Here is a 71,677-nt window from a genome sequence, read left to right on the forward strand (position 1 = left end):
CTGCACTGTGAACTAACTGATTATGACAAGTAAATGAAACTGGGCTTAATGACAGAGTCGTCTTAGTGGCCCATTTCAGTGGTTTTTTTTCAAGATACCTGCATCAGATTGAGAGCTACAGAACATGCACAAGAAAGTTTGGCATTTCCGCAAGATTCAAGTTTTTTGGACGCGACCTTTCCTGCTCACCCCTGTCGACACACATAATTTTGATCGGGATTCAGCCTATCACAGGTCCGCTGTACAAGGATATAAGTGTCTTCAGCTGGTCGAAATGATAATCTTGGTGTGTTTCGCGGAAATACGTCACGAAAGACACCCTTGCTTAGGCCATTAGAAATATCTCAATAAATATTTGCCGTGACTGAGCGCGGTTAAAGCAAGGTTGTGGAGTGGTAGCTCCCTTCTAACGAAACAGCTGCCGAGCTGCCGTTTTTGTTGTAGCGACTACAGTGTACCGCACTGGGAAAGCTTTCCACCTCTTCTCACCTATCCCACCCTCTGCACTCCCTTCCCCTAGGAACTAACGAGCGATTAAACGCTTTCACCCATGCATCAGCAAAAGCTCTTTCAGGGCCCCTTTAAGGCTTTCGCATAATCGAAACCAGCAAAATCTGTTTTAGCGCAGTTGCTTCAAAAACAGCCAATGTAAGTGTAGAGATCCGGACATGAACGATAATAAAGGGATAGAAAACTCAGGTTAAACGAGAGAAAAACTTATTTTACGCCATAAAACGTATGTTGCTGTCCGAGTTTGTGCTTCTGGCTTATTTCTGCCTATTTTTAGATGCACAAGTTCACTCGTTGTTGGCCATGCCGGCGCTGCACAATCCCAAATTACCCGCCTGGAGTAGTCGAGTTCAAGGTTACTGGATCACCCGCCATGGTGGCTCAGTGGCTAAGGCGTTGTGCTGCTGAGCACGAGGTCACGGGTTCGATTCCCGGCAGCAGCGGCCGCTTTCTGATGGAGGCGAGAAGCAAAAACCAACGGTCAAAATTAATCCGGAGCCCTCCACTACGGCGCGCCTCATCGCCTGCGTTGCGTCGGCGCGTTAACCCCTACATTCAATCAAGAGTTACTGGATCGTAGCAGAAAAAAATTATGGATGGCATTTTCGCCGCGGAACTTTTTTCTCTTCCACAGCTGCCAGGAGATGGCTTCCGCAACAGTGGACGTTGCGCTAGATAAGCTGGGCCGCAACCACATCATTATCTTCGTATTTGCGGTTACCCGTGGCTTGCCCGCGACATGGAACATGATGATGCCCGTGTTCGTGGCTCCGTCGAACATTGTGTTTCACTGCGCCGAAGATGCGCAGGCGGCAGCCAATGTAACTGCGAAAAGATACATTAACGCTTGGACGAACAGCACTTCCGTAGTTGACACCAATGGCACTTCGCTGTGCTATCGTTGGAATGGTGACCAAGGGCAAACCAAGAAAGCCGGTGGAGATTTGGAACAATGCTCTTCTTGGTTCTACGATCGCAGTGTGTATGGCAAGACCGTCAACGAAGAGGTGAGTGGAGTTATTTTTGGTCGTCTGCGGCTAAGGGAAAAAAAGTTTAACTCGAGCATTTGCAGACTCGAGGCCATTGTAAGCTAATGCAAAACAGGCCAATCTAGCCCTGAAGATATAACTGAAATAGTTATTCGAATAATTTTTTGCATGTCATGCTTGCATCTGAGGGGAAAATCATCTGTCCCTGATAGTAAAGCCCGGGAGATTCCATACGAATAAATAAAAAATGGATCGAAGTTCCTCGAGTATTTGTAGTCTACAGTCACAAGGTTGTTAATGGAAGATACAAGTATTACCATGAGAAGAGAACAGGCATAAGAATAAACGAGGCGCTTTGGCGGCCGATTTGAAACGGGTTGAATACGTTGGAAAAGAACGAAAGAACATCTCTATCAGAACGAAGTTACCGGGATGCGACTGTAAATTACTGCCAAGTGCACTTATCGTGCTGTCGTTGCAAAGAAAAGTCTTCGTGTCATCAGTGACTTCCTTCTCTCAAATTTGTTTGCGTTGTATTGCGGAAAGATATATGTATGCACTACTTCATTGTTCTGGTCTTTCTCAAGTCACCATATTCAAAAAGCAAAAGAGTATTTTGAAAGCAAGACATACACCAGAATGTGAACGAAAAGGACATGTGCCGGCAACTGCTCACCATGCTAATAAAAAGAGGCGCATTTGAAACAAGCCGATTTCACAGCCAGACGTTCCGCGGCAGATAGTAGTTCCGGAAATAAAATGGATTGCCAAATATCTCAGAGAAAGGAAGCCGTAATATTTTCTTCTGGTGGTGCACCGATGCTCAGAATAATCCTCTTCAGCGAAGCCCTTCGGCATTACGTCGCTGGTTTATCGTCTGCGTGGGCGTAAACTAGTCAGACTGCTGTGAAACATAGCCGGTGAACTTATAAGCCTCTCTGCGTCACTCATTCCTCCCATAATCTGAGCGATTCCAAGAACAATATTCTGGGCGGGCGTTTAGATCGATTTTTAACAGCAGAGAAGCCCCACGGTGCAGTATGGAAGAGTCGTTTTCATCATCAAAGCTAATCCAGAGGACTTCCGATGTAAGAAAGAGAGAGAGAGAGAAATAACTTTATTGGGAGAGGCTGGTGAAGCTATAGGCGTGGCGAAGCCGATGCGCCGGCGCAGGGCGAGGCAGTTCTTTTGGTTACCCTGTCCTCCATGGTCCTCGAAAGTGGGCTATCTCCGAGTTGCCCCATCTCGAACAAGCCGTCGACGATGTCGACGTTACTGTGTGATGCGATCTTTCCTATGCGTGGTGTTGCGTTTCAGGTTGGCTAATATTGCCTGCAATTCTTCCATGGGGAACGGGTCGTCGAATGCGTAGTTGAGTCGGCCGGTGGATGTCTGGGTGGGAGAAAAGGAGTTGGTTGAGGGCCTGCTGAAAAGGGTGGCCGAAGCCACATGAAGCATGCCCTTCGAGGGAAAAAAAGATGTCGAGAATAAGTCTACCCATTCGGTGGTTATTTTGAGTGTTTGAGGTCGTGGTGTCGCCACAACAGCAGCCCTACAACTATTTGGAATGGGTGCGACCACTGCGTGCTGCATCAGTGCACCAAAACGCTGTTAGAACAATTTGCGTATGAGGAATGTGGGCCTGTGTGGCCCCATGGGATTGATATCGGCTGCGTAATGCGAGGGACCCAGGTTTGATACCGGCCAGCAGAAACGGTGATCTTTTCGAAACCCCTTTTTGTGTGTGTGACGCTGCGTTACGCGTTACGTGCTACGCGTTGCAACTGTGGCTAGATTCCGTGATCCCGGACGAGCTACGACGACAAACCGGTTCCCTAAAGGGCCCTGCGCTTGAAATTGTGCAGTGATGCAGCTGCGTTACCCTATAGCCACAGATAGGACGAAACAATGTGGTAACGGGTTAAGTGGTAACGGGTTAAAACAAGTTTGTGGGTTGCACATGGATTGTGTGTCTTGCGGCATGTGGCACGCCGTTTCCACGTGCCTACCATGAGTTCTGCTATTTCATTGGGTGTATAAGTTGGCGTCAACTATGCAAAATCTAAGTCGGAAGCCGCAGGGCTGTACGTATAGTCTTTTAATAAAGGCGCCGTTTTTGGTGCATGTGAATGTGCAAGGTTTGGCGCACGAAAGTGAAAAAAAAATGCCTGCTATGCCTGCTTGTGAAGCGGACATCTTTTCAGCTGCTGTCGTTCTCCTCACGCAGTATTCTATATATGCGCACCTTTTCTGGTATGTTCCTGAACACGTAAGATATTGCGAGTGCAGTAGCTGCTTGAAAACATGGAACCAGAAACGGACATCACGGCGCTCCTTACGTTCACTTCCCTTTCCTGCTTCATACTGCGTTGTAGCGCAGTTTGTTTTCTCGTGTTCAATGTACTTTAAGTACAATTCGACACTATTCCGACGTAACTTAATACTGCATGGGATCTGGCATGTTTGAAGTGTGCTTCAGGATCTCTTTTGAGCATTTTAAAGCCCTTTCACATGGTTTTTCCTGCCTTCCCCAGTGGGATATGGTATGTGACAACAGGTGGATGGTCTCCTTCGTCCAGAGCATCTTCCTCGCCGGCCTGGTAGTGGGAGCAGTCACTGCGTCCCACATCGCCGACTGGTAAGACATCGACTTTCAGTTTGCGCTCTAGTGTCATGCTGGTTTCACTACGCATGCACCTTTTCCCCATTCGCGATGCTGGTGAATTTTCAAACTGAATAAAGTCGAGTTTGTTGCTAACTTTGCTTGTTTGTTGAAAAACGGTATAGTCAAGCCATACAGACCAGGGGATGGAGATAAAATTCATTTCTTTCGAATCGAATATTCGAATCGAAGCTCTGGAAATGGAAAGACCACAAAAGTTTATTTTCATCGGAGAAAGAATATAAATACATGAAACTCTTCACGGGACGAAGAGTTTTTCCCGAAAGCCGTATTTTGCTATTCACTAGGTTCTATATATATGTACACAAATGTATTTATCGTCGCTAGAAGAATACTTACATTTTAACTTGGCCAATATAATTGTGTAAGACATTAGCATTTGGCCCCAAGAACCATCCAAATATAGAAGCTAGAAAAACAAAACAAGATTTTTTCAGTTTAAGGGTAACATAATCTTGCACGAGCATACATTGTTTCTAAAGGTCCATAGCTGAGGTAGTGGAACGCCAATATATACATTTTCAGTGCAAGTATTCTGGGACGACCATGTAAATTTCCTACTACAAATAAACAACACTATGAAGGGTCCCAAAGAAAGTCGGCATATTCTGTCTGAAACGGTAAAGTTACGGATTTATATAATACCAATCGTTTAAATTTAAAATTTAGATTAGTAAAAAACGATTGCTGGATTGATAAAAGGGCCATGCAGGCAAATAAAAACTTTATTTGAGCTGAAAAAGCACCCTTTCGTAACTCGCTCATCTCTAATCTAGGCACCAAAGATGTTTTTAACAAAAAAAAAAACGCGACCATTATTTTAAAGTTTGAAATGTGTGCTACAGTGGCGTATTATGGGCACGGGTAACGTAATATGGGCTAGCAATAAAAACAGTTATCAGTGTGCAAACTTCACGTTACCAATTAAATGGTAGGATAGAATGGAACGAGAGGCCCGAGTACGATTATCCAGTTGAGCTTCTGGGGTAGCTTTCGTCGGCGGCCGCAATCGCAGAAAGAAGATTGTGTGACGCCACACAGCAATCGCCGGAAAGCGTTTGGGAAGTCGTCGACTGCTTAATATGTTTGGCTAATGTCTCTATCGTTTTTTGAAGTTTGCGAAAAAATGGTATCAGTCTTATCAGAACGGAGAAATCATTTAATGAAGCAAAATTGTAATTTGTGCTCATGACCCCTTTAAAACTGTGTGAGCATCTCTTCCCTCCTCCTCAAAAACGTCCGTATCTGGCCGATACGCACGCCTTGCTCTGGCTTCAAAGGCCGGCAACACGGCGCTTTTCGCTCGCCCTTCCCACACTGTGCTTTGCGTTCTAACCATCTCAGCGTTCATGTTTGCTCGCTTTAGAAGCGACATTGGTTGTCTGCCACTCCTTTTGTTGCCCTCCGGTGTGGGAACGTTGCCCCCCCAACCCCAATCCCATTCTATCCTCTTTTGTCGCCTACTCGGCTGTGCACTCTCGCCACACTCCAATATACGCTGGGACTTCGGGCGACGGGCATGTCAGGCGGCGAATCGCCGTTCCCCGAGCAAGGCTGACAGCAGCGCGAAGACAGCGCCGCCGGTTCCGGCTCGGCTACGTCACATTTCGCCACACGCACCCGGTCGTTCCGTGTTCTTGTAACACTCTCTATCCACAGATCGACGGCGCAAACTTTTGCCGCCATGAGCCATCTATTAGTTCCGCAAAAACAATTTTTGTATGGACTACAATTGCAAAATTTAAGCTGGGGGGTTGCAAAATACAGATAAGAAGATCTCGGAATTCATTTCGAATGTACGCTCTTAGTACTCAACCGCGGAGTTTTTCAGAAGGTACAAAGTTCTGGGTGCAGGTCAGAAACTACCGGTATGAGCTAAAGTGACAGTATCTGTAAGAAATAGGCGTGATCGTAAACTGTTTCACCCTGATTCAAAACTTGTGCTCCCACGAACGAGTGCACGACACAATAAGGCACAACAACGTAGGGAGGTTTCAAAATGTCCCGCCACTTACGGGCGGCAAAACGTAGAACAAATTCTGGTATGCTTGTCGAACGATAGTGCTAGGCGAGGTACTACTAAATGAGTGCACGGGATTAGTTTGTGCGCACTATTCCTTTCATACCATTGTTAACTAGAACGATAATACTTCTAACACTTTGATTTTCCTCGTTAACTGAAGGTGTTGAATGTGGCCATGTACACTGATTTCTGAAAGCTGGCTGGGTTGCATTTCTTCTCAGGGGTACTCAGTGTTGTCGCAGAACAGCTTTTTGCAGGATTTATTTCACTGGACACGGGCAACAGGAAATAATTGAATGACCGATTGTTTGATGGATTGTTGGAAGGGCTTAATGGCTCTTTCCGATTGACCCGCCATAATTACTCTAAGACATTGCGCTGCTCAGCCGAAGGACGCGGACTCGATGCCGCCCATTGTGGCTGCTTTTGTGATGGAGACGAAAAGCGAAAACGCCCACGTGTCGAGATTTCGGAAAAGGGACCCAGGTGGTCAAAATTATTTTGGAGCCCTCTACTACGGCGCGCCTCATCATCCAGGTGTAGCTTGGTCGTGTTAAACCCGGCAATTTTTCTTCTTCCCGAGTGGAAATGATAAGCTGTCAACGTGCGCTGTACACCGGCACATCCCATATGTTTGGTTCTCCTGCAAGCTTGGACTTTTCGATCCGCGCAGGTTTGGCCGCAAGAAAACCCTGATGGGGGGACTGCTGTTCGCCGTTGGCGCGAGTTTCATGGCCACCTTCTCCACTACGACCACCGTGTACTTCGTTTCGCCTTTTCTCATGGCAATCGCGGTCACTGGGTACGCGGATGTCATCTATACACTCAGTAAGACTTTCCGTCATTACGCTCAATATTTCAGTAAAATACCTTGCGAAATTACAATACGAATTGCTCGGTTGACTTTTATAATCACCTAATCCCAACCGCTCGTCAGTTTATAAAATGGCGGAGCGGGTTAATGCAAGCGTTCTAAGAACAAAACAATTAGCAGTGGCTTAGTTCGGCTATGCCAGGATATACGTAGCGTGAGTTAAGGTTCAGCTGGTTATTCTTAACTTTCCTGGTTGTCTAGGATTAGCTTGGTTACCATGCTTACTGCTGCTTTAATGGCACACACACGGTATACGCATTATGTGACACATGTATATCTATCAAGCGGCTCCAGCGCAGCGTCACCAATCACCCAAGAGCTAAGCTGGTTCCTCAGGCGCACGCCGTTGTTGCTGCGACGCACGAGCCATCGGTTCCACACCCGGAAGCCGCTCGCATGATCATCAAGTCGACCGGGCCGCCACATGCGGAACGGAGGTCGGCGAAGACGCTGGGCGCGTGGGGTGTGTGAGAGACGCCGGGAAGCGAGCAATGGTTTGGGCGCGGTATGACGTCACTGCTTCTCGCGCTTGGGCAGCACGGCTACGCCGGAGCCACGCGAAACTATTCAACCTCGGCCAGTGTAGCTCACGGTACAAAAGACCAACACAACACTTTTTTGCATGATTTTCCCGCATGGCTGGTAGTATAACCATAGACAATGACTGTGGTTTAACTCGGCTAATCCTGTATGTGCAAAGCGAACGTTTGGCTTAGCCGGGTGCTGGTTTTACTTGGTCAACCTTGGATTTAGGTGTAATTATTATTATATTCGTTCAAAACTGCCTTTTTCTACAGTTGTGTCCCGCTTCCATTTTTCTGGAATTTTCCGCGCCGAACAGCCTGCCGGGCGATATGGGGGGGGGGGGGGGGGGCGGCTGAGACGCCACTTCCCTACAGCAGTCAAAAGCCTCCAGCTCCCGCGCAACGCTCAGAGAAACCGGCCCGGCCTCGCTTTCATTCATGAATAAGCTGGCATGCACGCGGTGAGTCACGTGAACCAGCTGCGCGAACCAGCTGCGGACCAGCTCGAACCAGCGCGAACCAGGCGCGAACCAGCGAACCAGGCGCGAACCAGCTGCGGAGAGCGCATGCGCCAATCCAGAAGCGGTGGCGGCAGCGGCGAACGCGGCCATTGGGGGAGCTCCGCTCGGTAAGTCACGAGATGCGTTGCCTAGGATATGGCGCATCTGCGGTCAAATGAAGGTTAAATTTACTGCGACGGCGAAACCGTCCGACTAGATTAGTAAAGGTTTGCTTCAAAACTATGGAGCGCATTACGTCACCTATACATACATACATACATACATACATACATACATACATACATACATACATACATACATACATACATACATACATACATACATACATACATACATACATACATACATAGACAGAGAAGAAAATCGATTATTATTCAGGGTCTGTTCTCTTCACCTGATGCTTGCACGTATGTCTCGATGTCTCGAGGTATCTATAGTACACAGTGCGTGTACACTCTTGTTGAGGGCTTAGGAATCCTTTAGAGGGGCTCACAAAGCTATCGAAATGTGGATGACGAGACGCTTTAATGGCACTGCAACTCCCAACTTGCTCTTGTGCGTCGATGGTTCGTTTTCTCTGGGCAAAAGTGCTGCTGGGAAAGGGCGACGTAGCAAGCACGAACGCTGCCGGGTGAGGCTTACGTTTCTTCCATTCCTGTGCATGCACTTCAAGTGATGGAGACTCTGTCCCCACGCTACCGCTACATACCAGGGATGATGGTGGGCAGCGGCTGGACCACCGGCATGGTGCTCGTACCATGGGTAGCGTACCTGGCCAAAGACTGGCGCATCACGCAGCTCTACGCAGCAGTGCCGCTAGCGCCCTTGCTGGTACTCTGGTGGTAAGAAAATTTCACCCGCTCCGGTGAGTGTAGCATGCATTATAGACGGCTGTGGTTGGCCGCCACTGCAACCTCCGGGAGGGAGGTCATCCCGGTGTTGCGCAGGGAAACAGCGTGATAGGGGTATACAAATAAGGGTTGTTCTATAATGAAATTTCGCGGCAGTGTTGGTCATGAGGACAACATGCTGATGGCGAATACTTACAAGGAGATCGGCCAACAGGAGTAATTCACCCATCTGAGTTAGTACCTCATGGCCACAGAATGTAAACAAAAATCGTAGCAGATTTTCTACGCAGAAACAGAATGAAGCGGCATTTGAAGTTTACGCATTCAGTAATAATATTTAGCACAATTAATACAAAATGACCAGTAACAAAGAATTTCAGTTACTGAGCCATCAGAGGAGGAGGATTGCCGAATCATATGCATGCGTGGCAGTACGTACGATGTCCATTAGCGTCACACCTCGTAAGACATCCCACCTCACTTGAAAACCCTCTTAGTGCTCTTTGACGCAGCTGAAGTTAGGGAAGCCGCCATGCTTTGTATGGCTCCTAAATCACATATTTATGTGATAATAACCAAGTAATTGTTGATCGGAGCTGACTTGTACCGAGGTGGTTGCGCGTGCCCGTGCCTGTGGGGATTGCTGGGCAGGATGTGCACAGCTGCTCAGCTCGGCCGCACAGCAGCATGCAGGGCTGCGTTCAACACATTCCAACTTTCGTTTCCAGCAGCATTATAAATTTTGCTTGAACATTTCTCTCTTCCTTCGACACTGTACGACAACCACATGTGTGGGTGGGATGGGGCGGCACTGCGGATGGTACGTTCAGCATGATTACTGCTAGAAGGCTGCTTTAACGCACCAGTTCCAGTTTCTTGCCAGAATCTCCCAGGTGGCTGATGGCCACGGGCCAGTTTCCCGAGGCGAAGAAAGTCGTTGCAAAGTTCGCTAAGCACGCAAGCATGCCACCGAACCTGGTCGACGAAATTATCGACGAGGCCAAGCGCAACAAGGCAGCCGTAAGTGTTTCTTATGAAAAAGCTGAATTGTTTCTACTAAATGATACTACAGTTAAACCTGGATGTAATGAACATCTATGTAACGAATTACTGGATTTAACGAAGTTTTTCAATTCCCCATTTCCACCTTCATTGAAGCCTATGTGCTGGCGATCTCTATGTAACGAATGAGTTGTGACGGTTAACCTGGATGTAACGAATTCGCTACGCTGATGACTCAAGGTTTCTTGCCCTTTTTCTGAAAAATCAGCTGGCGAAATGCACTAATTTTGCAAATTTCACCCGCACCGCAATCTCTCGTGCTTTTCCACGTGTGAGTGGGGTGTCGGTTAGTTGCCAGGCCTGCCTGCCGGCGTGTAGTCGCGTGTGTCCCCTCATATGTGTGCATGGGTTCGTGGATGCTTTTTGCTGGCTGAATACGAAAAGATTTGCCTTTTCAAGACAAGCTCGAAATTTCAAATGCCGTCTCCGCCGGCGAGAAAGAAGAACGTCCCCGCCCGGTACAGTGTCCCAGCTAGCATCCCTTCAAAAATTTTGACTTCAGAAAAGAGCATGAAGTTCATGAAAAGGCGCCCTTTCCGCATAAATTTGGATCTTGAAACGCGTTAAGGCCTGAATACATGGAGCGAACTTTCACGACGAAGTTCGCCTGGTAAAAAATCCGCCGCGGCGCCGCGCCAAGTGTTCGTCGGGCTGCGCTACATGGGGCGAAGACACGGCGTCCGCCGCTGCCTCGCCGCTGGGTCGCCGTCAGTGTGGCTAGATGGGGCAAATGCAGCGGAATGAAGCGCATCACAAGCATAAAGCTCTTGACACCACTACAACTTTTTTGTAAAATTATGGAACACTCCAAAAAAGCGTAAAATCATTGTTTAAAAATATTTTCTAATCTTTTTGTTGTGTTGCCGATATGCATGTGTCGCCGCAGTTGAAAGAAAGCGGCGATCTGAATGTCGTCTGGCTACACTGGGCAAAAATCGTCTGCACTGCATCGTCTGCTGCAGCTACGCGGGAAGCATCCGGGTGGTGTGTGTTTGGGTTTATGTACAGTCGCTTATTCCCAGCTGCACAGGTCGCCGTCACTTTATTGTGAGCACGTCGAATCGTTTACCGTCGATGAGGGCACCCTGACGACAGCAGACTTAATTGGGTGGTTGAATCCGAGAATATCGACGTCGGACTTAGCGGAACTCTGAACCACCATCGGTCGTACGCGGGCCCGCAGTCGACCTCGTTCGTGATCTTGGCTCTCCATGGCTGTACTTCGGCGCCTCCTTCTTCAGAAGAAGAAATTACCATTACTGAGATTGATCGAACAGGACGAGAAGAAAAGGAAGCGGAGATACTGGGTGCACAAAGTATGGCAGCAACGAAAAACAGAGGGAGAGTACCACACGGCGGTAAGTACCCGTTCGTGTCCCCGAAAATTTACATGTACGTTATGCCGTGTAGATGCAGATGTAAATAACAAAGAGCAATTTGGTGCGGCGCTTCACCCATGTAAATTATTTGATTCAGCATTATCTTTCTTTTAACTTCTATCTGTTCCGAGGCATGAGCATCCGCACTTCGTGTTTTTTATCCCCGACATCAGCGATAAACCAGAATTCTCACTCAAGCGCTAGTCAATAAAGGGAGGTTATGTCATTCTTCTACGTCCCACCTCCGATCCTGCCCTAGTATTACGCTTGTTATAGGGGGGAGTTTTTCTTCGGGTGCTAAAGAGAAGCGACGTATAGCCTTTGTAATACGGTGAGGGCCATAGATCTGATGCATTAACTAGCTTTTAGAAGCTAAACATAACACAATGAATGACTTTTAAAAAAGGACAGTGTACGTACGTGAGCCCCAAATTGCTAACAATTAATTCCGCATTTAACCGTTTTTTGTTGTTCTGGATTTACTCCGATCATTGCAGTTCCAAGTCATAAAAAAAGACCAGGACTCCACCATGTTCTTCAGTTATTACCGAATGACACCGACAAAGTTCGATGAACTGCTGCAGCTTGTCAAAAAGGACTTGGTGAAGGTGTTTTTGTGCAAAGAACCGCTTTGTGCAGAAGAGAGGCTGGCCATCACCATCAGGTACAGCATTGACTGTAGCATAAATTACACCTTCGCATACTTTTTCACCCCATCAAATACTTTCTGTTGTGCGCAGGTACCTCTCCTCTGGAAGTGCCCTTAAGCAGGTTGCCCTGAGTTTTCGCATTGCACCATCGACATGTAGGCGCGTTGTCCACGAAACTTGTCGAGTGCTCTGGCAGCGCTTGCAACCGCTGTACCTACCCGTGAGTATTGCTGGGCTAATTTTTGTTTGTTATTTTTGTGGAACAAATGATACGTGTACCATGTTTTAACGGCACTGCCCAGCAGTAAAGGAACTTAAGTTTGAGTGATGCCATGCCATGAGAAGTAATTTATGAACAGTGCATATTCTTGGTTCAACCTAGGTGCCAGGACTTGCCAAATGGCAAAATGTTGCTGAAAAGTTCAGCACACGGTGGAATTTCCCAAATTGCCTCGGTGCAGTGGACGGTAAACACGGTCAAATCAAGGCGCCCCCGAAATCTGGGAGCAAGTACTACAATTATAGGGTACAATTCATTTGCTGTGGGGCTGCCGCAAGAACCTGGTGTGTGTCTTTTCTCATGCGAATAATATTTCATGTATTCCAGGGCACATTTTCTATTGTGCTGATGGCGATTGCTGACGCCAGCTACCGGTTCACAATGGTAGCCGTCGGTGCCCCTGGCCGGCACAGTGACGGGGGAGTACTGAAGGCGACTTCATTTGGAAAGCATTTGCAAGACCAAGCCCTGGTCTTCCCTGTGCCAGCCCGTCTCCCAAGAAGCACTAAGGTTGCGCCTCACGTGTTTGTCGGGGACGAGGCATTCCAGCTCAGGCCAGATTTCATGCGCCCCTACCCCGGAAAACACGTGAGGCCGGCCCAGAGGGTCTTCAATTACATGCTAAGCAGAGCAAGGTACAGGGAAAAAAAATTTTATCGAGCCTCCGTTCGCTATAAGGACAATACAGCTTGCATTTAGCTTATCACCCCCAAGGCCTCGTTGTGGTAGTTTTACAAGTCTAAATTACTTATTTGAACCCAATTCAGACAACAAAACTCTTTAATTGAGCTGCCCTTTTAAACTTTTTGGCCGCATTTGTACAGGTTATTATTAATGCGCAAAATGCCTCCTTTCCAGGCGCATCGTTGAGAACGCTTTTGGCATTCTGGCGGCGCGATGGCGAGTTCTGCTTGGCCGCATCAATCTGCTGCCCGAAAACGCAACTTTTGTTGTCTTGGCGTGCTGCATAACTTTCTGTGCAAAGAAAGCGAGGCAACATACTGTCCACCAGGATACGTCGACGTGGAAGACGACTACGGCAATATTGTTCCAGCCCAGTGGAGGACTGAAATACAAAGGAGCAACTTGCTTGACCTGGAAGCAACACCATCAAGGAACCACGGTGCGAGTGCTGCGGAGACCCGAAACATGTTTGCACAGTACTTTATGAATGAAGGTGCCGTACCGTGGCAGCGAGCACACACTTGCCTTCCGGCACCTAAAAAAACATAGGCACAGTGCTGGTGGAAACGACGTGTTGGTAGGCTTTGTTATGGCTCTTCGAAAGTGTATTTTTAAAAAAAATCAAGCAGCTCCAGCTCCATAGCGTGCTTCATCCTTTTAGGGCACGCCCGGAACTTCGCCGCCAACATCTGTCCGTACAAAGATGCTTGATCATTTTCAGCAGCAAGCTCTTCGTTAACTTTATCTAGTTCGGCCTCCCATCGGCGCTTTTGTTTTGGCGCTTTCCTCCTCGGAGTCACACGGTCAGCACGGGTCGGTTGCGACGGCGCACGCGATGCGCTGGCCTCCCGGCTACTGTCGTCCCCATAACTTGTCACTGTTTCTTCACCCACTTCGCCCAGCACTTCGTCGTCCTGCACTTCTGGAAAAAATAAAAAGTCAATGCAGTGGAAACATTCAGAATGCCGACAGAGACAACTTTTTACCTCCACTGTCACTGTAAATAGCCGCCAGCAGCGTTTCAGCTGATTCTGTCCGTCCTGGCTCACTCATGTTGGACACGGTGCTGAAAAAAACAACAGAAACCTGTCATATCAAAGCTGCATCTACATCAACATTTTGAAGGCGTATCGAAGACTAGTTTTTGTGTGCGTGTTTCAGCACATAAACATGTCGTCTGGTTGTTTTTTATTTCTCGTCGTGTTAATACTGCCTTTGGATACTGGTCATGGTTAGAAGGGCCCCCCCCCCCCCCCCCCCTTGGAACCTTTATCAATTTATTCATGCTCTTTGGTCTTCCTGTCCGTATTACTTGTTCATTCATTTTTTATATTTTCGTTGGTGCCGTGATTATCGTGTTAGCCCAGTGTCTGTACAATGATGCTGAAGGCTAACATATTGATGAATAAAATTACTCGTAGTGCATACGAAAGTGTGAGCAGTCTGTCTCCTTTTGCATTGCATGCCCTTCACACAAGGAACTGCTCGCATGTGCTTGACGACTAAGTGCCAGGGTTAATTTTTTCACACTAAATAAAACGATTGCTCAGCTCTCATGCATGCTTAAATTCAGTAAACCGCTTAAAGGCACACACCTGCCAACGTCCGCTTCGTCCTTCAAGAACTTCAGCTGGTTGAAGTAGGGCCATGTTACTTGTGTTGCCTTCTTTCCATCCTCCGCAGGAGAACCACTCGGGGCACCCTTACTGGCAACACGATATTTCTTCGTAAAAGTATCTCGCAGGCTTTTCCAGCGTGCCGGGAGATTTTTTTCTGGAAACAGGCAAAAAAAAAATGTTAGCGAGGTTACCTTCGAATCCACCGCATGCATGCAAAAAAAAAAAAAAAAAAAGGGGGGGGGGCGAGGAGGGGGAGGCGCATCAATTTCAACACTATAGCTGTTCCAGCGGCGCCACACTCTTTTGTCCTTTGCTTTTCGCGGCGAACCATGCGGGTAGACCGGAAATATTCTTCGTGTAGCTCCAAAGTCATATGCCAAGTATACCGCGCCCGAAACCCCTGCTCCCGAACACATCCGCGCGCAAACATCGCTGCACATACAGCTGAGCGCCTTGCAACGTTTGTATTCTTTCGGGAAGATAACCATCATCGCGCGATAGCGAATGTTCCCAGTTCATTCGCTGACTTTCGTTTGAAGAAATATGCACTGCGCAGCTAGCGTGCGGGTTCTGTTATAGTATGTGCGCGGCGACAACTAAAGTAGAATGTATTTCGAAATTTTCACATCGGCGAGCAATGACGCACAGTGGTACTTGCTCGAGATGTTCCCCTCTAAGTGAGAGTGACACAGCTGCAAGTGGTCCACCCCGCTAGCTGAAATGTCGTAGGACTATTAATTGTAAACATACCTTGCAGGTCGCACTCTAGTTCGGCAGCAATTTCTTCCCAGGCCACGCTCTTTTTCCTCTGGTCCTTGTAATCCGATAGCCCGCTATCCCACAGGATGGACCGCTTCTGTACAGCTGCAATAAATCTGTCGTTGAATTCTATACGGGCTGCTTTCGACGACGACATTGTAGCAAGCGCGCGACCCGCGTGAACGGTGAACATCACGCCCAGCAGACGTCGCAGGCAAGCGGAGCAGGCGGAAATTGGGGCGAGCGGCGAACGCTCCTGATTGGCCAGTTTTGGTACGCTGTGTATTTGCCGCTTCCGGTGCCGTCGACGCCGGGCGAACTTATCTGTCCTCGGCAGATCGGTGGCAGACGTTTTTTCCAGCGCCGCGCGTCGGGCGGACGCCGCCGGGCGTTGTTCATCGACTTTTCGTCGCATATTCGCTCCATGTATTCCGGCCTTTAAGGCACGAAAAGTATAAAAAAGCGAAAGTGATGCTTACTTTTTGTGAATTTGGAGGCCGTGTAGTCGCAGCAAGCGCAAATCACGCAGTTTTTCAGTGTGAAATATACACTTGAACAAGGGTGAGTTCAGCCTTGCTGGTGCCTAGTATATTGGTTTCGTTTCTGCTTCATTCCCGGGAGCTTTAACTCGTAACCTGCATGTAACGAAAATAGTAACGAAAAAAAGCGAATTTTTGCTAACTTCGTTATATACAGGTTTAACCGTACCAGCAGTAGACAAGCTGAACGTGTGGCAGCGCTTAGGTACTGACTAACAGAATGTACGAAGCAGGTTGGTGTTTACGTATGCGAGAACAGTGCACGAGGAATGCTACGTACACCGGACTTTTCAGGGAGATGAATTGGATCGCTCACAATTTAGAGATATTGACGGAAGAACACCGAGCCGGAAAAAATGACAGAATATCAGCAGTTGTGTTTCCCGGCTTGTAGACGGCAAGCGCTTTGGAGTATTTATGTAATTTTTTTTGCATACTTTTGGGAGTTATATCCATTGCAGAAAGGAGCGGAGCAAGTTTTGACACTTAGGGAAAATAGGCATGCTATCAGGTAATGGCATTATTCACGGTGACTTTGGAGCTGGCGGAGTCGGAGATGTCGGTGATGCGTTCAGGATGGCGGTTCCAGTGGTATCCGGTTATACGAATAAAAGAAACACGATCGATCAGTGTGACCACTGGCTGTATGGCCGGGCGATCACGACCGGTGGGAAAGAAGAAAAAAAAAGCGGCTGTTTTAACGCGAAGGCGTTAGTTACGCTCTATGTCGGAAAACTGATGTCTCTTGCCCACAGGCGGCCCCCAACATGGACGACTGATGGTGCACAAAATAGCCGCCTTCTCAAAAAAAAAAAAACAATAATTGAGTTGAAAAGTCGAGTCAGTTTTGGTACAGTTGAGATTTGATTCAGTGACTTTCTGAATGCGAGAGTGGCCAGTGGTGCAATTGCATGCGCCATCTCACGGTGGTAACTGATTCGCTGCAGTCTTCCTTAGGGACAGGCAGTTATGCTATTAAGCTCGTGGAATGGCCGTTGCGCGCGAGCCAATAAGAGACGACATTGCCCTGATTGCAAAGTTTCCAGGCAACCACTGAAACAAAATAACGTGTACTTTTCTCTGTGCTTCTTTCTGTATGACGTTGATTTCGTAAATAAACTGGCTGTTGACACGTCCCCACTTTCGAGGTGCTTGTAGAGCAGAGCGTCAATGAAAATAGTGCAGGGCTCAAGAGATGGGGGAGGGTAGGGGCAGTCGCTGATAACCTGCAACGGAGCTCGCAGTGCTGCCTGCTCGGTTATTGCATCCGATGTTTTGTGGCTGAGCTTATGGCTCACCGAGGCACCCGCAGATCGTGCCCAGACACCTACGGCGGAAGTTTCCGAGGTAACTGACACATGGGCATAAACGTAGGTATACCCGCCATAGGACCACTGGAAAACTAAATGACACGGTTGTTCGGTTATAGCAAAGTAAAAATCATGGTTTTGGCCAGTTTTCTAAGCGTGCTGAATGCGTAAATAGGGTCAGATGAGATGGAGCGTTCCTGTCCGCTTAGGGACTACATAGACAAGGCGTGCATTGAGTCGATACATGCTTCTATTTAACACTTCCTATTCTCGTATTTTCAGTCCCGTGAAGTTAACAAGGCGACCATCGCTGATCTGTTCTCTACAAAACTTTTGGCGACAATAACAACGCTGATCATCTTTCAAACGTGAGTTATTATGTCTATATCGAGAAAAAGACGAAACGCATAGGACATTTTTAGGACCCGTTTTGAAGCGCTACTTGGTTTTACCTTGTAAGACCACACCAGGTTTGTTGGGTAGCAATTAAAGTAGCTTTCAACTAGCAACGTTCTATAATTCATTCTATAACTAGCAACGTTCTGCGTTCTTTTTCAAATTCAAAGCGTCTACTTGCAATATGACTAAACTTCGCCCTTAGTAAATCAGTAACAAGGTAACGAACGCCTGTCTAAAAAAACATGATAGAACACAATCTTGGTTCGGCTACTTCCGACCTATGTAAAAAATTCAATAAAACGTTTTCGTTCAAACAAAACGGAACAATGTACAAGTCACAATATACTACCCAATCATGTGTCGTTGTCTGCATTTATCCTGTTTTTGACAGAGCCTGATCTCCTTTGCATAGTCAGTAGTTTGCGCCGCAAGAAATTATCATGGCTTGATAACATACACATAGGTGATGTCTGCATAAATATTGGTAAATATTGGTTATTTAAAAAGTGTTATTTTGTTTATTCCGAGCAAAATAATAGAAAATTGCTCTTGGCCAGACAGTCTGAAATGCGCACGCGTGGTTCCCTTCACTAAAAGCGGTAGAAACAGGACCCTTCAAACTACCGCCCTATTTTGGTTGTATCGTGTTTGTCGCAAAATCTTGAAAAACACGTATTGGGTGTCATGACTTCCTTTTTACAAAAAAACGTAAGGTTACTGAGTGAGCATCAATACCGGTTTATCTCTGGTGTGGGCACGCAGGTGTTACTTGAAAAGTTGTCTAACACCCTTCATAACAGCCGAGATCAGAACGAGGTTTCGTTTTGGGGTATTTCTTGATGTTAAGTAAGTGCTTAATACAGTGAACCATACTATACTCTGTAATAAATTATACCGTTGTGGTTTCCGCGCGTCATTTTTATCTCTGCTTCAAAGCTATCTTTGGGGACATGCACAAGTCATGTCACTTTGATCAGTGCTGAGTGATAGTATCAGCCAGAAGAGAGGTGTCCCGCAAGGATCTATATTGTCCGCATTTGTATGTTTAAGATAAAAATTGGCATGTTAAATATTTTCCTATTGTTGTTACGACTTCGAAAATCTATCAATACACTGGTATCTGGCAAACCAGATCAATCACTCGCTCTTTTAAATCTTGTGGATGATTCTAGAAATGCAACCGATTTGTTCGAGGCAAATTTAATAACAATCAATCCTGTAAAAAATAGGAGAGTTTGTTTCCAAAATCGACCGGAGACAGTGCCAAATGACTGCTTCATTACGATACACGCATCTAATTGTGCATCTTGTTCCTGTACCCGTATTTTCTGTGGGGCCACCTAGGTGTATATTAAGAGCGAAGACCTCTAGCAAATTGTAATTTTTCGTGTTCGCAGTTGAAAATACCAAATAAATAGCTAGCCGAGCGCGCACTCGTGAGCGCGGGCCTTGCGGCGAGCGCCCGGCAGTTAACAAAAGCAAGAAAATGCCTAGCGCTCGTGTGTGTGTACCTCGCGATGACCGCCCAGTGGCCCCTGCGCACGTTTGTCAAGCCAAGAATACCCACCTGGGGAGACTGGCCAAGATTGCGGCGACCGCTCGGCAGTTAAAAAAAACAAGAAAATGCCGAGTGCTCGTCAGTGCGTGCCTCGCGGCGACCTCCTAGCGTCATGGGTGCACGTTTTCAAGCCAAGCAAATCCGCTTGGGAAATTGGCCAAGATTGACCCCCCCCCCCCCCCCAAAAAAAAAAAGCCTCCAGCGTTCGCCGTAATCATGGCCACACTTGCTCGGAACGAGAAGGACACGCCATAGCGTGCGCCCATCCAAGTTGATGTCCAATGATCATCACTTCAAAAGATATTATCGCAACAATGATGGAGTAAAAGTGGTTGCGGCAGCCAAGAGGAAGCAAATCGGCTGCAATTGGGGACTTAAACCGTCGGGATGGTCGTGAAAGTTGCGTACAGCTTTGCTACTTTCAAGCCTAACGCTTTAGTGTGAGCTTACATCATTTTTTGATGGGCTCCTTTCGTGGAACATACACGAGTCACATGCATAAAAACTTAAAGGTACTGCCTGTATGTTGTACAACTTAATAAAATTTCTGTCTTTCTCTGTTCGAAAAATATTAGCCCAAACTTTGGGTATAGTGTCCTTTGTTCTGGCATATGCTGTTTTTCTCAACTGCTCCACCACCTGGAGTAACAGAGTTAACAGTATTTCAAAAAAAGATAGCCAAGAGCGTTCCTTATAACTCCCACGTATCGGATTCGGACAGTGTATTTAACGCAAGTGGCTTGTGTCATTCCATATTTGTTTAAAGCAAATCGTCGTGCTCAAATATTTCTGTCGTACGGATTACCGAACTCTCAATGTTAAACCTATGCCTCTGCGGCACATACCTCGTTATATGACGCCAAGGGTCAGTACCCCTTACGGAATGGTTGAAAGACCGTATTATACACAAGCTATTTTCAATGAATAGCCTGACGAAATGTTCTCTTTAACTAGGCGGAAACATTGGCGTGCTGCCATTATTGCATTAGAGTGTTGTTGAAGTATGTATGTGTGCGCGGTGACAGTTTTGTTAGTTGTTTGATTTATTCGTAATTGCTTTTTAGTGATCCGAAAATGCTAACTAGTTTTAACCAACATTGATTTATTGTACTTTTGTTCATGTCTGGTTGACTTTGTTTTTGCTGATTATCTTGTTCTGCTTGCCTTTTTTCCTTTTTTATTTTCTTTTTCTTCTTCGCTGTATTCGGTTATCGCTATCCACGAGTAGAGAGAAAGAGGAATTTTATTGAAATGAAAAAACACAGAAAGGTCGGCCTGATGGTAGTATATCTGGCCAGCTATTCTGTGTGTGGGAAGGGAAAGGGGAGGAAAGAGCGTGGATAGAGGACGAGAGAGATAAAGATGGCGGAGAAATAAATAAATGGCTATGTATAGAAGATGCCTATACCGATACTGTGCATGTGTTAAAGTTAAGCCGTACGGGCCTCAACTACAATATCTCTGAGAGGCCGCTGCTGCGCAGAAATGTCAGCACAGCTTTAAATGGTCTGGCCAAGGTCCCAGCAGCACTTCCTCCGACACCACACGACAGTCCAAACGGGCCAATGTTCTCGCTAATTGTTCTCGAGGGTGCGCATAGCGTGGACAGTGGCAGAGAAAATGCGAAATAGTCTCTGGTACATAGCATGTCTCACAGTCGGGGTCACTCGTAGAGCCAATGAGGTGCTTGTAGCGACGGGTAAAGGCTACGCCAAGCCGTAGTCGGTGAAACAGCGTAGCGTAGTTTCGCTGAATACCAGGAGGAAACCGAAACTTGCAGTCGGAGTCCAGGCGGTGTAGTCGTTTTGACAGTTGTGATGGCCGCTGCTGCCGGACGACACCGCACAATCCCGCCTGTTGGCTTTGACGGGCCCATTTACCTTGCATGTACTCCTTGATAATAAATTATTATCATTATTATTGTTATATTATATTATTATTATTATTATTATTATTATTATTATTTATTATTATTTTTAATCGGCAACACAAGTTGTTAATCTCTCTCAGTGACGCACATTGGGCTCCTGAATGGTGGTGCCGTTTTATGTTTTATTTTGCCTCACCTAGTGATCTGCTATAAACTAGTGGGTTAGTTTTATCAAATTCAGTTGGAGTCAAAGACCTGTCTGGTTTCTGTTTCTGCTTACTCCGCAAAACAGTAACGCAATAATTTTATACTTCTGCAATAGCTATGTTTGCAGAGAGATATACAAAAATGTAATTTGTGGCGCCCTAGCGCTGTCACAAGTCCCTATAAGCTTGTACGTTCTAGTTGGATATACTTGTTAGCTGGCGGAGCGAAGGCCCGTTTGTACACTGATGTCTCGTGCCCAGAGTGGTCTCCAGCCTGATGTGGTACCGTATGACGGTGTCTACGGCGAGCGTGGGTGGAAACCCGTACCTGAACTTCACCATCGCTGCCTTGTCTGAGTATCCAGTGAGGCTTGTCAACGCGCTAATCATCAAGTACTGCCGCCGGCGACCCATCATCTGCGGCACCATAGCCTTGCCGGCCCTCGCCATGATCGCTGTGTGCCTCACGCCTCTCGGTGAGGAAACGTAAACGCTTCTGCAGTTATGAAGCTACCTAATACTCGTTCAGTCAGGAAGACGCGACTTTATGCAATGTGCGGCTACATTTAGACCTCTTTTTTTCTCACTGCATTGATATGGCGAATTGGGAACGAATAAAAAACGCTGAGCTAGCCCAGATGGCACCCTACCAAGCCTCTGACTACGGCCACTTGTTACATGTAGTTAGATGATGATGATGATGAGCAAACGTTATTATAGGGCAATGGGGTAAGGGAAAAGGGGTGTGGTCAGCCTCCTATGGTGAGGAGGCTGTTCACTGCGGCCGTTGAACGTCTGCGTCAAGGTTTTCCTCCACAACCACATTTCGACTCGGCCCGCACTCGACCCCCCCCTCCCCTTTTTGACATGCCAAGGCTCCATTATTTCACTCCTCTCCGTTAATATTGCTTTACTCCATCTACCGGTACAGCTCTACCACATGTACTTAGATTACAGGAAAATAAAGCAACTGATACGACTCCGTATTTAGGCAACAATGTTCAGTTAGGGCCTGTACCGGAGATGGCGAAATCTTTAACTGCACTCGCTTCATGCAATGGAAATGTGCAATGAAAGGGAAGGGGAATTAAAGCTATCAAATAATTCTGCTAATTAAAGAAACGAAGAAAAAAATTGGGCTCAGGCTTCTTTAGGAGCATTGGCATATAGTACGAAAAATTCATAGATAAATGTCATCGCGCTTTCGTTTTTGCTGATATTTCCTTCTGTGCGCTTTTTCGCTGGAACTAAATGAGCGAACCTAACACATTAACGGACACTTATGCTCCACCCTAAATCGTATGAGGCGATAGAATTAGTGAGTTCCTTCAGCGGTCTGGGTTCAAAAGCAGATCACTTCACAGGCTGGGACCATTATCATAACCCGAATACTAAGGCTTTTAACAGCGAAGCTGTTTACCCAATCGCAATTTTTCGGGTCCGAAGTTAAAAATACCGAGAAATTGCCGAGCGCGCGCTTTCTAAAAGACTGCGGTGAGCGCGCGGCAGCTAAAAAAAACCAAGAAAATCCCGAGAGTTCGTGTGTACGTGCCTCGTGGGCCGAGTTTGCAAGCCAAGCATACCCACTAGGGGAGATTGGCCAAGAGTGCGAAAGAAAAGAGCTCCAGCGTTCGTCGTAATCGTGCCAACCTTTGCTCGGAACGAGAAATGCACATCGTAGCGTACGTTCCTCCAAAATGATGGTCAATGAGTATCACTTCCGAAAAAATGAAGGAAGCTCACTCTTAAAGTCACAATGATGGAGTAAAGGTCGTTACGGCAGCGAAGAATAAGAAATCGGCATTAATCGTGGACCTGAACCGTCGCAATGGTCGTGCAGGTAGCGTGCAGCGTAGCTACCTTTAAGGCTTACGCGTAAGTGCGAGCTTCCTTCAGTTTTTTTAACAGCGGAGCTGTTATAGCTGGCCGTAAAGCGGGATTCACACGACGGAGAAACCCTCTCTTTTTGGCCCGCGGGACCAGCTCACGTGACCGGTTTTAGGCTCCGCCCCTCGGTGGGGACAGCCCGCGGTGGCTCCGCGAAAGAAAATGCCTCCGCATGTTTTCGCTCGACGGCGGTGGCCCTCGGCGGGGAATGGAACCTGTTCCTCTGCGCTGTCGTCTGGTAGTCACTCCGCCTAGCTCCGCACGTGTGGATGCGCCGCCAAGCCGGATAATCCGGTCACGTGCTGTTGACGTCACATATCCGTCCGCCTCCGTGAGAGGGTTTCTCCGCCGTGTGAATCCCGCTTAACGCGTGGCGTGTAATTCGTAGCGCGTAACGCTTTAAAAATGCTAAGAAGAATGCCGAATGTTCGTGAGCACGTGCCTCGCGGTGACCGCCGAGCGTCCCAGGCTCGCGCAGTGGTTTTAGCAAAAAAAAAAGTACTGACGATAACCCGGAGGAGTGCCTGACGTTGCCTAGCAACCAACAACGCCACAGCTTGCGCAACACCTTCTCCACGGAACTTAGACCCGACTCCAGGTACGCCGCGCATGCGTTATGCATGTACGCGCCGCCGCTGCGCGCCTACTACGGGCAGAGTGCAAAGCGACGGCGGAACAGGTAACAAGATGTACTGTTGGGCGAGTTAGTAATTCATTTTAAAAATAGCTACAGCGCGAATATAAAGAAAGACACAGGGCAGAGCATAGGTGCCCGTTCATGTGTTAGTTTCGCTCGTCCCGTCGTCTTTCTGTGTCCTTGTTTATATCCACGATGTAGATATTTTTGAAAGGTACATATAAATAAACAATTTTAAACTTGAACAAACGCGTGGGGGTGTGTTCTTCAGTGCTCACGTAGAAAGAAATCCTGCAGCTTCGCTATAGTTCAAGCCTTGCGCGACATAGTGCAAGATTCGCCAGTTTTTTTCTTTATTTTTTGAGCTGATTGCTCGAGGCCACTGGATTGCTAAACATTTGTAAACTTGTAAGATAATTTAGAGGGTTTCCGTACTTTAACTTTATTCAAATTTCCACACGCTTGTGATGTCCCGAAGGCGTAGCCGCACGATCCTGTAAACCGTGCTTTTTAGCCTCATAAAGGGTTAACAGCGCACAAACACGGCGACACAAGAAAGAGAAGACAGGACAAGCGCTTAGCCTTAGTCTTTTTAGTCTTAGTTTAGTCTTTTTAGCCTTTACGCCCTATTAGGAAAGTCACCTAAATGGCGCTAGTTCTTTTTGCAGCTTGAAGAATCATGTAGTAAAAAAAATGTGGAGCGAACACCCATAATCCCCAGATGTCTTGGCAAAAGATGCTACTGATTAAAAATTTCATTAGCAGAACAACACGAAAAGGCTTTTTTTTTTGCACTTTTACTTATCATCGCTTATAAATAGCTCCGGAGTTCCGAGATTGCAGACCCTAGCGCTTTCAGGGAGTGCGTGAACGGCATCGGCTGATCCATGTACTGAGCGCACCAGCCTGCGGTGAGGTAAACTGAGAATGCAATAAAGAAACGCTGGTAAAAATGTAACTGATGAAAAAAGCCAATATATTCCCGTGGAACCATTAAAATGTGATTCGAATAGAACCTGGGACGAGTGGCGGTGTCAAACCATGTCTTGAAATGGACAACTATTTAAGGTACCAAGTAATACAATTATCCCGGTGTAAGTACAAGATGAATTACGGGCCGTAATTCAGCTCCCAACTTGATGGCTGTAGCTCTTAAATACTAGGCGGAAGCAGTGGCCATATTCGCGCGCAACGAATGAATGACGTGTAGCGGCGACGATGGCAGTGAGTACACGCATGCGCAGAGTACCCTTGGGTGCGTCTGGGCCTGCTGATGTCTGGCAAGGTCGGCTCGTCGGCGAACAACGCTGTTGTGGACGTGTATGTCAGCGAGACGTACCCGACAGTCGTGCGCTCGGTCGCCATGGGCTTCTGCTTCACGCTGGGACACGTTGGCTCCGCGCTGGCGCCCTTCTTGGACGACCTGGTGAGCATGCATACCGTTTTCTGCACTTACAGGGACGATAATTGTGAGAGTGATTACATGGTCTCAATACATTCCAGACAAACACTCAGATAAGGGCATGAGCACCACGGTGGGTGCGTAAGCACAACCACCCACGCACACACGCATGCACGTACACAGGCACGGACGCCCCCTCACACACACGCACACACACCCAGTAGTCGGTGTCTGAAGTAGAGCAGTGCATTCGCTTTGCGAATGACTGGCCAGGCTGGTACTGGGAATCCCCGTCTCATCACAAGCTCAAGGGCGCCAGTGCATTTTCCTGAAGTGAGAATTTGCTCTGTTTTACCCAAGGTAAGGCCATGCTTCTTCCCTGGCGACTGGGTCAGATGATTGCCCGTGATGTTGCTGTGGCTGCAGAAACTAAGAGCCAGGCGTGCCGCCCTTCGGTCGTCTGTCGTGGCTGAGTGCTAAAATTTATTTCCGATATCAATAAGCTGGGATAGTTAGACTTCTAATCTTTTACCCAATGACGATGCGTTTTGAAGTATCACCCAAGATAGTGGTGGATGTTCTCTTGATACATCGAAGGATGGCTTTGAATTATGCGGCAGCAGGAGATGTCTTGTGGCTAAACTTCTCACCAATGGAGGTGCTGGCAGATAGAACCTTGACACCGATGAACGCCTGCACAGGCTTGAGTGCAGCCGCTGTAGAATTTGAATGAATCTTGAAATATGTGTGTACGTGCGTGTGTTGAGAAAGGGAGAATATGTTTAACGGTAAAGGTGAGGTTAGCCGAGCTATTGCGCTTAGGTTGCTGCGCCTTGTGAAAAAAAGAAAAACTAGTATAAGTATACGTACAAAATAGTGTGAAATGATTGGCACGAATTTTCGAACACATTCACTGAGTTTGTCAATGAAGTTAGTCACAACAGTTTGTGTAAGCCCGGGCTCCGCAAGCACACCAACAGGGTATTGGTAGCCCGTGCAGCCTGGGGTGAATCCGCTGCCACAGTCATTTTATCCTGCCCCGGAATCCGGGAATGGCTGCTGTAACATTCCAAGGCATTGGCACGCAGAAGCAATTCATTAAAGTGAAAGACCGTCTTGAGTTGGTGATCGCCTTTAGATGTATTCACCCCGAGACAAAAATACGGGGTGACTCGAGTTTCCATGCGGATGCACAGACGAAGCGATTCCTCCATTTATTTCTAGGGGCAGTAAGGCCCTCGCTTTGCAGGGATTCTCATCCAATGAGGCAGGCTGACGGTGGTACGAAGAGCCCCATTTACTTACCCTACCGTACATAAAAAAGCCTTCGTCGCATGCCCCCGCGCGAGGGACACGAGTAAATGCAGAGCATTGGGGGTGGTCACGTGGCGTAGGTTGTGGTAGTTGGCGGTGGTAGTTGTAGTGGTTGTTGTCGTAGGGGTTGGGTAGTTGGGTTGCGAGACGAGAGAGAGAGAGAGACGAGAGACGTAAGTACGTAACGTGTTATTTATTGCCATCGTTTGCACCCCACCCTCTCTGCGGGGCAATCGGTTGGATCTTTATTATTATTCTTTTCGTTCTTTTCTTTTCTTTCTTATTATCCCTCTCGGGAGGGCAGTGCGCCATCGTCGAAGTTCATAAGCGATGGAAGCAACACCTTCAACCCGTACCGCGACGCGAGCCAACGTCAGCGTTGCAGTACCAGTTCAAGACATCGTGCCATCCTCTTCATCGACGGCGGCAGAAGACAAGGCGGCGAGACGGCGCGCTGCCGACGCCGAACGCAAGCGTCTGAAGCGCGCTGCCGACGCCGAACTTCGTGCACGAGAAGCCGCGGCCAAACGTCAACGTCGGGCCGCGGATCCTTCGCTCGGGCAACGAGTATATTCGTAGCAACGTTATAGACCTTGGTTCTATAAACGTTCATTCGTAGCGCGCGCAGTAGAGGGAGAGGAGGTAGCACCTGCTGCTGCAACGCCTCTTTCAGCGCCGGAGCACGCGCATGCGCGCCCGCACCTGTTGTTGAGAGCGAGGAGGAGCGGGGGAGGGGCGCACGTGCTGGCTGGCTGCGGACGCCGAGTTACGGACGCATAACATCGTGAGTTAAAGAAATGCTCTGCATTTAAAAAACAACGCTTCGCACGAGGTTACAACTTACAAGTGACAAGCTACAAGCTCACAAAAGTGGTTCCTCCCTCCACTTCATGTGGGCAGACAAAGACATGGACCTTTTCAATTCTACCCCGCGGAACTTCTGAAAGCCCACTTACGAGATTTCAACCTCTTTTCCTCTCAACACGGCCATTTATTGGCGGAAAAAGACTTGCGCGCGTTCGCCAAGAACTTGATTGGGACCGTAATGTGCGTTCGCTGCGTTCTCCGCAGGGCCACGTGACGCAGCCGTGGGTGCCGAATGTGGTGGCGGCCGGACTCGCCGTGGTGGGAGCGGGAGGTTGCTTGCTTCTTCCAGAGAGCTTTCAGAGGACATTGGAAGACGGCTTTGCCAAACAGGACGCTGCGGTGAAGTGAGTGAATATTCCTGCACATTGTTCTGATCTGTGTCATTCTTGAACGTTGGGGGGGGGGGGGGGGAAGCAAAACGGCTGCAGGCAATCTAGCTGGCCGCAGTAGGACAGACAATTTCACTTACTCTATCGGTTGTGTAACATCCTAGGGTTTGTAACATACAGGCCGGCAGTAACTTTACTCATCAGCCATGTTCTTCAATTTTTCAGACCATGTTGTGTTCGATGACTACCATATAATCACGGCCATGGTTATAAGCATAGACTTGCTATGGTTAGAACCGTAAATGTTCCCACGCAAATTACAGCTTAAAGCAAATGGTCTTGTTCAATTACTACACCCCTAAACTAGACGATACCGCACCGCATTAGAGTTTACGTGAGCACCCCGTTACATGTACCTGATACAATAAGAGCTATCATGGGTACTCTAAAAAGACATACAACACTGCCTTTTGAAGTCCCGTGCTCGACAACTCGCCAAAAAGTGTTTGAAAAAGTTATTAGGGGCGATCATTGTTGTGAAAGTTGCGGTTCATTTGTGGCAAAAAATGAATTCCTTCTATCTGCTGGCAGTTTCTGGCGTGTTACCTTTCACTGTTCCACTATGCGCTGATATTCCGCTCATTTCACATGGACTATTGGACTCATTATTAGACTTTGTACACAGTCATATATGTACGCACCCCCATGCTGACTGGAAACTCAGCAACATTCAGAGGGAAGTATGACGGGGTGTTCATAGTTAGCCTTTTGCGGAAAGGGGAAGTCATGGGATTTATGCCTGTCCTACAAGACCGTTTCAAAGGCCTTCCGAAGTCCCGCGAACTCATTGTGAAGCAAGTGTTTCATTGTAAATACATGGAGTGTGCTTGAGGGCGAGCGCTCAATTTCCAATTGCAAGTTGCCGTGTAGCACGGACATTAGTTGTTTCGAAACTCATTTTTTGTTCGCAGCATCACCTAAACTAAAGTATTCCAGAAACTAGCGTATGATCGTGGTTGAATTCTAACTCTTCAATTTCGCTGCACTGTGCAGGGACGCCACGACTACAAGCCATGGGCACCAGCAAGTCTACGTAGTTGAAGCGACACAGCCCTATGCCTTTCCTGAAGACGAGCTCTCAGTTCTCAGTTCCCAGGGGGCGCTGAAAAAGGAGCACGCATGAGTTCCCAAAGAGTTAATCACTGTACGAAAGCGGGATTAGTCGGTGAATCCCCGAGAATAGAGAAACTGGTGCTTTGTATACGAAATTAAGTGGCTGTGACCTCCATTGATATGCGCGCAGTGCTTATGCACTCTGTGCTGCCTCATGCGGCGTTGACTTACTAAGTTTAAAGTGTTTCAAACTGTCGAAGTATGGTGGGCTCCACAGGAGGCCTGTGAATAATTTGGGTGACTATATTTTATTGGACGCCAGAACGTTATTGCCAGCTTGGTCGTTAAGGCCTCGAACCGCATCGCGCGCACAATCGTTTCTGGGTACGGCCGAGTGGGCCGGTGTCCAGATCAGATATATGTTCTCGTTACGCTCGTCCAGAGCGGGAGTTTAGGATTTGGGGCGCCTGGGGTGAAATTCGCCTTCTCGCATAATTTTGCCTTGTCTGCCTTTCACCCACTTCCATCCCCATCGTGCGGACGTAGCCCGAGCCAATGAAATCGTCCTGACGACTGGCAACTGCTGAGGCTATGACTTAGCGATCAATGTAATCGGCAGAGCCCCCGTACACCACGTCCTGGGATTTCTCGAATCATTTGTGTAGGGCTTTGACCTTGGTCTGTCGCCGCTCTTGGTTATGTACCGAGTGCATATTTTTGGCAAGTGGTGGTATGTGCAGGAGATCATTCATTCGGCAGCCGTCAGTAAAAGGCAATATGTGGCTTAGTGGCTTCTCCAAAGGAACTCGTAGCCAAAGCATGACGCACACGGTCATTAAATTATCAGTGTTGTTCCGCAATAAAGAGAAAAATTACAATTTGTAGGTTCAGAAATTTCCTGTTTTGAGCACTTTTCCCCGCAGGCTTCTCAAGGGTTCCCTGCAAATTTCCCTGCATTCTCGTTTGGGCGTTAGCCAGCGCCATCTATGCCTACTTTACGTAGGCTTCCGGACTGAGACGCCGTTAAGAGAAACAGAGTTTCAGCATCAAATAAATTCCACTACATCTGCCGCTCAGCGCGAAATTTACTATGTGGTTCACGTTTTGTACCAAACAGCATTCTTTCTGCATGCTAACTCTGTAAACTAGAACTGCCCGTATGAAGATGTTGTTGGGTAATTGAGGGTTTTTAATGACACAGATTCAGTACTACGCCGATGTAGCACCGGATTGAGTCAACTCTGCGTTTAGCCCACTCGGGTGTTCTCCTGTGTGTGAAGAGCGATGTGCTTCGACGTAACTTCGAAGCTCTTGCAGTGAATTCGGCTGGAGTTGAATCTGGAGGAGCGCACTACCATTCAGAGTCTCGCTGACCAGCCTATTTGTCCAAATACGTTTGTGTATATTGCGCAGGAATACATGCGAACAGTTTCAGCCCTTCAGCCACTGCCGTTTCACGCTTTATTAGCTCTTTCTCATGGTATTCTTTGCTCTACGTTCCCTCCTGTTTTATGACCTGGATTGTAAACAGTCTTGGATGATTGTGGTTTACGAAAACATGACTACGGATATTTGAACATAAATAAATGAAATCAAAGTAATAAATGATGCGAGTTCCAGTTTACTGGAATTATTTTTCGTTTTTACTCCACGACTGCTAAAATTCTCCGCAGCAATTGAAGATTCCCTCTTACCGCTTTGTCCAAAATTATAAGCGAAATTCCTCGAAAAACGGAACAAGTTCCCCGTACGGAATGACACGGACTGCTATCCCGGACATTTTTTGGATAGGCGTCAAAGATGCAAGGAAAGGGCCGATGTCGCGCATATATTATGGGAATGTCCTCAGACGGTCCCTCCGGGCAGAACATTACTAGTCATCAGCAGTGGGAGACCATGGTGCTCGGCTCAGACCAGGAGGATCAACTCTGGGCCATTTAGTTAGCCGAAGACACTGCTCAAACACAAGGGCTCCTGGCTGTCGTCTAGGGTGGAGGGCTAGCCCTCCTCAACCAACTGGACAAATAAAAGTAATTTTTTCTCGTTCTCTCTCTCTCTCTCTCTCTCTCTCTCTCTCTCTCTCTCTCTCTCTCTCTCTCTCGCTCTAAAAGAAAGCTCATCAACGTTAAGCCAAACTCACGGAAGGTTCTTGGATGAACGGATCTTGGATGAACGGATGTGGTCAAAAATAAAATGTGCAAATCCAGCATACCGATAAACTATCAGTGTTGTTTATTTGTGTACGCTAATGTCTGCACAGCTAAGAGGCGGATTCGAACCGATCGGCACGCTGAAGGCTCCGATCGGTACGTTCTCTGCCACCAGTCGCATTGTGCTCTGCGAAGGAAGCTAAAGTCGCTAAAGTGGCGAAATGATAAGGATGATGATGTACAAACCACTTCCCTCTATAGTATGGAATGACATTGCTATCTTGCCTGCGTATTTAATCAATCTAATGCTGCTAATCTTTCTTCAAATACGACTCAGATTTTGTTTTAGATTATGCCCTGAAGCTAACTTCTTGCGGCGGCCGTTTAGCCGCCACTTCCCTGCTTTTTCTTCACCGATACACCGATCGTGTTCAAATAATTCCAACTGCAGAGCAATTAGCAGTTCTTTCAACCCTAAAACCAAGCGCTTCGGGAAGATAGACCTTCCCTCACTTCTAGGTCCACATCCCATAACTATATAAGCGCTCAATTGTTTCGCAATGCTTTTTGCAACATGCACCTTTATCCTATGGTGAGTATGTGTTCACATAGGTCCTGGTGTGAAAGTTCACGCTATCTGTTCCCTCGGCTTGACTATTTTTTTTATTATCCAAGTTTCTAAGGCTCCCCTCAAACAGTATTTTATTTCGTACTTCCCTGGCTTAAAATGAGGCCCAGCTTAAATCTCCCTGTACGGCCTCATTTGTTGTCATACCAGGTACTTCTGGTGCTAATCGCCCTACTGCAGTCTGGTTCACTTACTGCCGCAAAATGATGTTTGAGTTTGAGCATAGTACGGCATGCATATTCAAAAATGCGAGTGCCAGCACCACTAATCCTTTCCAAATCCTTCGTATTACCTCAAACATCGCACCCACAAAGTGCACTGTAGTATTCTCACAGCGATTCGCCGGTGTTTCACTTAAAAATATTCTCCGTGGATTAAAGGCGGGCGTTTCCTCCATTTAGCGAGATCCCCAAGTGTTTATACCGCTTAACAAATGGTATGGTAATTCCTGTACATTCTTACTGGTGTGGTATTACGCAGTAGCTTCATTGTTAAACACAATGAGCCGTGATTCCTGCGTGTTGAAATTTAAGAACCGACACGTTGATTTTTCAGTACTCATTAGAGCAATGTTCTATAAGTATTCGGCATTACCAGCTAGTAACCCCATTGTCGTCCGTGTGCATCAGTCCAGGGATCTGTTACTTCGCCAGCTTTCATTTCCTTCCGCAGGAAGTTAAACCAACTTCAGCCTCCTCAATCGCATTTCCGTTCTTTTATCGTAAAGCGTGAACGACAATGTATGACATCCTTGTATGAATGTTCCCGGTACTCTGTGTTTCTGTACCCCGCCCATGCAATTTGCACTTTGTTATTGTATATTGTCGTGACATGCCATACAAACTCTGCGTCAAGAGCGTGTTCCTCCAGTATATGTCCTGGATATTCAATAGGGCACGTCTGTAGAGTCTATAGAGTCTATAGAACACTAACGGCACTTTACTGGCTTATAGGATCTCGCCATGTCCTTCTCTCTTCTACCTATATAGATTAAATTCATCCTACTTTCATGCCACGGCGTTGAAATCCTCTTCGTTGTTGTAAAAAGCACGTTCGATGGGGCTGAACAGGTGCGCCTTTTCCGCGGTACTAAATTGGTTACTAAGTTCTTTCATACTGTTATGTGGCCCGGTTTTAAGTACATTTTCCTCTGCCCTTTTTCGATTCGACAATTTTATACTGAACTTATTATCTATACCAAGTTTTGTTGCTATCTCTCTCCGATCTGGAACCGGCGGGGGGGGGGGGGGGGGATTTATTAGGTTAAGGGGAACTGAGCGCCACCTGAGACCAAACACTATCCTTAAACAGCCGTTTCTCGGGCCGCGGGTTCCAATATAGGCGGTGGCTGCGTTATCGGGTCGTGATTTGGGTTCCCTACGGACCTGGCATGTTTTTTTATAGCGCACCGGCATCACAGACGCCTAACACGCAGGGGGCTTTGTTTAATTATCTTGTCTGATTTTTCTATATGCAAATTTCTGGGGAACATGTTATCCCGCCGGTGCCATTCCCCCATTTCGGTCGTCTGCTCCGACACATCACCTCCTCCGCGAGAGTCCGCTGAGACGGGGCCGATGACCGCGAGAAGATTTCGGGAGACAATCTGCGCGGACCTCGCGGGGAGGACCAGCGGACGCTGTAAAGTGATTACATCCGTTTCGACCTTGACTTCGTGTTGACCATCCAGAGGAATAGCCGAAAGTGGGCTATCGCAGGTCCTGGCCTGCTGCTGCTGTTTATTCCTTTACGATCCACTGCTCAGGCTTTAGAGAGGGGCCAGATGGAGCTTCCGAGCTCTTCGTCCGCATCTCGCCTTCGTCCGGGTGGCTTGAAAAAAACAGGTGAGTGGCGCGCTGGGAAAGAGTATTATACGGCTAAGTATTACAATAGACCACAGCGGACCCAACAGATGTCCACAATGGTCACAGTTAGTCAGTGAACACCTGTTTCAAGGTTTAGTGATGTATCGGAAAACCAGTAACCGCTTGAAAATATTCTTGGGAAGGCACCACACGTTGTTACAGTTTTTGCCTATCTATATCAGCGTTAGTGAACGATCATACTTCGCTGTGCGGAACGGCACGCGTAACCTCATCTTAGACGTGGCGACCTTAGTGCACGCAGTATCTTGTGACAAAGCGGGAGTTGGAATAATTTTCCAAAGAACCCAAGATAACAGTATAATCGCGTACGAGTTGCTGGAAGCGTGTGTCCGATATTTTGTGTACAAGTATAGTGTCCTGATGTTTTCTGGTCCCCCGTAGGATTGCAAGGTATAGAAATATGGGAAACGCGGGCAGAAGTCTAGGCGTGACTCTTCTCTGTCTCTGTTCGCTGGAGCATGGAGTTCTCCTCTTTGTGTATGCAATATTAAGGGAAAGTAAAATGTGTATGCGAAATCCCTTCATTAGTGGTTATCAATGTGGTTACCTGCCACTTTTAAACGCAGGATACAGTTACACGCACATAAATACATCATAAAATCAAGGGGAACGCGGATACACTTCTATATCAATTGATGAGCGCACCGGGGGCGTTACCACAGGCTTCGGCCCGTAAACTCAGCTGGGGTGCATATTAATCTCATTTTTATTTTCAGAACATTACGAAATTCCTGTTTTCGTCCAAGAAAGAGAAACTACTTCCCGTATGCCGCTTTGCATTCTTGACTTTGGATGCACACAAGCGGCATACACAAGAACGTGCACACGCACACGTAATCACGCGACGCACATACCTCTCTATAGGCGTATATAGAATTGTTAAACGAAGATTTTTTTTCGATATTTTGACCTAACTTTTGTTAGTGCGTTTAAGCATGATGATTTACTTACGACGCTTATATCGTTCCAATTTTGGTATTTAAGGTATCATTTGGTAAGAATTTCGCGTCGCGGTATAATGGGATACTGCTAGGGGACTTGGGTGTGCGCACGTGCTATGAGAGGTAAAGCGTTATGGCTTAACCTGACGATACGTATCAGTCTTTCTTAGGGATGCGTCATGTTTGCGCCTCTTTCTACGATTTCGTTTCTTTCCATTTGGCCCCATTTACATCGGCAGGCAGAGTTTCCCCTTCACGCCACTTCCTCAGAATCAGTCTGACACAGTTGGGGTGCACTGAAGTCCTTTATCGGAGGATGAAAAGACCTTTGAGGGCACCTGTTTTACTAACCTGCGGTCACGTTCAGTTTTCAGGCCATATGAAGTCCGCGCTGCACGCACTAGGCTAGTCTGGTCCAGCTGCTGGCAACATACGTATACAGTAAGGACATTTTAAAGAACAGAGCACTTTAGGGCTGCGCCTCGTCGTTGTAGCTCGCTCACTCGACCCAAGTAGAGCCGCACGGCGTTCCGTCGTACCGGCTGTCGTCGCGGCGTAACCCAGAGGCTTCGAAAGCCAAGCGGTTGATATAGTCATAAGCGTTCGAAATTCGTGCACCGCTGGCGCTTGTCGTACATCTTCCCGATGTTTAGTGCAAAGAAAACTGCAGGTACATTTGAGGCAAAATATACGTAATTAACTGGCAGCGCCCGCGTTTTTTAGTTAGGAACGCTCGTTGGGTTGGTTTTTAGCGACAAAAAGTGGCAGTGCAACACCGGCACCTGCGGGAGGAAAAGCAAGCACAAAAAGAAAAACTCCCGCTGGCTCAGTTCAGGCAGGGGGCTCGCGAGCACTGCGAAGGCGGGAAATTCGATGTGCATTGAGTGGTAGCAGTGAGCGGTTAACGGCGCAACAGCCCATTATGGCGAATCACTGCTTTGCACTTCCGACAGCTTTCACATTGAGTGGAACGGCTTTAATTTTTGTGTCTTCCGTTAACTGCAGACTTTGTGATGCTCCAGAAACAATTGGGCACTCTTTCATCTTCTGCAAAGACACTACATTGTTCTAGGATGTGCCTCAACGAATACCCCAAAATAAATTTGAATTAACAACCCGCAGTGTGCGTTACCTTGCAGCTACCTGCAGTGATGTGCCTTATGGCCTGTTATTCCTGGTGGCCCTACACAGTTTATGGAGAACACGCATGCTAGACAGAAACGCTGAGCCGGTGGTATCTTCCAAGTTGCACTTTAGTCAAACGATAATTAGGCTAAAAGCCTACTATGAACAAAATGACTGCAAAACACCCCTGTTAGACAGAAACAATGAGCCGGTGGTATTTTTAACTTTAGTCAAACGATAATTACGCTAGAAGGCTACTAGACGAAATGATTTTGTAACTGATGGGTACCCTGCTTTCCCCGGTGTGTATCATTACCACCTTACAAGCGGGAATTGTCAATTGTTTGGGCACCGAATTCCAGATTACCCGTTCCGCCTTGTATACTTAGCGCCATGATTTGTAAATAGTTCTTGTATATATGGTTCTCTGTATTTGAATCAAACACCACGAAAGAAAAACAAAACAGCTGATGTGGCGTGACGGTAACGTACTCGGCTCCTAGCTACCCTGCAGACCCAGGTTTCATTCCCCTACGAACTTCAGTGTACCTGATATTATTTGCCAAACTATTCAATTTACTTTATTCGAGTCAGTCCACCTATGCACTTCGAACGAATGTCGACATTTTCGTGTTTTTTACTGTTGGCAGCGGAAGTCATTTTCTATAACGCACAACCAAATGGGGCACTAAATATTTTGCCTTCAAAAAGCGACGATATCAATTCGAGCGCAGTTGTTTTATGAACGGGCAAAGTAAATTGCACGGATTAGGCCCTAAAAGTGATAGAAAGACTAAAAAATAAAGTTCAAAGGAGAGGAAATTTGTTATTCAGTGTAAAAGGTATGTTGCAGTGTGGATTTGTGGTTCAGCCTTATTTTCTCTTTTTTATGTGCGTGGATATATTTCGCCTGTCGTAAGGTACATGGGCCTCTCCAAAATGACCCACCAGAAATGATTGAGTGATTGGTTGTAGGGTTTAAAGAGACGACGCAACGCAGGCGATTAGGCGCGCTGTAATGGAGGGCTCGGGCTTAATTTTGACCTCCTGGGGATCTGTAACGGGCGCAAAAATGCCGTACTCACGGGCGTTCTTGCTTTTCGCTTCCATCAGAAAAGCGGCTGCCGCGGCCGTGCCACCAGAAATGGGGAAATTTAGAGTTGCTCCACCATTCTAAAGAAGTTCCACATTTCTTTTTTCTTTTTCGTTCACAGCTAGCTGCCAGGAAATGGCTTCCGCTACAGTGGACGTTGTGCTAGACAAGCTGTGTCGCAGCCACATCATCCTTTTTGTATTCGCCTTTACCCGTGGCTTGCCCGGGACGTGGAACATTATGACGCCCGTATTCGTGGCTCCGTCGAACATCGTGTTCCACTGCACCGATGATGGGGAGGTGGCAGCCAACACAACTTCGGGAAGTTCTATTAACCCTTGGGCGAACACCACCGCTGTCATTGAATACAATGACACTGCCCTGTGCTACCATTTGAATGGCGTTCAAGATGAAGCCGGGGATGATTTGGAACCGTGTACATCCTGGATTTACGACCGCAGTTTGTACGGAAAGACAGTGAACGAAGAGGTGAGTGACTTTTGCGATGGTTGTAGGTGGCCAAGAGAACAAATTTATTTTGAGCATCTGTAAACGACGCGAGTTCGCACCCAGGATAGTCCCATAATATAGGCCAGTTCCAGAAATAGGCCAAATTATCACTAAGGTCCAGAATGCAATAGCAAGTTCAAACATACCTCACATGTCTTGTTTCTTTCGGGGGTTGGTTTTCTCTGGCGCTGATATTCAAAGCCCCAAGGTGCAATATGCACCGAGTGGAAAATGTATTTAACAGCCTCAAAACTTTTGTGATCAACTGCCAAAAGTTAGGAAAAGCTTTGTGGATTACAGTGAAGAGAGGCCATGAATGAGATTAATCGAGACGCCTTGCCGGACTAGGGGATTCTTGTGGAAATAGTTACTTTCTTCTTCTTGCCGGCCTTTTGTAAAGTGGTGGTATAAATTACGAAAGGAAGAAAAGAACATCGCTGTAAGAACAAAGTACCCTGCGTGCGACTATTAATGGATGCTGACCGGGGTGCGCTGTGTTTTGTTTGCTTAAAGTAACATTTGCACAAAGTTTCTGTTGCTGTGTTGTTGTTCAAAAGTATTTAGTCAGCGTATGCGCTAAGCAAGAGGTACACAAGAATTCGAGCAGAAGGAGGAGGAGGAATAAACGTCCCTATGAAGCAATTCGCCTTGGGGTAGAGTCCTTATTCCAGGACGCCTTGAGACCGTCCGGCTTCTTGAGCCCTCTTCACCAGCCAAAGCTGGGGTAGTCAGGGTTCAAGCTGGACAGTGCTCTCTCCCAATGCTCAGGGGAGGGGAAGGGCAAGGGGGGTAGTTTGGGGTTCTTATCGTAGCCCCACACAATATGGTAAAGCGTGCCCGGAGCCTCACAGAAGCGGCATTCCGAGGAGCAGAGGGTGGGGGCCAGAATGTGGCTCTAGTTGGGTGGGGAAAGGTGTTGGTTTGGATGCCTCGAAGGTGCTGTTCTTGTTCTTTTGTGAGGTTTTTGTGTAGAGGAGGGTACATTGTTCGCTGCAGGTGGTAGTGTGGCGTGACGTGATTTCTGGGAAGGACGAGAGGGGACAGACCCGCCACTGCTCGCAGAACTCCTGACTAGCCCGGTGCGTCAGATCGCGGGCATGATGATGGGCAGCTTCGTTGCCGGGCACGTCGGCATGGGCGGGAGCCCAAATAATCCTTACACGGTGTTGTGGAGGATGCTGCAGTAGAATTTGTGTGGCGCAGCCTGAGACGAAGCCACTCGAGAATGTTCTGCACGATTGTTGGCAGTACGTAATGATGATCTCTTCAGGGGTTTGGGCAATCATTAGGGCTATGGCCACTTCTTCTGCCTGTAGCGCATGGGTGGTAGGAATTGATGCACTTGTGAGGAGGGCTTGAGCTGTAGTCACAACAGCGGTCATAGCTCTCCTCCCGGGATAGGAGGCCGCGTCCGTGCATACTGTGGTGGAGTTTTGGCCGTACCGTTTGAAGATTGCTTTCGCTCTGGCGCCTCTTCGATCCTGGTGGTGTGTTGGATGCATGTTCCGGAGCAGTGGGGCCACCTCAATAAATTGGCGAATCTCATGCGAAAGCTGAGTCGCATCAACTTCAAACAAGCAGCCGAGGCCAGGCAACTTGTCAACACGCAAACTAAGGGGGAATCGTTTGAAAGGAGCGAATTTCGCATCCAGGCGTGCTGCGGCAGATATAGTTAGTCGTTCCCGAAATCAGAGGGATTGCCAAATATCCCCGATGGTGCAAACCGACCGTGAAATTTCGCCCGGCGGCGGACCGAGACCGGGAATATACCTCTGCGTCGAAGCTTTTCAGCATTGCGTAACTCATTTAGTGGCGTTATAGACCTAAAACAGTCAGTCTGTTGTGAAACTTGGTCCGTGCGCTGATCTTATACCGCTGTGCGTCACCCTCATCCCACTGAAGTCGATTCCTCAAGCCGAAATCATACTGTGCAGTCTGCTTCACAGTTTTTTGTTGTTCAAAAAGATCCCGCGTACTTGTGGCGTGAGAAATGTTTGCCAACACGTCGAACTACGAGATCGTTCGAATCGCGTCAAGAAACAGCTGCGCCAGCGTATGGACGGGCACTCCCTGTGGCTACGCTGCCCTCGACGCTCCTGGAAAGTTTGCTCTGCGAGTTGTCTTTACCTAGAGTAAGCCGAATAGCCATCCCCAGAAGCCCACAATTATTTGCAATGGTCGCTAACTGTGCGTGCTGCACCAGGGCATTGTTAAGCCATTATGAAAGCACCGCTGGAGCCAACATATATGGAGCACATTTAACACCCCTCACCGACCTTACTCATTCCTCATACCTCACCTTGAGCAGTGATGCCTTTGGGCAAGATAACAGTTCTCGTCTACACTAAATTTACTTCCCTCTCGGTTAGGATACGACGTTTGAATTTTATTGATAGCGTACATAATAGCTACACAGTGATAAGACTGCGTTACCGGAACGCCAGGACGAAAAATGGCCAAGGGTTAGAATAGGCTCCTCTCGGGGTTGACCAATTCGGGAGCGAGTCTGTGAACTTCGCACTCTGCTTTAAAAATGGGAATTTTCAGGCAAGAGGATGTTCGCGACTACTTCAGCACCTCAGACAGCGGCGTCAATAGCTAAATCCAGTTGCATGCCGCGTCCCCCGCCCCCCTCCGTCTTCTTCTTCTGGGCAGGGAAGTGTAAGAACGGCGGATTCGACGCTGTTTCCATAGGTGGCTGGTCCTACTGTGTGTATTTCAGAACATGGCACGGAGTTCCCAAGGGCAGACCACGTGTTTCAATACTTCATTGGGCGTTGAAGTAAGCTTTAACTCCGTCAAAATCTTTGTCAGCAACCACAAGGACGGAAAAGGACATTGACGTAGACCTTTCGCTGAGGCACACAGTGACGTAACTGAGTTCTCCAAGTTTACCCCCGTTTCTTGTTACGCACTGTGTTTTAACGCATTTTTCTGGTGTTCTTGTTCCTAGCAACCCAATTTGACACCCTTACGGCGTAACCTAAGACTGGGCCTGTTTAAAGAGTGTTTCAGTGTCTCCTTCCCGCATTTTGTTTAAAGAACCCTTCGCATGAATTTTACCCGCCGCCTTCCATAGTGGGACATGGTATGCGGCAACAGGTGGATGGTCTCCTTCGTCCAGAGCATCTTCCTCGCAGGCTCGGTAGTAGGAGGATTTGCTTCGTCCCACACCTCTGACTGGTGAGACATCGACGTCCAGTTTGCGCTGTCGTGGTGCTCTGATTTTCACTACCCATGCCCCTTACTCACAGTTATAATCAGAGACCGGAACTTTAGGCCCGAAAAATTCAGGTTTTAGGCGCCTATAACAGGTACTTAAAAGTGTCGTTTGGGCATATATAGGCATAAAATACCATCGCTTAATTAAATATAGGCTCAATTGATATTTACTCCATCGGATTATTTCAAATTCAGACCATATTTTCGACTAGAAATAAACATTGCGGACGAATGTTATGCTGCGGGAAAGTAATATTATTTTCTTCATGAAAATAAGGCCCGAAAAGTATCACAATTTCAGAAGATTTGCCTGAAATGTTGCGTAATTTCACAGTATGTGAAAGGTTATAAAAAAACACGAGAAGAATTTCAATGTTTCCCGGCTTATAGTTGCGCCTGCTTTCAGTCAATATTTATTTTTATTCAGAAGCAAAACGCTCAACGTCCACTGAAGTTGGCGGAGCGCACTTCATATTCCTCGACGATTAAACTTCATCTGGGATCTCCGAAAGTTGACAGCTGAAAACCTCTTAGTTATTTGGCACAAAAATACGAGAATTTTCACCCAATACAGATTTCAGACTCGAGATAGCTGCATCAGCCCGTGGTCCGTCGAGTACTGCGGCGATCCTTTCCTAGACATTCAAAGCTCACAAAGAAAAAACGGACATTACAGCATCAATCGTGCAGTATACAAGCGTGCACTCAAGAAAACGATTCCAATCTCCAGGAAAGATGTACGTTCTTGCATCCAGCATGGCATGGAGCATGCAGCGATCAGCTTGGGCTGAGAGTGAGAGAGAGAGGGAGAGAGAGAGATAATTTATTGGTCCTTAGAGAACAGGTATTGGGGGTGGGGGTGCCGAGAGAGCCGGCGCGGCGCCAGGGACCGGGAGGTGGTCAGGACTTGGCTTGACTGCTCCAGGTAGAGCAACATTTACTCCCAGAGGGGGGAGGGAGGATTATTGGGGGCGGAGATGGTATTGCAGGTTAATATCCCTGTATTGCAGGAGGGACGTTGGCTTGCCTGCAGAGGCATCGCCTGTAGGCGTAGTTGAAATGGCGGATCAGACACTTTACAAACTCACATACTGCCACCGGGAAGCGTGAGGATGCAATACTACATATCATGCGGCTGAATTTCGCCAACACGCGACACTTCAAGTTGAAATGGCCTATTTTGCCTACACTGCGATACACTGCAATATCCGTGGAAACCTGCAGCAACCTATGTGCGAATGTGCGCGTTTCGCTTCGCAAAAAGCGTTCCTCGTAAAACCCTTGGAACTGCTACTTTCAGTGGGATACTTCTTTGTGGAGAATTGTTTGCATCAGGCAATTATCTTTCTCTACGTTGCTACAAATGTGAGAACAGGGGCCATGTAGTCCTCAAGCTCGCGTAGAACAACTTTCGTGCGGGCTGCTTTTTTGCTTGGCGAGAGAAAGATTTTGATTTTTGATTGATTGTAGGGTTTAACGCGCCGACGCAACGCAGGCGATGGAGGCGCACCGCAGTGGAGGGCTCCGGATTAATGTTGACCACCTGGGGATCTTTAAGGTGCGCTGAAATCTCGTACACACAGGCGTTTTTGCTTTTGATGGATTTACGTATGGGCGGACGGATGGATGGATGTATGGATGGATGGATTTATGGATGGGTCAATCTATCGGTTCAATGATTTATGCATGGACTTCATGAATTGTCCCGAGTGTAAATGAGAGGTTGAAAAGGTGCGTGCTACACCACCGGCATCCGCCTTCTTTTATTTGCAAGCGTGTAGTTTTCGTTTATTGCAGGTTTGGCCGGAAGAAGACCATAATGGGAGGACTGTTGCTCTCGGTTGCGGCGAGTTTTATGGCTGCCTTCTCTACTACGCCCACCATGTACTACGTTGCGCGTTTCTTCATGGCAATCGGGGTCTCCGCGTACATGGACATCACCTACACATTCAGTAAGACTTGCAGTCATATTCACACCAACTTGAAAAAGGAACTTTCTCAAGTTCGAATCAGGATTACTCTGTTGGCATTTAAGATGACCTTGTGGCAACAGCTACGAATGTCAAGAAAATTGGGGAACTCAAAAATGCAAGCCTTTTAAGGAGAAAGAACAGCCCCGTACTATTTACGATCATATCCCCACATGGCTGCTTCGTAACATAACAAAGACAGAAATACCTACGGAATGCATTAATCTGCCCCAGGCTGCAGACAAACGGATAGACAGACTGGCATATTTAGGAGGAAGTAACCTAAGAATGCTTACGCAATAGCAACACTGAACTGGCATAGAAATTCATAACGCATGATCGTTAATTCTCTTCCCCGAACGTTTTCACTCCAAAATCTTAGAGTCGCGAGATTTCGCAATCGTGAACCGCATGAAGCGTTTCTGTGGCGCAAACCCACCACGCACACGACAAGCACACTGACGCAGCCGTGCATGCCACCCGCACCATGAAGTTTCATACTAATATATACTAGAGGGAAACCTGGCGCTGCAGTCAGAGGCAGTCGTGGGCGCCGCCATTGCACCTAGCGCGTTCCTCGCCTACTTGGCTTAGCTAGCCATACGGCTTCTTTTTTTTGTCTCCAAGCCAAAATTAACAGCAAAAGGGTAACGTTCTTTTATATTTAAGCTTCTCAATAATCCCTGACAAATAAATTTTTCCGGAGCTTCAACCAGAGTTACTGGATATAGACAGTTGCGAAACTCCCCATAGGCCCCATGTATCGAAAGCCGGTCTTCGGTTGCCTCCCTGCGCCGGGGCAAGCACGGGGCAAGTTGACTAGCCTGTCGTCTGTCGGCAGGACGTTGAAGCAGTACTCAAGTGCTTGCGGCTGCTGCCGTAAGTCATAAAAAAAAGCCGCAAAAACACAAGTAAATTTTACGTAATTATTGTGTTTTAATTTAAAAAGCAATCTTTATTTTACAGAAGAATTTTGAATAATAATAGTTTAGCGAAGTTCCGTTTTTATCTCCTAGGTGCCGCGCGCGTCGACTTGCCCCTTAGCTTCCACGGAGTGGGGGGGCTAGCGCCACCCGGATTCTGAAACGGAGTTTCGCAACTGTCTATATTGAGTAACTCTGGCTTCAACTTTATAATAACAAAACAAATTTGAATAATCTTCTGCAGCAATATCGCCGCTTTTTTTGCAGCCAGAAGAAACTTCTCAGCCGGTTCATGAGCCATGCCAAAGACAAGTGGAGCGTGCCTGCCCGGTACATGACGGAACACTCGCTGAAGTGCGGCTCCCCTAAGCGCTGGCGCCAGATTTCCCTCTAGTATATCGTAGTACGAAATTCTATGACCGGCGCAATGGGAGGTGCCGCCGGCGGTGACCACATTGCGCTTGCTGTGGCCGTGAAGTGGCGTCAGTGGCTCCGACGGTAGCTGGTTATTGCTCGGAAAAAATGATTTCGTTGCGCAAACAAAGTTACACGCGCGGGGAAAGAGCTGATAATGGGGGTGGAAAGCGTATGAATTTTGATCAACGCCACTTTTGCAAGCGGCCGTGAAATATCCGCCGCTATAGTGAGCTTACACATCCCTAGCGCAGCCCCGCCCAGCCGAGCCCTGCCACACAGCCCAGCCGACTACACCGAACGGTTCGAAACCGCCGCCGGAGGCACGCTTATCCCCACTGGCGCATGGGGTGCCTCAATGCCCGCGCGGCACTGGCATTGAGGCCAGGGGCCGGAAACTTCGGCTAGTTTCGGTATCGCAAAATTAAGTGCCGCCATGACGCTTGTAGCCAAGCGAAAATTCAGCAACTTAGCATATGTGGCTTTATCTTTTCAACATACCCAGCAATAAAGTAAAGCGATTCCATTGTGTGTAGAAATAAAATGTGTTCTTGGCTGTTTCCTTGTTTGGCACCCTATTTATTTATTTAGTCGCTTCATTCGTTGCGCCGACGGGCGGCGCTTTCGCTCTTATTTCTTCTGCTGCCATCCTGTCCGTCTGCTCCTGCCGCTTTCACTGTGTGCACGTGTAAAAAATTTGTAGTATGCCTTGAAGGTGAAAATTTTGGTGTTTGTAAGTGCGAACGGGCTCAAAATGTCAGAGAAACTGAGAAAAGGACACAACGCGCGCTTCGATGCTGTGCGGTGCGACAACTCGGGAAGGAATAACACAGCGAAAATTTTCCGCTTCCCAGCGGACGGCATGCAGGTCAGCACACTTTTGATTCAGTGAAAGTTATGAAGAAGCAAGCGCTATCCTTATCAAAAAAGCTGCTGGGCGGACCGTGTCATCTTCTGCTGTTGCTTTACAGTGAATTTCTTTTTGTTTGGTACAACGTATTTGTCTGTAATGTTGTAAGCATGTGAAGCTACTTGTCGGCAGTTTCTCATGAGCCGATTGATGCCAGCGGACACGCAGACGGAAATTTCGCTTCGGTATCGGTTTGGTGAGTGGTTGCTCTTCATTTTCTTTCCACCAGAGAAAAGCTTGGAAGTTATGTTCGCCTAATGTGCCTAAATGCTTCTTCGACGAACTGGTTTGGCTTTAAAGCGTTCCGACGATCAGTTTCTCCGAATGCTTATTAGCATGAAAGAAGCCCCAAAAATTATTTACGTGGCAGCTGACCGCTCGCATTCCGTGTTACGAGAAGTTCGAATTACCTGCGCGACGGCCGAGCGGCGCTTCGCTTTTCAACCTGTGGTAGGACACAATTTTCGTACCTTGTTTCCACTCTCAATATTTGTTTCGCTTTTACGTGTTTCTTGATATCCATGGTGGTATTTGTTCCATTTACCAAGTGTGATGTATGGCGAAATTGCGCAGAAAATTTGCTAGCTATAAAGGGTTTTTTGGGCTCGCAAGTTTGCGAGAATAAGAATATAGACGGTTGTTAATGGTGGCGAAATGAGCTGGTCATCTCACGTAATAATCATTTTATTATTCACAAACGCGTGTTTTTATTAAACATCGTTTCTGTAGAATTGTATTGTGTACAGAAAATGAACATGGTGACCTCTGCAGAAATTTTGTATATTCGACGAATTGTTCGAAGATTTCTGTTATGTTTGTGTAACCGACACAGAATGCGGACGTTTGTACTTACTATACGAGATACACAGCTATGTGCTTTTGTGGCATGTATTGAACTTCGCTTGCCATACGTTGCTAATAAAATCAGTTAATGAACCACATTTCCCGCCTACTACTTTTTGTGCCCCAAACAAAATTAACACGCTTCAGGGCGTGCTGCCTCACGCGTATTCAACTAAGAAATATATTCAAACAAATGTTTTCTGCACTTGCTGAGAGTCCAAGCAAATTAGCAACTGAAAGCTGTCGAAAACAAGATGTGTAGCAGCAACCCTATCTGAAAAGCGAAATGCAAGCGGTGTTTGTTCACGCTTGCGGCACACAAAGACAGGCGCGCTCGTTCAGACCATAGCAGACGATAAGCGGCACGGCGTTTCCTCCTCGCGCATCAACGAAAGCGTTGCCATAGCAGCATCAGTGATTTTTTTGTTGTTTTTTAGTTGGACAGTTCGGCCTACCAAGCACCAGGGGACAAATTGGCGCTAGTGGCGCATTTATCGGTTACCTGGGGGGTATACCAGCTGACCTAGCCGTGTTGAGGCACCCTGAGCGGGTTGCCAGGTGTAGCGATTTGTCGCCAAAGTGGTGAATTTTCCAGACTCGTGGCGACGAAAATTTTAGTGCGGTTAATTGGCTATATTCTGGCTCCTGCGAGCATTGCTGATTTTATATATTTCTGGGCCCTTCTGATGCCACACTTTCCACAAAGTTGGCATTGTACGACCTTTCATTGCACTTCAGCCAGCGAGACAGACTGAACAAACAGAACAGAAGAAACTTGTAGGCAGGTGGCTGTTATCTGCCAAAGTCTAGAATAGGTCTCAACAATTCAGTCACTAAAACAGACCACCATACAGCAGTACTTAACGGAAGAAATCAAACTTTGTCTTGCTCGTTTTAATATCCTGCACCTGATGTCGTATGAATAGCGCCAAAGCCTTCAAACAACGCCATCGGTTTAATATATAATGCTCCAGTAGTTTACTGGAACTTAAGATGTCATGCAGACAGAAGGAAAGTGTGTATGACGTTGTATAATCACCATGGGAATGTAAACAACCAGCGAAAGTGATGACACAATGTGCAGCAAACACCAATTCCAAGTCATTCTGATTATTTGAATGCTTCACCTAAACCTGCATATCTTAATTTTTTTTTGTAGACAGTAGTCAACCGCTGTCGCTTTCCCGCACCACAGCAAAAGAATAGAATTGTAATACGGTTTTCTACGTCTCGAAATTTCTGCATTTTTTTTGCAAAGGTAATATAAAGGTACTTACTAGCATCGCCTTGCTGAAAATGGCGCCTTTTCTTTCTCCTTTGCAAACCTTCAATTTAAGGTGGCGACTTTTCTGGCTACTTTCAGCAATTTCAGGAGACTATTTCAATGACGACCAGGTAACCCGGACCCTGAGTACTCACTAGGCATGACAAGATGGACGCTCAGTCTCGAAACATGAACATTTTGAGATATTTAATAAGACCAACTGGCTCTATCTCGCTTAGTAACTGGGATACGTTGGCGTGATGCGGCCCCGGCCCAAACGAAGCGGTAGACGTCCGCCGAGGTCCGGCCGCGGCGACGCTGGCTCAAAGAAAGGGCTGTTCGTTTCTTACGGTCAGGCTGTGGCGTTGCGGGCTCTGCTGGACGTTGGTTGAGTTTCCATATGTGGCGTCGCTCCTTAGTAATGGCTAGACTCCGGGCTCCGAAGTTCCCTGTCTTCTTTGTACTTTTTACTGCGACCCGTCTCGACTGTTTCCCCGATTGCTCTCCTCGTTCCTCTCGTTCTCCTCTTTTGACACCATCCTTTCCTTGTTTCACTGCCCTTTCCCTCGTTTAATACCGCTGTCACTCGGTCTTTGCAGCCGCCCTTGTAGCGGTGGAATCCGGTAGGTTCTTAACGGATGGGCCATTCAGGCCCTGTACGAGATGAGTCATTAGATGGCTTTCCAACACGTGACTCTTTTGATTCCGGCCCAAAACATGGGCATCGTTGATCGGGGCGACCCTACGTCATTATTGTGCGGTGAGCAGCTTCCGGGAAAAGTCACCGGCCGGACCCCGTGAACAAGCTTGACAACATATTGGATGACGAAATGCATTAATGACACTGAAACTTCCAGCTTGCCCTTGTGGTTCTGAAGATTGGTTTGCTGTCCCTAAAAAGCTACGTGAGAAAGAGTGAAGTGAAAAGAGAGTTTTCTGCTGAGCGAGGGTTTCTCCCTTTCATCCACACTCACCTCAAGCGATGGAGACTGTGTCATCGCGCTACCGCTTCCTGTCAGCGACGATGATGGGCTGCGGCTGGACGACTGGCTTGGTACTGGTGCCGTGGGTCGCGTACCTGGCCAAAGACTGGCGGCTCACGCATCTCTACGCGGCGGTGCCACTGGCGCCTCTGCTGGTACTGTGCTGGTAAGAATATTTAGCCTGTGCCGACGTCAACACAGAGGGCTATGGTATCGGCATTCTTTAAGCAACTATACCTTCTAGTCCCACAGATCTATGTACAGTCGTCAAAACTGTTAACAACAACAAAACATGAGGTGCCTGCGTACGCACTGAGTGGCAGCTCACGTTAGCCACAGCCGCGTCTTTGGCGCCTGGTTATCGGCCCTCACGATGCTGCCCTACTGCACTCGGGTGCTTCAGCGCATGCGCACAGCCTGACTTAGCAGCCTGAGCACTATCGTAAGCTTCCGCACTGTGCATACCCTGGCATCTCGTCCTTTGTTGTTGTTAGCAGTTTTGACGACTGTACCTGATCAATAGGCTGTGGCGAAAACCTATGTTGGCGTTTGTGATGAGAAGCGAAGAAAAGAACGAGGGTCAAAAGTTGAAAATATTCTGTATGGCGACTATAGATAAACAAAGCCATGAACTGTTGTAGAAAAAAGAAAGTATATATAAAAACACCATGCATTTCTGTAGTCTTTTTTAGAAAAAGGGTTTCATGCTTCCCTTTAACAAATCATTCAGGAAAGCTTTATGTATTCTGTGGTTGCCATTTAGTAGATGCATTAAAAAACAAGTGGGTGAAGGGATGCGGACCCCGCATGACTCTTATAAGTGATAATGCTTGGTTGTGGGGATGATTGCAAGCAATTGGCATGCCATTGAATTAGCACTTGAAAAGGAGATAAAAATACCACACACTTTACTTTAATCAAAAGGCTGTCAAGACGGGCCGTCAGATCTATATAGAAAATTTAATATACTACAAACTGCAATTAGGTACCCTTGCTAATGATTAAACCGAACCTGTATATGCCTACGACACCTATATGAATCTCCCGCGCTCACTGAAATGGACAATAAAATATACCAGCAAGCTGGCCTAGATTGGCAGTAGATAGCGCCGTGAATACAAATGTACCGTTCGAAGCAGCGATATGTGCTTATTAATGCACAAAATGACAAATTGATGACAACAGGTATCGCCGCCCCATGCATTTTCACGAACTTCATTTCGGGACACCACGGAACTGGAATGTTGAAGCACGGGATTTGTGAAGCTTGACTAAGTACTTTTTTTTTTGTAAAACAAACGCGGAAACAGGGACATGTATATGTAATATAAATGTATACGGGAACATTGACTGGTCACGCGCTTTACACAGACCTCAGCTAGCAAACATAAAACAGAATGTTTTATCCCAGGTGGTAGGCTTAGTTTCAGTTTCGATTTCGTTGAAGTTCTCCGCAACGCGAACAAGAGCGGTCAAAACATGCCTGCGTGTGGATGAACGCGAGAACCTATCATGCATACTAACCGCTAGCACATATGTATTCAACGGCCAGCAGATACACAGGAGAATTTTAGTGCAAACCGAAAGAGACAAAGGCCGACAATGGCACCTTGCCATAGCGCGTGTACTTTCTACGCCTACTCTTAAGCTGCTGCGCCTCCTTGAAGAATTTCAACCTGGATCGGCATATTAGAACGGGGCTGGATGACCAACTTTGTCGTGGTGCCGCACCGCGACGGCGTCAGAAGACGCCTTTCTGATCGGCTTCCAATATGGCTTCCCATATGCAAAAAAAAAAGAAAGGAAACAAAAAGGGGAAAAAAAAGCAGGCACTTAGGGAGATGGCGATGATCGAGTAAATTGAAAAAAAAAAACGACTTCTTGCTTTGAAAAATTAATAAATCGAACGGTTCGCTTTGTGCACACTGTGACCTGCTCTTCGTCGTCCTGAAAAAAATGAAGGTGAACGGGAGAGAGAAAGGAAGCTTTAAATGTTTATCAAGGCGAAAGGATTAGATGCATTACCACGCGTGAGAAGTGGACGCATTCGTTGCCGTCATCCGTCTACATAAATGGTAACAATATGGCCACCGCTGTTAAGAGAAAAAAAAACACACATTTGTGTCCGTTTGGGATTTTAACCATGGCTGTAAGAGTAGGAGGCAGGTGCGGTAACTACAGCGCTAACCTCGACTTTTTTACTCTTTATTGCCTTTGAACAAACAGCTCACGTCAGTTTCGGTTTAAACACAGCCTAACAATTTTATGTGGCAGTCTGCATGATGTCCGTGTGCTTCATACCCCGTGCACATCGTGGTACTCGTGAAATCCATCCCAGCGCTCATCTTTTCACAGCCTATAAAGACGTATCTGGAGTAAAGGTAGCCGAAGTTCTTTGTCCTTATTCCTGGGTGATAGATTACGTAAATAATGATTTAATATTTGTTTTGATACAAAGACACCTGTTCAGATATGGCTGCGCGTGCGTGTGTCTGCAGCGATTGCTGCATGTTGTCCACAACTGCTCAGTTCGACCGAACAACGATATACAAGGCTGATTTCAACGCATTCCGTGCTTCCGTTTCCATCAGCACGATCAGGTTTGCTTCAATATTTTCTGCTTGCGTCCATGCTGAACACTAAAGCATGTGGGTGTAAGCAATGGGGGGAGTCTCACCGTGAACGCTGCTGGAACGCTTTTCTAACGCACTATTGCCAGTTTCTTGCCAGAATCTCCCAGGTGGCTGATGGCCACGGGCCGGTTTGCAGCGGCCAAGAAAGTGGTCGCACAGTTCGCTAAGCAAGCCAGCATGCCACCACACCTTGTCGACGAAATCATCGACGAGGCCAAGCGCAACAAGGCAGCCGTGAGTTCTTTTTTTTCAAAGGGATGAATTATTGCTAGTGAGTGTTTTTACTAGCAGTAGGCAGGCTGACTCTATGACAGCAGTTAGGTACAGACCAATTGAATTCACGAAGTTGGTTTGGAGCTTATATATGTGAGAGCAGCGCGTGAGGAATGCCGTGTCTGGGTGATTAAGACAAATTGGAGCATTTTCAATTCACCAAATGTTGATAAAGTAGGTCGAGCTTTTAAAAATAAGCGAACAGCCGCTGTTGTGTTCCCTGGTTTTCAGAAAGCGTGTTCTTTACCATATTTCTTTCTTTCTTCAGGATTGCTACCGGGAAGAATAAAACATTGATTAGGAGTAGCTAAGTTTGGTAGTTACAGAAGAAGCACGCTGTCAACTGATGACCTTCAGTACGGATATACTGAAGCTAGCGGAATCGCAGATGCCGGTGTTGGATGGAGGAAAGTGGTACTAGTATTTACTTCTAGGGATAAAATAATCTGTATTCATGCTAGTACGGTATTACCAGGTCGCCAACTTTAAGCACAGCGTCGTATACCTATGAGGGAAGAGTGGTAATAGTATTAAGGAAGAATAGGAATCGCAATATGGAATATGAACGGAGTGGTAATGGTTATATGAAATAGGGGTAATAGACCTGGTGGTAATAGAGTGAGCGGGTCTCAACAAGGGTCAAATAACTTTTTAATGCATACGGAGTAGCAAAGCAATGAGCAAAAGGATACATTCGCTAGTTTATAGCGAAATGTGAATGAGGTCGTTGTTTTATGCGTAGGAGAGGTTTTGATTAAACCTTTATTAGCGTACGTGTTATTTGCTAACTGGGCTTAGTGCGTGAATACCAGGAAAGAAGTTGGCGTCTCAATATATATAAATAGGAATCAGTCATTTTTGCGACGACCCTATGAATGTATGCTTGCGTGACACTTTATCTTCACGGAACCATAAATTTAGAAATGCTCTCTATCAATCCGAATGATTTGTGACCTCACGAAACTTGCACAAACCGCGTAACCTTGAACCGCGATTTCTATCATTCCCTTCCTCCGTGCCACCCTCCTTCGCCACCAGGACAATTATTCCCCTCATACTCAAGCCACTCTCTCTTCTCTTCTCTTTTTAGTCACGGGACGTTAAAAGAGCAACCATCGCTGACTTGTTCTCAACAAAAGTTTGGATCAAAATCACAACGCTGTTCAGCATACAACTGTGAGTTCCCACGTATACGCCGAAAAGAAGCAGCACATGGCGCATTATTAACCCTACATTTCGAAGCGCGATGTTGTCGCTATGGCAAGCCATGCCAGATTTGTTAGAACCGATTCAAGTAGCTTTTCATAAGTAAAGAGCCCTAATGTGCAACGCACGTCGTTCTTCTTTCCTAGCGACACCCGTTGCAGTTTAGAAAGGTGGTGTCGTTTGTCTTCGCCGCTCTATCCAGTCAGCTGCTATTTATCAAGAGTTCAGCCGGAAGTCAGGTGTTCGTGTTGTATTTTTCTGCGCTTGTTTCTGTTTGAGCCGCCAGACAGTTACACTACAATGTTAAAACTCTACAGTAGTTGCGCACTGCACTACGCGCGCCGTCACCAGGCCTTGAAAGCTTGGACGGTCTGGTAGTATACAGTTATAGCCCTCTAAGCGAAAGTTGTTTTGTACACTATACTGTTGCGTGCCCAGGGTGGTCAACATGCTGATGTGGTACCGCATGACGGTGTCTGCGGCGAACGTGGGAGGCAATCCATACCTGAACTTCACCATCGCTGTCTTACCTGAGTACCTGGTGAGGCTTGTCAACGCGCTAATCATCAAGTACTGCCGCCGGAGACCCATCATCAGTGGCACCATGCTCGTGCAGGCCCTGGTCATGGTCGCCCTATGCCTCCTGCCGCTCGGTGAGGCGCCTCAAATGATTATCCCGTACTGAAGCTGCTTAATCCTCCTAAAGGCAAGAACGCGTGAGGTATATACCTTATCTGTGTCCATATATAGACCTCTTTTAGGGACTCGTTCATATTGTAGCGATAAACTCAAGCTTGAGGTGCGTTGTGTGAAGAGCCAATGTATTTGTTTACAGCGATAACTTGTGCCTGCAATCACTTCCGATACCACAACTAGATCAAGCGAGCTCCAGTTATTCCTCGCCTTTGATGAAACGTGAAACAGAACACACAAAATATAAAACAGAACACACCAATAGCGCGATTTCATTCCACGCTAGTCAAATTGACCCGTGGCTTAATTACAGTAACAAGGCTGGACAATGCGGCTTTATAAGTGTTCCAAAAGCGCGCAATTATTGAAATTCCACGGACAGTATTCTTCAATTTTGAGTGTTCTGGTTCATATTTTCGTATTCGCATTTCATTTGCTCATGACTGTTTATGTGTTTTGCTTTAAGTGTGCTCGGGTCTGTGTGGGCCCTATGTTGACATCTATGGACCTTGCCAGCAGCGGTGTTAGTTTTGAAAGGCTCTGAGGGTCTCCCCTATACATGCTTTGTCTTCACGCGCTATTACGAAAGGCACACAGGTGGAGCAAGGTGTTTTTCGCAGCACGAAAAAGCGTACCTCAAAGTTAGAGCTGAACCCACCAATTCGCGGGTAACTGTGCAGCCAAAGGAGGCTACACATTAAAAAAGGTCACTAACGGAGAGTTACCAAGGTGAGCTACGCATTATAAAAGCACTGACAAAACCGCTAGAAGGGCCATTTTTGGCACTGTTTTATGTTGCCGTTTGATAGCCGATTTGTAGTTCCTAGTTTGCCAGTCCTATAGCCATGCTTTCAGAGCTCGCATAAACGGCACAGACTGACCCACACACTTCTTGCACCAGCCTAAGGGTGCAGTAAATTGACCACGTAAATAAGTAACGTGCCTAAAATGTAACTGATGAAATTAAACAATAATATCATCTAATACCATTAAAATGCGGTACTGAATATATAGCTTAGAACAGCTGATGGTATTGGATCGGATTGTGAAGCCGACAACTTGTTGAGGCCCCAAATAATACAACGTTCATGCTGAAAAAAAAAAACAAGAGTAATCATAGGTCGGAACTTAGCTTTCAACTTGCCGCCTTAGATCCTATATCCCGCTCAGAAGCCGTAACCATGTGCAACGAAGAAAAACGACGCCCGATGGTAACGATGGTAGGGTGTGCATAAATGCGCAGATTACCCCTGGGTTCGTCTGGGCCTGCTGATGGTGGGTAAGGTTGGCTCCTCGGTGAACGGCGCAGTTGTTGACGTGCACATCACCGAAACGTACCCGACAGTTGCGCGCTCTGTCGCCTTGGGCTTCTGCTTCACGCTAGGATACGTCGGCTACATGGTGGCGCCCTTCTTGGAAGACCTGGTGAGGGTTCAAGCCGTTGTTCCGGCATACCTTTCCTGCTTCTTGTGCTGCTATTGGCTAGGGGCACCACACGCGAGCGTCGAAGGTAAATTAGTCATGAACCATTCCACTCTGTGAAATGTGGATGACCACCGAGGCTTTTCAGCACACCACATAGAGATGGCACTGAATTTATGTGAAAGGTATGGACACATTTTATTTCTTTGCAGCGGTGATAGCGGTCATCATACCGCACAAGCACAGTTTTATTTTGACTGCTAAAATTGTACCTACTGATAACTAATTCACTAAAAATGCACATCTTAGTGATGAGACGTATAAGCTTGTGGTATAAGCTTGCAGTATTCGTATCGGAAATGGTGTGTATTAATATTTAATCAATTCAAGGTGCATATACAAGTGATGAGAAGTACATTTTCAAGTCCAGGTGAACTTTTGAACAGCGTGTGACCTGTGTGGTGACTGCATGTTAATAGTAAATACACCGAAAGCTCCGCTCTTCAAATGTACATGCAGCCCCGACAGGTTTTGTTCGTAGACATCAAACATACAGGTAACACTAGCAATATACCCATCGCGGTGGCTCAGTGGCTAAGGCGATGCGCTGCTGAGCACGATGACGCGGGTTCGATTCCCGGCCGCGGTGGCCGCTTTTCTGATGGAGGAAAAAAGCAAAAACACCCGTGTGTACGAGATTTCGGCGCAGGTTAAAGATCCCCAGGAGGTCAAAATTAATCCGGAGCCCTCCACTACGGCGCGCCTCATCGCCTTCGTATCGTCGTGGCGTTAAACCCTACAATCAATCAAACACTAGCAATATAAGCTTCGCTCAAAAATGGTTGAAGTTTAGTACTTGTAAACGTAGTAATCATGAGCGATAGCAAAAAAAATGTGCAAACAATGTTTCGTGAAAGTTTCCTTTGCTTTAGATTTATCAGCCTAGCAATCTCCACTGGATGATTGGAATCATCCTTTCGCTTGCGACAAAATGCAAGCGCACACAGCCCAGCCTGCGCGCCACCAGTGGGGCGACTGCATTCGTCACCAAGAAGCCGGGAAAGCAGTGCTTTCGTGCACGCGTATCGTGTGTTTCTCTAGTCTTTGTTCCTTTAAACTCAGTGAGCGCAGTGTTGTGATATATCAGTTGTTAAAAGAGTACTGACACGAAATTTCGAAGCGGAGATAACTATGTAAAAGGCTTCCTTTATATGTGGAGATATCTCCCAGCAGGTTTCGAGAGTAACCGTTCATTATAACATATTTTAAATCCATTTTAATCTTTGCGTCCAGGAGAAAGCTCAGAATGGATACCCTTTCGCAATTGGCATCAGCATGACGCCATCTGCTTCTCCTGGCCCTAAACTACCGACAAGAGGGCGCCCGTGACGGGGCCAACGCACCGGCTGTGGTTGGCGCCCGCTGCTCCGGCGTGTGTATTACGTCACGGGTTTTGGGACTGACGTAATGCTGCCCCGGCGCATGGGGATGCTGGAGACCACGGCTGGTCTTGGCGCGCGGGCAGTAGTGCGACGAGAATGGTGACGTCACCAGCACCTTCCCTCGGTGTTCTCTCTGTCGAAATCGCAACTGACACGAATAAATAAGGCTATAAATACAGTACATTCCCTTTAAACGAAACTACAGTGAAGTATGTTTCATTTATTAGCAGTTTCGTTTAAGGATCATGACTCCCAAAAAATCTGTCCAAAATGGTCTGCTTCAGCTGGAATGGCACTGCTTCACCAAGTTGGCATTCCTCTTGCTTAGGGTGCCCACATGCTCAAAGCAGCCCTCTTTCTAGAAGTACCGCTGGAGTACTTCTGCTGCCTGACTTGCTTCTATAGTCGATGGTGGGGTGCTCTGGTGTTCGTCGTTGTCGATATCCTCTTCACTCTCACGACCGGAACCTACTTCAACTTCCATTAGTATGTCTGCTAAAGTGTCCTCACGGCAGGTGACAACTTCGTCGATACCATGACACTGCCGAATCTCTCAGCCAGCAAACCAAGAACAGCGCGCGCCTCAGCACTGTTGGCATCCGACTCTTGGTTTATGGCCATCTCCTTAGAGAAACCCGCATGACTGAATCATCTTTGAATTGTTGCAGATGCAACGTCATGCCAATAGAGGGCCAAGATGTGGATGGCAGAAATTAGGTCTATGGTGTGCTCCTCGTCCCTGTTCATACACAGCATCATCCTTCTCAAGACGCGCGAGCTAAAACACCTTCAAATTTTAGATGGGACCACCAGACCACCGGATCGGATTGGATTGTGGAAAGCGGCAGTAACAAAGACAATATGGCACTACGTTTCGGTTTCGTTTATCCATGTTGTCCGCAAAACGGTGTTTCAATTGTCGAGCCCATCTTAGGACTGATTTTATAGGAAACCAATAGCTTTTTTTTAATTACTTCGTTTGAGAGACGTTTTGGTTTATGCGAGTTTCGCTCAGCGCACGCCCACTGTAATTGTTTACGCTGCGACCCACCCTCTTAAGTTTTCTATGATTAGCTGGCTGGTAAGCACCCATAACATCGGAAAAAAACGTAACACGAAAATTTCCTGTCAGTACTCCTTAAAACCCTTGCACAGTCACGTTGTTTTGCTTGCACTGAAACGCACGCACCGACGCCCCAGCCCCCGCTGGGTGATAAGGCGCAGGTGAAGCAGCTGTTTCACCCTGTAGCCTATTCACGTGGTACCCCGGCGGCGAAGCTCCGAGCGAGCGAAGCGATAAGAAAGGCTCACCTTGCGCGCCGGCGGCCGAAGGTCATTGCGGCGCCATGAATGACATTACAACATTTAGCGTAGTAAAGCTATCGCTCTGAAATGTCTAACAGGCTAGATGAACGCCGATCCGCCGATTTGGGGGCCGGGAAGTGGCTGGACCGTTCACCGGGGCGGCAAAACACGTGCGCAGACGCGCCGTTTTGCCGTAATTTGTTCATCCTTTGTGCAACGTGTGTGGCGCTGTTTGTCACAGGGTCACGCGACGCAGCTGTGGGTGCCGAATGTGGTGGCGGCTGCACTCTGCTTGACAGGAGCAAGTTCGGGCTTGCTTTTTCCCGAGGGCTTTCAGAAAACCCTGGAGGACGGGTTTGCCAAGCAGGGCGGTACCGTCGAGTGAGTAGATATTTTATAACTGTCTGCTGCGCAACTACCATGTAATGTTAATTAACGCAGCGTAGATGCATAACTCCTGCCAGAAATCAGGCATGCCGCAATAGGAAAAGCAATTTTATATAGTCATGTTTCTAAGAGGGGCAGCCATGTTTCTATGTGTCATGGGCCATAACCCCCGGGTGCCTATAGTCTTTGTTCTTCAACTATTTACCGTATTTCCTTGATCTGGTAAGAGTGATGGCATCAGGGAGATTATTATAACAGTAGATTAGAGGCTGAACGAGTGAACCCAAATTGCTCAGTTTTCTGTGCGCCCAAATTCTTCAACCAGAGCATAGCAGCAACCTCATGTAAAAGAGTAAAACAAACTGTTGCGTAATGCAAGGGGTCTTCTTCAATTACGACAACTGGAAAAAGTATGATATGGTGATATATGAACGCGTATTCATGTCAACGCTTGGAGTTGCATGTACCTGATAGAAATATGCCGGGCATGGGCCACTGCGAAAGGCGGACGAAGGCACCTACTTAAGTTTCTGCAAAGTATTCGCTTGGAGTCAGGCTGACGGCCAGCCGAACACTGTATAAAGCCAAGCATGACGCCATGATTAAAAGCCAAGCGGACGTCATGCGCTAGACAACACGCCAAAAGTTATCCTTGCAAAATAGCAATTAGTGATGATTTATTCAGTGCGCCGTTTCAAAATACGCGGACAGCCCACTCATCTTATCTGGCCTATCGACCTCGCTGTTATACCATGCACGTGATCATGCATATACGCACCCATGGGCTGACTGGCAAAACCACACATTCAGCGCTGTATTGATATTTGGCACATACAAAAATTAATACAATTTAGTTGTTTTCAAGTCCATAATTTTTGCTGTCAGCATAACTTAAATCAAAGCATTTAGGAAACAATATATGAGCACAGTTGAATTTGTCATTCATCAATTTCGCTTCACTGTGCAGGAATGTCGCGACAGGGAGCCCCGATCACCAGCAAGTCTACGTTGTACAAGCGTCGCAGCTCTATGCATTTCCCGAAGACGAGTCCTCTATTCCAGAGAGGACACCACGAAGCCAGCATGAATGAGTTCCCAAGGACTTGACACATGGAAGGAAACGGGGTTGCCGATAAATTCACGACAAGAGACTCAGACTTGGTGCTTTGAATAAGCGAGTTAAGTGGCTGTGGCCGCGGCATTCATGTACGCACACAAGTTCCGCGCCTTGTGCTGCCTCCTTAGGAGCTAAGTAGGGAGTTCAAATTATAGTCAACCTATTCCAAGTATAGTGTGATCTGCAGCAGCCTGTGACTAATTTGAATTCAGCATTTGACTTGAATTCGGCACAAAAAAAGAGAGAAGACGGTTGGTCAAGTCCGTTTGCGAGGGATATCAGAGTAGTCAAATCTCGGTACAACGAACACCACATTAACGAGCATTTAAGAAATTCCACGCCGACTGCTTATAGATATAATGTAAAATTATTTCACTACTACGTACTTCAGAATAGCGAACTTTTCAAAATAACGATCGTTTTATTTTGTTCCGTGCCATGTTAGCAACGCCTCAGTACTACCAACTGATATTTTCAAGGCCGGAGATTCTTAGATTTCCGTTAAACAATCGCGGCAACCGGAGCCGTGTGCTAGCAGACGACACGGAAAATCGCAGCGCAGTAGAAGACGTCTTGCAACTTACTCAACGGAATGCGGGAGCCGATGCGAGAGAGAGAAAAAATAAGGCGAGGAGAAGGGGAAAAAATGAAGCATGGGTGGTCTCCTCCGTACAGAAAGCCGCGGCCGCGCTATTCGCGCCCCACCTCGAGTTTTTCTACGTTCCACCACTGCTCGGGTTGCTTGCTGGATCTTCACGGACATCAGCGGAGCTGACCACAGAGGACAATATCCAGAGCATGAGCGTTCAGGATGAAGAAGGCAGCGAGGACGGCCTGAACGACGATGCCTCTGATTGTGCCGCGGCAGCACTCGAAGACTGCGACCAGCATGTGATGACTGCAGATGTGCTGGACAGCGTACGAAAACCGCACATTTCCGGGGAAAACCACTCGGCCACTGAGTCAGTACACAGAAATGTGGATGAGTTGGAGTCCCTCGTGCTAGGAAGCTTGTGCTGCACGCACCAGAAGAAAATTGCCAACTACTTTAAATAAACGTACATTGTTTCGTGATCACTTGCGCATTTTTTCTGAAAAATGACTTCAAGGATGCACAGCTCTACAGGTAGGTCGTTTAGGCATTTGAGTATTATTTTTTGTCTTAAATTTTGCGATTTTCGCTACAACGACCTTTCAGAATAACGAGCAATTTTACGCGGTCCCCTGAAGTTCGTTATATCGAGATTTCACTATAGTTCCGCAGGCGATATCGGAGAGAATAAATGCGGCATGTGTGGACAAATCAAGCTACAAAGTAACGGCTTTAACACACGACAGTACTGTTAACACACGACAGTTCCGTGTTAACACACGACAGTTTAACACGGCGGCAGTTCTGAGCACTTGTTTTTGGTAGTGTCTGGCACACCTGTATTTTCACGTTATGTTCTCAAGAAAACATTTTGAAGAACGGTTACACAAATGTGCTCAAAGTGTTATTGATCGAAATTTTTGAAGCAATAAATCTGATAGATTTACTCATAAATTTATTGAAAGTGCTCATTGGCTTTGCATGTTTCAATAATATTAGTATTTGTTTGAATAGCCGTGTTGTCAAACTTTGCCCAACTCCCCATTAAACGTGCGTGTGTGAATATATGTTTGACACTGGGCCACATATCAGTTTGAATAATGTATGGCGCCATGTATCACGGGTGTGGAAATTCGGACATTACAGGGGACGCCTCAAAATAAAATCCCTGAAAAAAAAATAATAAAACGATTTAGCAACATTCTATTTAGTGTCTTACATTTACAGTTGTAGATTGTCAGCAGCATTTAATATTCTAAGCACTAGGCATTGTAACAAGTGTGCAGTGTTGACACTAGTGGCTTCAAAGTCACTAATCACCAATGGCTTCAAAGCCATCAATAGTAGTCCCGCGTGCGGCGCTTGAATGCATGCAATTTGTGTAGAGCATAAATGAACTCTTTCACTGCACAGAACTCCTCTACTCCTCATCCTGCCTTCTCATTACGCCCACCACTTCCCCTCCTTCGATAGGGACCGGCCAGGGAGCGCCAATGCACATGCGATCTTCGCTTATAAATTTCCCGCCGAATTTAAAGTGTATATTGCCTCCGGCCTCTATGCACCCCTCTGGAATTGGGTGCATAGAGGGCGGAAGCTCTTCGAACAGAAGTCAAGGACAGGTACTCAGCAATGGGAAAATAAACGTTTCTGAGCGTCATAATCACCTCATCAAGTACAAGTACTACTTTGATAATACATGCAGTTGTCCCTCCCCCCCCCCCCCTCCCCCCCTCTTCCTAATATTCTGAACGTGGCAGCGCTGATTTCAAAATTACCCCTGGATATTCGTATACCCCATCGTAGACAAAGAAAAGCCAAGATAAAGCCCTCGGAGTTTTCTAGAACACCATACATCCTCGACTCGCAAGAGGACCGTGACCCTGGCTGCGGAGATGTCTGTGCCGTACAAACGAAATGTCGCATTGTGATTTCCGCTGTGCATATATCTCCAGGTACACCCAAACGTGATATCAGGAAGTTCATAACCAAACCCTCTGCACGAGTTAGCCGTGGTGACACTGACCATGTGATCAACGTCGGAGACGTCAGCGACCACACTAGAAATCGTTCACTTAGTTTGTGCTAGAAGAGTTTGGTTTGAAGTGCCACACCGATGCAACTGACTCAACTACTTAACAATGGCCGTATAATTATTTAACTTCGACTAAGATTCTGTGTAATGTTACAACGGAACCAATAAGTGCATATTACAGTGATCACAACGCTATCATAGCTACCATTAAAGGGACACTAATGTGAATTTGTCAAGCTCCCGTTTTTGCTTGCACTGCGTAGACTGGCTCAAAGTAACACACTTTTCGTCGTTTATTGGGTTGAAAAGTCGGTAATTATTTTATAAAGCCCGAAAGAAGAAAAACTACCACGCGTGGTCTGCGGCGGCCGCACCAAGTAAGCCCTGTGACGTCGGGAGGACGTGCACCGTGATTGGACGATGTCTAAGGCTAGCATTCAAACAAGTTTCGGTTTCAGTTCTGTAAAATAACATGCTTGACATCCGATGTTATCGTTGGACTCTGTGGCATTCTCGATATCTCAATAATCGTCATACCGCGCCTCTGCCATGTTGTCGGCTGTAAAATGCCTAAGATAAGCCTGCCAGGACGGCTTGGAATCGTAGAAATCACTATCCAAGGCCTACACAGTGGATGAACGCCCTCCCCGTCACCGCAGACCCTCAAATGCCATGCGCTTTTCCCCCATATTTGGAGCTTGCCTCACTCATGCCTGTATCGTAAAAAGCGTGTTCGCACCAGGTAAAGGGTCTACTGATTATGGCCTGTGCCCACTTGCCGCAAGCAGTCGGTGCATATGGCAACAGCACGCCAACGAGAGCTCGCTAGCGCGTCAGCGTCAGTATTCGCGCGTTCTCTGCAAACTCGTTCGTGGAGCAGTGAACGCTACGGCCCAAAAATGGTGAACTCAGTATGAAAAACATCAGACGAAAACGAAAAAATCAACTTACAAAAAAAGAATGTAGCCTTGGGGATTCGAACTTGCAACTTGCAAAATTAATACGCCTAGCACCCCAGAACACTCGGCTACAGGCCAGTGGTGCCTGTATTGGAAACATGAGGTATATAATGTTTAACCAGTTTACACTTTTATTTAGTTTTAGCATTTCAAGCAGCTTGGGTGACTATTTGTTGTACAGCGCTCGTGCAGTAAGCGTCCCCCAAATTTCCACAATATCTCACGTCTACCAATTGCATTTCTTAGACGGAAAAGCGTTCGCAGATGCGTAGTCGTGCTGCTGACCGATGTGCCTGTTCAACCAGCGCAAAAGAAGTGTTTCCTGCTCCCTAGTTTCACGCTGCACGGTAAAAGTTTCAGTTGATTTTTTTAGCACCTATATTGACTTCGCTGACTTCTCCCGCCTTCAAGTGGCCTTGGATTTTCCTACTAGCGTGCCAGTCAGGGAAGCGTCGCATGTGCGCTTGTGCAGCGCTTGTGTGGAGCGACCTGGACTTGGAGCTTGATACAGTGTACAAACTAAAAAACAAAATAAACGCACGTTCTTCCATCCACAAACGTGTCGTAGCTTAGTTTCAACTGAGCCAACGAATTGCGACGACCCGTCGGCGGCCGGCGGACTAAACGCTGGGCCGACTGACTTTGTCGGAAGGTCGGCGAGCCGTGCAGTAGCGCAGTCAAGCCAAGTCATCTCCTCCTGGCGTCACACGGAAACGCCGCAGAAAAAAGGCGAGGATGCAGAGAGGAGGACAGCATTTTCGAATTGATTTTTCTAATAAATAAATTCTCGTAAACGCACTCACGAAACATGTCCTATGGACTTCGGACTGCAATTTGCGCTAGTAATCTCAAAATGTTTACAAATCACTTCAGTGTCCATTTAAAGTACGGTGAAGATTAAATATAGCACTTCCTAACACCGGTGATGCGTTACAGCTTCACTGACCATCGACTTTCAAAGAGTGAAATGGCGCCTAAATCTTTTGTCACAGCGCACCTTCTATGGTTTCACGCTGCTATGCTGTTTTCTGGAAAATATATTTAATTACAGTGAACTTCTGCTAATACGAACTGAGTGAGAAAGTTGAGTTGCGTTTATGATAAGATAGGCTTATCAGAAGTACCATCTAAAAAGAATTGCTGCAGGGCCAGGTGTATCTAAACAGATTGAAATGGCAAATGAACCGGACTTCCATTTGAAAAAATGGCAAAGAACAATTATTTCGCCTAACTTGGCAGAAAACGACGCCTTAAAGCGCCCTTTTTTAGTGTCAAGTGTGATAGACGGTTTCCACTTCATGGCACACCGGCGTGAATTCTTCACCTAATGTGACTAAAACTCTATCGATGCCTTCTGCTGCAGAAAGAAGTTCGCTAATGAGTGGAAGCATCTGGTGGGTCATAGGTAATCGGTTAAGGCTTTGTTCACGTCGGCTTCAGAACTACACTTCAAAAACACCTCAAGAACCTCTTCAAGACAGCTATAGTCGCCAAGAATAGACCCTGCTAAAGGAGCTATATTTGCTGCATAGGGTTTATTTTTATTATTGCGCGCAGTACATCGGGTCGTGTGGATGCCCCACCGAGCTTGTCTTACTCGCTCAGATGAATCGCCAGCGGTGGCGGTACCGCGAAAGTAAGTGTAAATAGAAGATTACGTGTGAAGCTGTTCGTCTTAAGCAGATATTTTTAATGCGTAGCAATCTTTGCCGAGTACCCCACAGCCAGGACTGTGCAGCGCCCTGTATTTCCACAGAAAAAAAATCAGATTTGGCACAACTGACAGCAGTCCGGATGGTCGAAGCCGCCGCGAGGATCCAAGGAATCCTGGCTGACGGATGAAGAAGGGAGACCGTCCAAGTCGTCTACCCTTCAGAACCCATCTCGGGCATCAAATAAAGTCATCTCTCTCTCTCTCTCTTGGCGGAAGTAACGCCTGTAGTCGTTATAGTAGCGTAAATGGAATTAATTGGTCGAACAGAATTTTGAGACATCAAAAAATAAGAAAAAATGTAATAAAATGTTCACGGAAATGATTTGACAAAATAAAAGATATGCATCTAATACAACCCCCCCCCCCTAACCCAATAATAAACAAGAAAGCCCGCAACAGAACGTTCAAAATACCAATAAGAAATAGCAATAATGGCAAACCGTGAGCGCCCTGCATTCCCCCAAAAAATGCAGATTTGGGAAAAGTAACTCCCATAATCGTTATAACCGCATAAATGGAGATAATTGTTTGAACATAATTATGAAAAACCAAAAAGAATCAGAGAAAACAGCAATATACTTTCACAAAAATGATCTGATCAAATAAGAAATATGCATCCTTTACATCTCCCCCCCAAACTGACAAATACAAGAAAAAAAAAGTCCCCGAAAGAAGGTTGGAAATACGTCTAACAATAGCGTAAATGGACCTACTCTGCAGCACACGTTGCTTGTATGGAAAAAATACATAATTACCGAAGCAAATGCACTTCATCGATGTAATTGGATACATTCTACATCATTGGCGAAAAGAAACACAGGAAATCTTAAAGAGGAATAAAATAATCTAACGTCTAGCGCTACTTATAACCATATTTGGCTGTAAAGAACTCACTCTCCAGACAACCGCCGTAAGAATGCTGCGCATTAGCAAACAATTCCCTGAATTTCTGCAGATTGTTTTGCATTGAGTCTATGAAAAAAACAAAAAAAGAAAACAATCCAGGTTGTTCGTAACCGTAACACAGCAAACGCTTTAGTTCTGGCAAAGCCCCGCTTGTGGGCACGGTCCTAACGTCTTATCATCATCAAGAAAACTGGAAAAGCGTTGTAATGGCATCGTCATTAGTATACCACTCGTTCTATTTTTACGTAAGCCTTCCAGCCAGCGTCGTTGGGTGCCTTGACCGGACGCCATCATGAGCAATGAGGACCGCTTAAAGTCGGGGGAGCCGAAACCTCAGCCTGCAAGCAGGAGCGAAAGCCCGAATACCGTTCGACATAAACGCAAAAGACGCCGAGCCGATGAGAAGACATCACAGGTACTAATCTATCAATATTTATCAGCTGATTCGTTGAGGAATGATTTCAGAATAACGAAAGGAGTGAAAGTATACCAGGACGCGGAGAGTGAGATGGGAGTCGCCACATAATGTTTTTTACCCTGCCCTCCCTGCAGACTGCGAGAAAAATGATTACACCATTTGGGGATTATGAGTAAGTTCTAATTAATTAGCAACGAGTGGCAAAGTACACCGCCTTCCAGCGCCATTTAGGGAAATGAAGGGTGGGGACAAAACTCCGGGGTAAGACGTTGAGGTTGCCCATCTTCATTATAACGATCCCTTCCAAGTACTATCGGCTTCTTTTCTGCAGGTAGGTAGTTTTTTCTTGCCTAGAACTCACTTGCCCGATTGGCCATATGTGCTTCTCTATCTGGGTCGCCGATCAAAACTAAACGTGGTCGCATACAGCCCAGACAAATCGAACCAGTTCAATGTGGGAAAGGCTCGTCAAAGTAAATTCTCCAGTGCGTGCGAGCGTTGGTGTTGGGGGTAGTGTAATATAACAGCAATACGCAAATAATATGTGAATTCACCAATAATGAATATGCGCAAAATAAATCGCATTTTTTGTTCTTTGCGATGCACCCCACAGTTTTTCTCTCCAGGCCATCACCAGTGGACAGAGGTGCCGGAGGTGAAACGCCCTGAGCACGCAACTGACTGTCCTCGTTAAGGCTATGCTACTGCTTTTCCTCGGATTCTTCATGCGCTTTTTCTTTCTTTCTTTCTTTCTTTCTTTCTTTCTTTCTTTCTTTCTTTCTTTCTTTCTTTCTTTCTTTCTTTCTTTCTTTCTTTTTCCTTTCTTTCCTTCTTTTTTCCTTTCTTTCTTTCTTTCTTTCTTTCTTTCTTTCTTTCTTTCTTATCACTGCAACGGAAAAGGTGCCACCTAATTGACATTGCACACATCAAAACTAAATTACGTGGGAAGTATAACGGTGACGGCAAGGGAGGAACGTCGTGCTGTCTCATTTACTACTGCCTTCCATTTTTCAAAACGCCACTACTTATTCTCGGGTATTTTAGTGAAACCATTGCATTTACAATTCGCGAAAATTTAGTCCTTTATGGTCGCACGCGAAGTTTACTTGGGGTTGTACAACTAATCTGACAAACGGGTTCGAGGTGGGCCACTAAACGACATAACCTAACCGAATGATATATTGCAAGTAGTTAAGTCCGAACGAAGCTCCAGAGTTTTGCCTTTGTAATTTGACGATACGTAGTCAGTCGAAGCTAATGAGGTCCACAGACGCCTCCGAGTCACCCGGACAACGCCCGTACTCCTACGCCTTTGTTGCCGGTACAGTCGCCAGCGCCGCTTCAAGAGGTGCGTCCAGCCACCGAGTCTGTGCCAGCTATCGCTATTCAAGAGTCGACGGATGGGATTCCAGAGACCGCAGCTACATCAAGCGGGGCCCGCAATTTGGCCAGGTACAGTGATGAGCCTACTTTATACGTCGTCCCCCCCCTTCCCCCCCCCCCCCCCCACACACACACACAAAAAAAGAATTCTCCTAGCTGTGTTAAGGCTACTCACAGTTATGTTTACAGCAGCTGCGCATTGGCAATGTGCGGGGGTATTAATTAGTGTTCTGCTTCTACGTGCGCAGCCAGCGCTCTAAACTACGCCACGGCGGCTGTTTTAAGAAATGAGGCAAGAAACAAGACACTGGTTTGCTTTATGCTTAGAATCTAACCACAAATTATAAATGTTTATCTCATGGCCTTGTGACCCGCCGTGGTGGCTCAGTGGCTAAGGCGTTGTGCTGCTGAGCCCAAGGACACGGGTTCGATTCCCGGCCGCGATGACCGCTTTCCTGATGGAGGCGAAAAACGAAAACGCCCGTGTGTTCGAGATTTCAGCGCACGTTAGAGATCCCCAGGTGGTAAAAATTAATCCGGAGCCCTCCACTATGGCGCGCCTCATCACCTGCGTTGCGACGGCGCCTTAACCTAACAACCAATCAAACATTGCCCTGTGCAACTTCTAAGCAGTGCCTCCCGTTTGTGCTCATATAATGTGAGCAGGAATTGAGTGCATGTAAGAAAAAACATCTGTCCGCTGAAAGTGCGAAATCGCTGCAGTTTTTAGCTTGCCCAAGGGAAGGATATGACCAAGAGGGTCAATATTCGTGCGCCAAGATTACGAAACTTACGCGCGCTTATGCACTAAATATTTTGCTAAAAACCCACCTTTACTGTCACTTGCTTTATTGCCAAATACAAGCGTTACCTAATATTTACACTACGCATGACGTTTTGAGCGATACTAAACCTCACGTTTTACAAAATATGGGTATAGTAAAACGTCCCCTGTTTAATTAGGGAAGAAGGCGGGCTTCCTGTTTTAAGCAGTCGGCTATCATGGCTTTTGAAAGCCCACGACATTTCTACGCGTTGTATGTATTTAGTGCCTCTTGTAAATGTGATGGCGGTTGGACATGGTCTTATTAATAAATGCGTCATAGTGAAGTACAAACACTTTGCACTGCCATTAAGTCGTTGAATTAAATGACTTAACAGCACACCGAGCGGATCTTCCGGGCGAAGGATTGTTGAGTCTACGACACCGCAAGAGTCCACCGTCGAGCCCACCAAAGGTGACCGCCGGGAAGGTAACGCTGGAAAGACTACCAGCGATGTGCATGAGAGGCCTTTCAGCGAGCATTACAACGCGACTTCAGCAGCGGGCGGCGCCGTCAAGAGACCTGAAGCGAAAGACCAGTCACAACGGCCATGTAACAAGGTATTGCCGAAGAGGCTCGCTATCGAGAAACGGCAGTTCAGCGAGAACTTTAATGCCCGCACGCGGTTGCCCAGACTGAAGGAGCTTCGAGTGTAGATTACTCTTTTTGTTCCTGGCGTGGTTTAAGGAACGTATTCGTTGCATATTATAGGAATGCCTTAGGTTTATGAATCAATTAAACGCTCTATGTTGTAGAGAAACACTGATGCCTTCTCAAGTCAGGCTGCAGAAACCAAAGGCGGCCTTAAGACAGCTTACCATTTTTTTTACCATCGGTCGGACATTCGCGTTTGCAAATTTGTCATCGACCACAAGGTGGGCTGGTAAAACCCCGTAAATGTATCGATTCTGTTAGGAATACCAAGAAAAATGCCTGAAAAACAGCCGACATCTTGCCACGCCTTACTAGATGCGTCTGAAGTACAACGTAGGCTAAAACATCGGTAAATTAAGAGAGAGAAAATCCAGTGCAGGTGAAACTTTACTTGCTCCCTTCCCTCCCGCGTTGAGTGGCTTGTAGCTATAGCAATAGCTGACAGAAGCCATAGACGTCCTGATTATCGTACAGTTGTTGAAAAAAGTACTTTAGAGCAGTGTCCTCGCAGTCTACGTAAACCGGTCGCTCGTAATCTTCAATGTTGTCCCAGTAATAGGGAGTAGTAGACATTGTTTCATGCTGGCCTAAAGGGAGTACCTTTGTTAAACGATTGGCGAACTGAGTTGATTTACGTGAGACCTTGCCTTTACCAAAGAAATGTGAATATTCTTAGGAAGAGTTTTCTGCGAGACTTGGGTTTTGTGCGAGACATTCTGGCGACGTCCGTGGATCAGTCTTTTTTTTTATGGTTCCACCATACCTTGCATAAAAATGCTTGTAGGCAAGCATTTGAGACGATCACATTTGCATACCACAGCCCTCGGCGAACAACGCCTACGTCCCGGCGGGCGAAGATGTCTCGGTGGCTGGGACGATGCGGAAGTATAGGCACAGCAGGAGCCCCTCTTCTCCCAACGTACGGGGCCGGAAGCGTCGCAAGTCCTTGTCTTGGGGAAATGGCCGAAAGCCCTCGCCTCCAATACACCCGTCTCCTGACAGCCCTGCCGGCGCGTGTACAGCAGCCACGGAGACTCCTCCCGGCGTTCCGGTCGAAGACCCTGTATGCATTCCAGAAAAAGACCAGGTGAGATGTGTGCTCTCGCTGAACACAAACGGGGCAACGCGAAGGGGTAAAAATGTTTATACGGTCCCCAGGAAAAAAACGCAAGGCCGTTTCATTTAACCGCTGCGAAGGCCATCATCGGCAGCAAGATCGTTATAGCGATACGCCTAGTACTCGTGACTTATGGTTGTCTAATTAAACTGCCTAATTAATTACATTCGTAATATTAGGAAGGTATACCTAATCGCGAATGACCGCAAATAGCGTGTGTGAAATTTTACTTCAGTCCAGTGATGAATTACCGTCTATCAGGGGACGCCTTTCTTAGTCCAAGAATGTTGGCTTAGAAAGTAGGCAATATAACTTAAACAAGGAGGGCAAAAATATTTTGAAGGTATTGTTGATTGGAGATCTGTTGTCAGTTGGAGATCTGTTGTCAGTTATCTAAATTCAATCCAGGGATCAACTAAATTCCGCCGTGTCCGGAGCGCTCGTGGCGAGAGAGGAGACGTAAACGCCAAATAGTTGTTGCTAGAAGGCCATGCGACCAAAATGAGGGAGAGCGGAAGAGAAGGAAGACGGAGTTGCGAGTAATGTAGCTGATGGTTTCATGAAGGCTTGAAGGCATCATTGCAGTCAGTGATTTCTTGCAAGCGCGGGGATCACATGCCAAATGAGAACCAATTATGATCTACGGTAATTCTAGAGACCACTCTTTAAGCAAATCAACCTAGTGCTGAGAGAAAGTTCGGATGTTCAAATGGCGGTCGTCTTGAGAGGAATATAGAGGCATATAATTGGGGATGGTAGAGACGCACATACAAAAGTAAGAGCAGAGCCAGACTAAGTAGTCGACGGTGGCGAATACTGGCATCTTGACTGTACACGGACAGAAGGCAGGTGGGGATACAGCTCGGTGCAGCCATCCTCTAGTCATTGTACAACGTGGTATGGCTGTAGGTTGTATTTATTGTTTCTTCCCTTCGTTGAAACTAATTACTAGTTATAATGCGTTTTGTATTTTTGTCAGTATTTTTGTATAATGTTGTCTTGCCCCCCTCCCCCCCTATGTAATACCCTCGCCTAGAGGGCCTTTAGGGGTACTCTGAATGAATGAATGTGCGGTGTGGGAGCTGCGTTGGCTCTAGATTTGTGCACAAATATTTTCCCGGGGCGAGACCTTGGGGGGGATCCAGAGCCAAATGGTAAAGGGGGGGGGGGGGATAACAAGAAGAATACAAACCGAAATTCCTTCATTCAAACACGACCGGTTTGGATGCGCACGCGAACGCTTGCAAACCAGCCGTGATAAAAAAAAAAAAAAAAAAAAAAAACTTTGTTCCCCCCATTCAGGTTCGTGTGACGCCTAACTCACACCAAACGGGCTGCGGTCCCTTTACGGGCCAGAATGGTGACTACATACTGAATTATGTGCACAGTTGAACGGTCTTTATGGACATTCAGAAGCCTTGTGCTGCTTGAAGGGATTCCGCGAGAGTACCAACTTATGGAGGAGGCTGTCTCATATAAGCCAAACGAGATTGTAAGCAAATGGTACAGATAAATACGACTCCCCACACAACAAAACTTGAGAACGTAAATTTCCTTAAATAATAAAAATAAAAATGAGCTTTGAGCCTTAGTAACATAAATTGAATTTCATTCAACAAAAATGCGCGGCAATCCACCCTGTGAAGGTAGTTGGAAATCGAAGCTGGAAGCGACACCCACAACGATTACCCATATTCACTTGACCACATCATTTGTTAATTCAAAGAGATATGCTTTGCAGAGGTTAAATCAATGCATGATTCATGAAACGTAGCTGGTGGAGTTGTATTGGTTAAGCACATGAGTGGAAACCATTTTTTTTATAAAATTGAAGGAAGCTCAAACCCGATGTTAGACGATTTCACTTTTCCGTCTCTGCCGCCGCTGACGGAGGTGACGAGATCGGCGGCAGAGACGGAGGGTGATGTCATACGTTGGTGTGAGCTTCCTTTAATTTTTACTAACTCCTAGCGCACGCGCAAGGCGCGCACACGGCCGCTACACGTGCCGTGGGCGGAGCGCCCAGCGGTGCGAGAGGTGGCGTGACGCTATCACGTGGCATTCAGCGAGAGCGCAGTGGGTAAACCCGCAGATGTGCTCGGTAAGGGCACAATCTGTTTCCCCCGTCTCCGCGTGGGCTCTTAGTTCAATTGGCAACACAACGGGATGTCGCTCCCTTTTTCTATTTGTTCCACGTTCCAGGTGCCAGTGACTACTTTTATTTGTTTGCGGGAATTTTCTGCTGACACCAACTGTCAAGACAGAACTTTCCGGGTGTTAGAGATAAAAAGTTCGCTTTGAAAGTAGCAGTGGCCAACATGAAATATTTCCTTGTGTAATTTACCATTTACACTGTAGTGGTCGTTCAGGCTAGGACACCAGTCGTAACTCGAAGAAAATGTGGCCAGTAACGCTGCTAGAACAAACTTATTATAGTAATGTTGGTTACCATTTCATTATGTAGACCCGACATCAAAGTTTCCGGGGCGCGATTTTGCAAATCGAGGTCAATTTCTCTCCTGTCTGGTGGCTAAGCTCTTGCCACGCGTATTGTGATGATACTCCGATGTGTGATGCTTCATTTAGCAAAGCACAAGAAGGCTTGGGCCATCAATCAGCAGAGGAATTGACCCCGATTTGCGAAACCACGTCCAAAAAACTTTCGCCTTGTTTGCATCTCCGGGAATGGGTTTCGGAGTGAGACACCCATTAACGTCCGTTCGCTCCTGCTTTCTCCTCGCTTTGGCTTGGCTCCTCGACAGGGGACGACGGCACTCACGCATGCTCCCAGGGTTGCCGAAGCAGGGTTGTCCTCTAGAACTAACAGCAGCGAGCCACGGAGTTCGGGGCCCCAGGGCAGCAGCCGGGGAAACGCGGTACAGCCATTGCTCGCCCT

General features: G+C 46.9%; 2 protein-coding genes across 2 annotated transcripts; both read left to right on the forward strand.

Annotated features, from left to right (window-relative positions):
* The first annotated feature begins 1,098 nt into the window (after nt 1–1,098).
* LOC144167784 (organic cation transporter protein-like) lies at nt 1,099–30,855 on the forward strand. The gene is made up of 10 exons (XM_077696963.1): nt 1,099–1,517; nt 4,034–4,137; nt 6,879–7,033; nt 8,798–8,966; nt 9,848–9,995; nt 17,540–17,625; nt 21,552–21,766; nt 25,059–25,240; nt 27,602–27,741; nt 28,780–30,855. Exons 1-10 carry the CDS (start codon nt 1,107–1,109, stop codon nt 28,907–28,909), a joined length of 1,740 nt encoding a protein of 579 aa, XP_077553089.1. The 5' UTR covers nt 1,099–1,106; the 3' UTR covers nt 28,910–30,855.
* A 5,821-nt stretch (nt 30,856–36,676) lies between these two features.
* LOC144167785 (organic cation transporter protein-like) lies at nt 36,677–58,225 on the forward strand. Its single transcript, XM_077696964.1, has 10 exons — nt 36,677–37,151; nt 40,252–40,355; nt 42,192–42,346; nt 47,699–47,867; nt 50,421–50,568; nt 51,698–51,783; nt 52,252–52,466; nt 53,750–53,931; nt 56,917–57,056; nt 58,030–58,225. Exons 1-10 carry the CDS (start codon nt 36,798–36,800, stop codon nt 58,151–58,153), a joined length of 1,677 nt encoding a protein of 558 aa, XP_077553090.1. The 5' UTR covers nt 36,677–36,797; the 3' UTR covers nt 58,154–58,225.
* The last annotated feature ends 13,452 nt before the right edge of the window (nt 58,226–71,677 follow it).

The sequence above is a fragment of the Haemaphysalis longicornis genome, unplaced genomic scaffold (assembly GCF_048455015.1).
Source record: "Haemaphysalis longicornis isolate Haplotype H1 unplaced genomic scaffold, Haemaphysalis longicornis Haplotype H1 scaffold_2, whole genome shotgun sequence".
NCBI lineage: Eukaryota > Metazoa > Arthropoda > Arachnida > Ixodida > Ixodidae > Haemaphysalis > Haemaphysalis longicornis.

What these genes read in the sequence shown, in the direction of transcription:
- LOC144167784 (XM_077696963.1), top strand. Translation starts at nt 1,107, where the DNA reads ATGGCATTTTCGCCGCGGAACTTTTTTCTCTTCCACAGCTGCCAGGAG. An exon ending in GCAAGACCGTCAACGAAGAG is followed by an intron (nt 1,518 to 4,033) that starts GTGAGTGGAGTT and finishes TGCCTTCCCCAG; the next exon opens with TGGGATATGGTATGTGACAA. An exon ending in AAACAGGACGCTGCGGTGAA is followed by an intron (nt 27,742 to 28,779) that starts GTGAGTGAATAT and finishes TGCACTGTGCAG; the next exon opens with GGACGCCACGACTACAAGCC.
- LOC144167785 (XM_077696964.1), top strand. Translation starts at nt 36,798, where the DNA reads ATGGCTTCCGCTACAGTGGACGTTGTGCTAGACAAGCTGTGTCGCAGC. An exon ending in GAAAGACAGTGAACGAAGAG is followed by an intron (nt 37,152 to 40,251) that starts GTGAGTGACTTT and finishes CGCCTTCCATAG; the next exon opens with TGGGACATGGTATGCGGCAA. An exon ending in ACGCTGTTCAGCATACAACT is followed by an intron (nt 51,784 to 52,251) that starts GTGAGTTCCCAC and finishes TTGCGTGCCCAG; the next exon opens with GGTGGTCAACATGCTGATGT.